Source organism: Scyliorhinus canicula, chromosome 5 (assembly GCF_902713615.1).
Source record: "Scyliorhinus canicula chromosome 5, sScyCan1.1, whole genome shotgun sequence".
NCBI lineage: Eukaryota > Metazoa > Chordata > Chondrichthyes > Carcharhiniformes > Scyliorhinidae > Scyliorhinus > Scyliorhinus canicula.
The window spans coordinates 6,830,931-6,903,019 of NC_052150.1; positions in this window are offsets into that span (position 1 = coordinate 6,830,931).

Genomic DNA, 72,089 nt, shown 5'->3' on the forward strand with positions numbered 1-72,089 from the left:
TTATGTTTCATTTTGACTGAGGTTTTGACTGAACGGCAGCATCTTTTGCACCGCACTTTAAACTTCTCAAGTCGGAAATTATTTTAAGTCTGCCCTTCAGCATATTTTTTGACAGCCTCATTCTTATTCATTGTCGTCGATCAAACCACCTAACTGCAAGGGATAAATCATAAAAGGCCATTAGCAAAGGTCAACTATTAGATGATTAGAATTTTTTAATTGTGATATTAAAATCTAAAATAAAAATCAAGGAAGAGATTACAGGACGAGGTCAATGCTGTAATGATTGTTAGAAATTGCTGCGATGATTAATTACTGGTTGTGGCAAAATTGATCACAGATGCATTTCATAACGTAGCCTCAGGTACTTATTCATAAGCTGCGCCTTTGTTTGGATTCCAAGACTGTTTGTTTCATTAAGATATGGTTTACCATTTCCACACCTACCACTTTGCTAATTAATGACCGATTAGGAAAGAAAGCAAAGAAATAAATCAAAATGGGAAATTGAAAACATCGCTGGAATGAGTAGGAAAAAGGCAAATAAGTTCAGGTAACAGCAGAAAGAAGAGAGAGGAGTGTGACTGGGAAGTCTGAACACGGATTCATTTATTTCTTTCCCTCCAACTCGGATCCCAGGCAACCAGCATGTCCACGTTGCGTTAGAGAGTATCTCAAAATAATTATGGCACAAGAGGCCATTCAGACTGTTGGATTTGTGCTGGGTCTCCAAAGAGCATTTTGACCAGTTCCACTGCTCCCATTGAATCCCAACCCTGCAGAACTGAAACTGAACTGAAAATCGCTTATTGCTACAAGTAGGCCTCAAATGAAGTTACTGTGAAAAGCCCCTAGTCGCCACATTCCAGCGCCTGTTCTGAAGAGGCCATTTGGCCATCAAGTCTCCACTGACTCCCCGAAAGAGCACTCGACCTTGGCCCACCACCCCACCCTCTACCCGCAACCCCAGCATTGATCATGGCCAATCCACCTAATCTGCCCATCTTTGAACTGTGGGATAAAACCGGAGCACCCGGAGCAAACCCACACAGACCCAGAGCCCGGCATATTTCTCTTTGACAATAAACAATCCAATTCCATCTCAAATGCATCAATTGAACCTCCTTCAACCACACTCTCAGTGCCTATTCCAGACCTTAATCACTTGCTGGGTGTTAACGTTTCTCCTCATTTCTCCATTGCTTCATTTGCCAATTACCTTCACCCTGAGCCCTCTGGTTCCTGATCCTTCCACCAATGGGAACCATCTATTTCTATCTACTCTGTCCAGACCTCTCATGGTTTTGAATACCTCAATCATATCTGCTCTGGGCCCTCTCTTCTCCAAGGAAAACAATCCCAACTTCTCCAAACTATCCACCTGACTGAAGTTATTTGTAGTGCAGAACTTGAGAATTGTTGAAAAAGGCTTTTTATCAAAGCTTTTTGTCTTGCACTCATCAGAAAAATTTGCAAGAATACCAATCCGAATCCACTTGCCAACTTGCCAGCACCCTCCTCTCACACAGTGTAAATGTCTGTTGTAGTCCACTGACATTGATATTCTCGAGAATTGTCCTGATGAATGCAATATGAAAAGCTTCTACGAAATGTCTCTTCTTTCAGCAACACTCAACTAACTTAGGTTTCTCACCCCTGAAACCAAATTTGTGAATCTGTTCCCATCTTTCCTCAAGCCCGCTGAACTGAACACAGTGCTCCATCTGAAACTGAATTAGTGTCTTTTACAAGCTTAACATAACCTCCTTGCTTTTGTACTTTATTATGCCCCTATTAATAAAACCTGGGATACTGTATGTTCTATTGATCAGTCCCTCAACTATCCTGCCACTTTTAATGACTGATACACATACATACCTTGTATCAACTGCTTCTGTACAGGATTCTACTCTTTATTTTATATTATCTCTATGAGTTCTTCCTCCTAATATGAATGACTTTACACCTCTCCACATTGAATTTCATCTATCTTATGTCTGTCAATTTCATCAGCCTGTTTCTGTCCTTTTGAATTTCCACACAACCCTCCTCACTATTCACAATGTCTCAAGTTTCCCACCATCCACAAATGTTGAAATTGCGCCTTGTAAACAAAGTTCTAGGAAGGGAAAGGGTCCTACCTCGACTGCTGGGCTGGGAAACACCACCATATATCTCCCTCTAATCAGAAAAACACCCTTTAACCATGACTCTCTTGTGGTGATTGTCCCTGTGTGGGCAACACAGGCCATGTGGCCCTTACTCTGCTGTGTTGCCCTTAAAGGGACAATCACCACATCTCTGTTTCCTGTAACTCAAGCAGTCTTTGTCACTTACTTTCCATTTTATTCCACAAGCTACAACGGCTCATGTACTCCACATCAACAGCATCACCCACGTGAAACCCTCTGTTACCCCATTAAAAATCTCCAGCAAGTTAATTGAACATGATTTGCCCTGAACAAATCCATGCTGAATTTCCTTAATTAATCTGCAATTGCCCACGCGTTTGTTGATTTTGTCCTGAATTATTCATTCGAGAAGCTTTCAACCACTGAGATTAAACTGACAGGCACGTGGTTTCTGGGTTTATCTTCAGGACCTATCTTGAACAAGAGTTTGTAATTCCCCAGTCCTCTGGCAACACCTGAGTCTGAGAAATACTGGAACATCAAGGCCAGTGCTTCTGAAACCTCCATTCTAACTTCCTTTAGATGCATCTCATCCGGTCCTGTTGCTTTATCAACTTTACGTAGAGAGCTTTTCCAATATCTCCTCATCGATTTTAAATCCTTCAAGTGGCTGAACTAGCTCCTCTTTCACCATGAATTGTGCAGCTTTTTTTTTCCTTTGTAAAGACAGATGCAAAGTATTCATTTGATACCAGCTATGCCCCCTGTCTCCATGTGTAAATTTCCTTTTTGGTCACTAATTAGAATCACTACATTGCAGAAGCAGTTTGTAAAAACCGTCTGCAGGAGCACCATGCTTAAGACCATTCCCTTACCCTAACCTTGTAACCCTGGGCATTGATCATGACTAATCCACCTAGCATGTAATCCTTTGGACTGCGGGAGGAAACCGGAGCACTTGGAGGAAACCCGCGTATACATGGGGAAAAAGTGCAAACTCCACACAGACCCTACTCCTCCTTCTACCACCCTTTCACTATTTATATTCCTATTAAAGATTTTGGGATTCCCGTTTATGTGAGCTGACAGTCTGTTTTCATATTCTCTGTTTGCTTGTCTTATTTGCTTTTCACTTCCCTTCTGAACCTTTGAAATTCTGCCTGGACCTTGATTGTATTCTTCAGCACACAACTGTCCAAAGCACACTTTTTCTTCATCATCTTAATCTCTATTCTCTTTCATCATCAGCTCTGGGTTTGTTTGCCCTCCATTTGTCTTCATGGGATTGCACCTTACATGTGCTTGAACTAGCCCCTCTTTCAAGGCAGCCCATTTTTCCAGCCTGCCAACCTTTGGTTCCAACTTCTCAACCTCAGATTCATTCTTAACCCAATCAAGTTGACTTTCCCCCAGTTAATTACGCTTACTGTAGAATATTCTTTGCCCTTTTCTATAGTCAACCGAAACCTTATTAAACAATGATCACCGCCCCCTAAATGTTCCCCTACTGATAGCACGGGGCATGTGGGCAGCACGATAGCATAGTGGTTAGCACAGTTGTTTCACAGCACCAGGGTCCCAGGTTTGATTCCCGGCCTGGGTCACTGTCTGTGCGGAGTCTGCACATTCTCCCCGTGTCTGCGTGGGTTTCCTCCGGGTGCTCTGGTTTCCTCCCACAGTCCAAAGATGTGCAGGTTAGGTGGATTGGCCATGCTAAATTGCCCTTAGTGTCCAAAAAATGTTAAGTGGGTGTTACTTGGATACGGGGATAGGGTAGATACGTGGGCTTCAGTAGGGTGCTTTTTGTAAGAGCCGCTGCAGACTCGATGGGCCGAATGGCCTACTTCTGCACTGTAAATTCTATGATTCTATGACACTTGGCTCAACTCATTATCAAAATCAGATCACCTTTCTTGTTTGACTGGAAGCATAACATGTGAAAAAGTTTCCTCAACACCTTCTATGTACTCTGCCCCTCCCTTCCCTTTACACAACTGTTATCTCAGTCCATATTCAGGTAATTAAAGTCTCCCATTGTAGCCACTCTATCTGTCTCGCATCTCTCTTTAGTTTCCTTATGGATTTGTTCACAGAAACACAAGCAATAAGAGCATGAGTAGACCATATGGCCCATTGGTCCTGCTCCTCCAGTCAACACGTTCAGGGCTGACCTTGGCTTAAATCTCATTTTCCTGTCCACTCCCCATGTCCTTTAATTCCCTGAGAGACCGAAAGAAATTCCAGCCTGAAATGAATTGAATGATGGAGCCTCCACATCCCTCTGGTGCAGAGAATTCCAAAGAGTCACAACCAATTGAGAGAAATAACATCTCTTCATCTCGACCCTCTGTATCCTGGTAGTAGGTAGCTTATAGACTACATTGAGCAATGTAATTACACCTCTTTTGTTTCTTGACTCTGGCAAATAGATTCTGCCCTTGACCCGTCTGTGACATCCTCTCTCTCCAACACTGCAATATTTTCCTTAATAAATATTCACCCCTCCACCTTTCCCTCCTTCCCTATCTTTCCTGAGCCAGGGACATGGGTTCGATTCCCGGCATGGGTCACTGTCTGTGCGGAGTCAGCACGTCCTCCCCATGTGTGCGTGGGTTTCCCCCGGCTGTTCCGGTTTCCTCCCGAAAGACGTGCTTGTTAGGTGAATTGAACATTCTGAATTCTCCCTCTGTGTACCCCAACAGGTGCCGGAGTGTGGCGACTAGGGGCTTTTCACAGTAAATTCATTGCAGTGTTAATGTAAGCCTACTTGTGGCACTAATAAAGATTATTATTATTGTTACATGTTGAATCCTTGAATATTTAACACTCCATCCTGCCCTTCTTTGAGCCAGGTCTCTGTCAAAATCACAACATCATATTTCCACAATGCAATCTGAGGAAGGAGCTGTGTTCTGAAAGCTAGTTATTCGAAACAAGCCTGTTGCACTTTAACCTGGTGTTGTAAGACTTCTTACTGCAAACTGAAACTGTAACTGTACAACACTCCATGAGTTCACATGCTGTGGTAACCCCAATTTATACCTTGTTACTTTCTCCTTTACTCTGCACCTACCCTACTATTTCCTATACTCGTGCTATCTGTCTCCCCCAATATTCTATACACCTCGGTATTCCTCTCTAATAAGACCTCCTGGTTTCCACGACCTTGCTCAGTTAGTTTAAACCGTGCACTGACAAATCACTGCACGGCAATTGGTCCCAGCTCTGTATAGGTGGAACCTATCCGGCCTGTGCAAGTCCTATCTCCCCTGGAGCTTGCTCCAATGTCTCAGGAATCTAAAGCTCTCCCTCCTTCCCCATCTCTCCAGCCATACATTCATCTGCATATTCTCTGCTATTCCCATACTGTCATGCATGCGGAGCTGGGGGTTAATCCGAGGGATTTGAAATCCTACTTCATCATTTCCTGCCTCGCTCCCTAAATTCTGACTGCAGGGCTAAAATCCCTCTTTCTACCCATCTCGTTGCTACCAATATGGACCAGGCATCACGCTGAAGTATTGCCTCAGAGGCAACAGAAGTAATCAGGAATGTACTGTGTCGGCAGAAGACGAAGAGTATTGATCATACACTCAAGGTCAGTTCAATAACCCGATGGCAGCATGTTTCCAAGACAGCTGGAGAAGTTATTTCTATATGGGTTGTGTTAGAATCTTTAGCCACATTTCAAGGACACAGAGTTAGTTAATTCTGAGAATTTTAAGAAAAAATAATAAATATAATGGAACTCACATTAATAACCAGCTGCCCTTAGGTTTGGCATATTGATGGTGGCAATCCTATTATACACAAAACCTTGCACCTATCCATGGCATTATTTGATTCACACTTTGCAGCTACATCGTGCAACAAACATACATTTGTCACATTCGCTGCATTGATATTTTGTACCCATCAGCAGTAAAAAAAAATCATAATTAGTCAGGTACAGAATGTGCCACTCATCACAAAGCAAAAGTGAATGAAAGCAACAAATCACCTATTTCAAGATGCCTCTGACCAAAAACCAGCATTTTACAAATGTTAACATGGGATAGAAATTAACCAATGGTTCGCTGGAAGTAAATTGTCAAACTCTATGGGCTGGATTCAATGTAGCCCCCATTGCGACAGCAACAACTGGGTCCACTTAATCACAGGAGCGGCCCTGTAACTTCCTCCCAGTGCTGCCCAAATCTCCCGCCCTTCCCCATTAAGTTGGGAGGAAGGAAGGGGCTGACACGGGATTCCCAGCTGTCAGCAGCGGGATGTCATTCAGCCTCGTTCATGAGCCAATTAACTCCCATTAACAATGACCCCAACCCAATTTAGCGCCGGCTTAGGAATTAAATGGAGGCCGTGTGACGTTCCTGTGCTTCCTGAATGATGCCCAGCAAACCCTGTCAAGTTTGTCAGCAGCCTCCCAGGGGAGTCCCTCCTAGTCGGGCACTCTGTGTCCAATTGAGGGACGTGAGAGTGGAGGTGGGGGCACAGAAAGCCACCAGTCATGATATGTATATTGACTGGGATGTAAAGTGTTAACAAGTTAACTATAATGCTTCTCACCACTAGAGGGAACCACACCACAGTCATATATGTATCATGTGACTTCAGGGATTGTCGGCAATGGTTCGGCATGAAGGCAATCAGTTGTGTATTTGAGAGTTCTGTAGTTAGAGATAGCATAGTTTAATATAGTAACCTTGTACTTTAGGAGTATATATGAAGCATATGCAGTCGGGTTAATAAATTAGTTTTGTTCGTTAATAAAGCTTGGTGTTCTTTGTTCAACACTACGCATCCAAGCCATCCAGGTAAAACAAAGCAGAGAACACCACATCACCCACTACCCTTGTCTCCAACCCTTCCAGATCCAACCTCTCCTGCGATCCCTGTACCACCTTCACCTTGTCAGGAGGCCCCCAGTGATTCTGGATCTCGGGTGGGCGTGGCTCATGGTCCTGCAGAGCACGAGCAGCATGAGGCGATCCCAGCCTCCCATTGGCAAGCAGGTCTCGGATTTCAATCCCAGATTTAAAATGAACAGTGTTTCCGAATTTAATTCCTGAACGTTTGGGCTCTCGTTTTCAGGCTATATTCCCTGATCCGAGATTTTCCAAACATCATTATTTCAGCAGGAGAGGAAGCAAAAAGTTATAAAAGGGGCAAGCAGGCTCAAAGCTGAGACCGAGCACATAGTCAATCTCTGATCATTTGTTTGCTCCAAGTATTGCAAGTATTGCCACAGACATGCGCCTGATGCCAAAAAATGATCGTTATTCCAGCCTGAGATAGCTGACCCCGATTTGCATTCCTGTACGTTTCACATTCCAACTCACTGGATTGGAGTCAGCCAGCTTGATAAACCCAACCATGGCAATGACTTTAGTAATTTGTGAAGAACTCACATCCTCTTTCTCATTGGTAAGGCAACTAATAATAATATATAATAATCTTTATTGTCACAAGTAGGCTTACATTAACACTGCAATGAAGTTACTGTGAATATCCCCGAGTGGCCACATTCCAGCACCTGTTCGGGTACACAGAGGGAGAATTCAGAATGTCCAATTCACCTAACAGGCGCGTCTTTCGGGACTTGTGGGAGGAAACCGGAGCACCCGGAGGAAATCCATGCAGACACGGGGAGGACGTGCAGAATCCTCACAGACAGTGACCCAAGCCAGGAATCGAACTTGGGACCCTGGTGCTGTGAAGCAAGAGTGCCAAATGGCAATCATCTGCGGTATTCAACTGTTAGAGCCGGGCTGTTAAGAATAATCACTTGGACAATGGGGCTCTGGCTGCGTTAACTTCAGACCTGAGATTTTCAAGTCACCTTTGGAATACAGATTTTTCTCGGAAAAACCGAGGACCAAGCAGCTCAGGAGAAGACCAAAGTCCCTCCTCCTCCTTTTAGCTCCAACCCACCTGGTAAACTTCAAGCTCTGTTTGCTGACTGTAAGCATCCCTGCAGCAAGCAGATTAATTGTTAAAATAATCCAAATCTCCACCTTCAAACCAGGATCATTGAGACCACTGACTTCAGTCAAAAGACAGCATGAATCATCAACCTCCAGGCTGTATACTTTCTACTTGTTCCATGAACTTTAATATGACCATCCTATCCTTCCCCACTCTGTAATCTGTATCTGTGTGAAAGTTGCTCCATATTCTATTGCTATACATCGGTCAGTTTAAGTATAATGAAGCTAATCTTGCTTTATTGACCTCAAGAAAACCTATTGGTTCCTTTACGATTGTGGTTTGTGAACAGCTAAATCCTCACTGAATTAGTTAGTATATTCTTTTCAAAAAAACACACTGGTGTGGTGGCAAAGAGGGGAGCCGTTCCACACATTGTTACCTCTGGTCATAATAACAAAGGAATTCAGCAACACACTCTCCAAATGCAGACGCAAAGAGTAAGGTTATTGGATCTCGGAAGGTGAGGTTGAAACCTTAGGCAGGATAAATGGACTCAAAACAAGATTTATATTCAAGGATTAGATGGTGTTTGTTCCCAGGATGATGAAAAATACTGAAGAGGAGGTGTGTGAGGTAATGATGGAGATTGAACACTGGGAAAATTGGAAACAGATTAATAAAGTGTCCCTCTTTGAAAAGACTGACTGAACAGACATAGGCGACTAGAGGCCCATTAGACCTACTGCTGTTCAAGGGAAAATAATGAAATCAACCCAGGTAACTGTTGAGAAGCCCTGAGGCATTTCTTAGACGTATTTGTTCAGACCACGTGGACTTCGCTGGTGCAGCCAACATTTATTGTGCGACCCGAAGGTAATCCCGTCTTCTTGAACCGCTCACAGTCCATGTGGTGAAGTAACGTCCATAATGCTACTGAGGGTGTTGCCTTCTTTACTTTGGGGTGAACCACAAGCTGTTTCTTATATCGACCAAATGACCACACAGCCAATATGTTAGCTCAAAAACACAGTTTATTCATAACACAAGACTTGTATCTCTATGCAATAACACACGCGGCTCCGTACTAAACTACATCTAACGACTGAGATGACCTTTACTTAACTTCGAGTGACCGGCACTGTGAGAGATAAGGGGTGGGATTCTCCAAACCCCCACCGGGTTGGAGAATCGCCGGGGGGAACGGCATGAATCCCGCCCGCGCCAGCTGACGAATTCTCCGGTGCCGTGGTTTTGGCGGGGGCGGGAATCGCGGCGCGCCGGTCGGCGGCTGCTGGCAGCGCCCCGCCCGGCGATTCTATGGCCCGCGGCCGCCCGTTTGTGGTGGGTCCCGCCGGTGTAAATCACAACAGGCCCTTACTGGCGGGACCTGGCTCCGCAGGCGGCCTGCATTGCCCTTGGACGAGACACGGGGGGATCTGGCCCTGGGGGGTGCCCCCCACGGAGGCCTGGCCCGCGATCGGGGCCCAGTGATCCGCGGGCGGGCCTGTGCCGTGGGGAAACTATTTCCTTCTGTACCGGCTGCTGTGAACCTCCGCATTGGCCAGTGCAGAGACGAACCCCCCCTGCACTTGCGCTGGGATGACGCCAGCACACGCTGGCACTCCCGTGCACGTGCCAACTCGCGCCGGCCGGCAGAGGCCCTTCGGCGCCTGTTCGCGTGGCACCAAATCCTTCCACACCCGCTGGCATGGCGCCAAACACTCCGGCGCCGGCCTAGCCCCTGAAGGTGCGGAGAATTTTGCACCTTCGGGGCGCCCCGTCGCTAGAGTGATTCACGCCACTCTTCGGCGCTGGAGTGATCTGCCCCGCCGGTTCGCGGAGAATCCCATCCAAGGCCTTTATCCGGGTCCACGTGGTCAGTTTGGAAGTTGTTAGCTTCATCTCAGCTGGGCTCGTCCTTCAGGAACGGTCGTGGGTCCTTGAACTTGGCTGTTCTGCTGCAGTTGGTCACACACAGGCCGGTCCCAAAAGAGGCAGATTTCTAGTGCGCAAGGCTTTTTATCCTTTGTCTCTTTCGCGCCCTTGTGGGTCCAATGGATCGATCGGGTTCTCGATCACCCTCATTGATCTCAGCCAATTAGGGGCTGGATACCTCGCTAGCTGGGTGTCCTAGCTATCATTGTCCCAGGCACGTAGGCCTTTCCAAATAAGGGGAGGTGGCACAAGTTGGTCTGCTACTGCTGTAACTCCTTGATTGAAACTCTATTGTCCTGGGAGAAATAGTGATGGACTCTTAATGGATACAAGTTTCAGCCAAGTCTGGTTCCTTTGCGCAATACACAGAGGCTGTGTACCTGTCTGTGTCCCAAATTGATCACAGTTCTCATGGTCCTTTGCAGGTGGCCATTTTACCTGGCGAAGGGTGGTACCAAGAATTTAGCTCAATGATAATGAAGGAATTGCAATTCATTTCCGATCAGAATGTTGTCTAACTTTGAGGGAAAATTGCAGGTGGGGGTGTTCCAACGTGCCTGCTGCCCGTTTTTCTTTCCAGGTGGCAGACACCAGAAGTTTTGGAGATGCTGCTGAAGATTGCTAAAGTTTTGTATTTCTTGTATCTTGACCTCTGAAAGGTTTTAAAGTCTCACACGGCAGGCCATTCATTTAAATAAAATGTGTGTGGGTCCAGGGTGCGCCCTGAAAATGGATAAGAAACTGGTTCAATTGTAGGAAACAACGGGTAATCTTCAGGAGATGTCAGAGTGGGTGGAATTACTGAGTGAATCAGCTGTTGAGAAACCATGGGCGGGAATCTCCCCTATCCAGCGGGACGGGCGGTCCTGGCGCCGAGGAGTGGCATGAACCACTCCGGTGTTGGGCCACCCGGAAGGTACGGAATCCTCTGCACCTTCAGGGGCTAGGGCGGCGTTGGTGTGGTTGGCACCGCACCAACCATCATGGTAGAGTCTTGGCACCATGCCAACTGACGCCGAAGGGCCTCCGCCGGCGGGCGTGAGTTGGTGCATGCGCAGGAGCGCCAGCGCTTGCTGGCGTCATCCCAGCGCAAGCGCAAGGGGGTTTGTCTCCGCACCGGCCATGGCGGTGGTCCACAGCAGCTGGTGCGGAGGAAAAGAGTGCCTCCTGGCACAGGCCCGCCCGCGGATGGGTGGGCCCCGATCGTGGGCCAGGCCATCGTGGGGCCCCCCCCGGGGCCAGATCCCCCCACGCCCCCCCGAGCACCCCGGAGGCCGCCCGCAGAGCCAGGTCCCCCCCGGTAAGTACCAGGTGTAATTTAAGCCGGCGGGACCGGCCTAAAACGGGCGGCCCCTCGGCCCATTGCGGGCCGGAGAATCACCGGGGGGGGGGGGGGGCGCTGCTAGCGGCCGCCGACCGGCATGATTCCCGCCCCCGCCCAAAACCCCGGCGCCGGAGAATTTGGCAGCCGGTGGGGGCGGGATTCACGCCGACCCCCGGCGGTTCTCTGGCCGAACTAGTGTATTTTTTTTAATTTGGAAGGACATTGCATTCTTTCGACATTTGGATTTTTTGTTAAAAAAGATCCACCTGATGAAGGAGCTGCGTTCTGAAAGCTAGTGATTCGAAACAAACCCAGTGCAACACCAGCATCTCCACATCATGGGCGAAATTCTCTGCAGACCGTCGTAACGCCGATTTCCGGCGAGCAAAATTGGAGTAGATGACTCCGGCGTGGGGGCCTTCTTTTAGGCGGCGATTCTCCGTTCCCGGAGGGGCCAGCAGCTGACTGACGCGATACGCGTCAGTTTCACCAGCTGCGGAAGTGGTGAGACCCGGCGTTTTTTGGAGGAGGAGGAGGAGAGAGACTGACCCGGCGTTTGGGGGGGGGGGTTGCGGCATCGGGGGGGGGGGGGGGGGGGGGGGGTTGGGGGGGGGGGGGGGGGGGGAGGGGGGGGGGGGGGGGGGGGGGTTGCGGCATCGGGGGGGTTGCGGCATCGGGGGGGCGGATGTGGCATCGGGGGGGGGTTTGGGGGCAGCGGCGTGCAGAGAGGGGGGGCGACGAATGCCCGGGGCCAACGCACCGTCGCCCCCCCCTCTGTACGCCGCTGCCCCCTACCCCAACCACCCCCCCCTCACCACCCCTACCTCCCTCCCCACCACCCCTACCTCCCTCCCCACCACCCCTACCCCCCTCCCCACCACCCCTACCCCCCTCCCCACCACCCCTACCCCCCTCCCCACCACCCCTAACCCCCTCCCCACCACCCCTACCCCCCTCCAACGCCGCCCCCCCATCTCTCACAACGCCGCAACCCCCCCCTCAACGCCGGGTCCCCCCCCTCAACGCCGGTACCCACACCCCGTCCCCCTCCCTCTGAAGGCCGGTACCCACACCCCCTCCCCTCTCTCCTCCTCCCCCCTTCCTTCCTCCTCCCCCCCTTCTTCCTCCTCCCCCCTTCCTTCCTCCGTCCCCCCTCCTTCCTCCTCCCCCCCTTCCTTCCTCCGTTAGTGGGGGGGGGTGCGGCGTTAGTGGGGGGTGGGGGGTGGGGGGGTGCGGCGTTGGAGGGGGGTAGGGGTGGTGAAGGGGGTAGAGGTGGTGAGGGGAGGTGGTTGGGGTAGGGGCAGCGGCGTGCAGAGGGGGGCGACAGTGCGTTGGCCCCGGGCATCCGTCGCCCGTCGCCCTCCTCCTCTGCATGCCGCTGCCCCTACCCCGACCCCCCCCTCACCACCCCTACCCCCTTCACCACCCCTACCCTCGTCCAACGCCGCACACCCCCCACCCCCCACTAACGCCGCACCCCCCCCCCACTAACGGAGGAAGGAAGGGGGGGAGGAAGGAAGGGGGGGGAGGAAGGAAGGGGGGGAGGAGGAAGGAAGGGGGGGGAGGAGGAAGGAAGGGGGGGGAGGAAGGAAGGGGGGGGGAGGATGGAAGGGGGGGAGGAGGAAGGAAGGGGGGAGGAGGAAGGAAGGGGGGAGGAGGAAGGAAGGGGGGAGGAGGAAGGAGGGGGGAGGAGGAAGGAAGGGGGAGGAGGAAGGAGGGGGGAGGAGGAAGGAAGGGGGGGAGGAGGAGAGAGGGGGGGGTGTGTGGGTACCGGCCTTCAGAGGGAGGGGGACGGGGTGTGGGTACCGGCGTTGAGGGGGGGGGACCCGGCGTTGAGGGGGGGGGACCCGGCGTTGAGAGGGGGGGGACCCGGCGTTGAGAGGGGGGGGTTGCGGGCAATGAGCGGGGGTTGCGGCGTTGAGGGTGGGGGGTTGCGGCGTTGCGAGAGATGGGGGGGCGGCGTTGGAGGGGGGTAGGGGTGGTGGGGATGGGGGTAGGGGTGGTGGGGAGGGGGGTAGGGGTATTGGAGGGAGGTAGGGGTGGTGAGGGGGGGTGGTTGGGGTAGGGGGCAGCGGCGTACAGAGGGGGGGGGCGACAGTGCGTTGGCCCCGGGCATCCGTCGCCCCCCCTCTCTGCACGCCGCTGCCCCCAAACCACCCCCCGATGCCGCAACCCCCCCGATGCCGCAACCCCCCTCGATGCCCCCCCGATGCCGCAACCCCCCCCGATGCCGCAACCCCCCCCGATGCCGCAACCCCCCCCCGATGCCCCCCCGATGCCGCAACCCCCCGATGCCGCAAACCCCCCCGATGCCGCAACCCACCCCCCGATGCCGCAACCCACCCCCCGATGCCGCAACCCACCCCCCGATGCCGCAACCCCCCCCCGATGCCACAACCCCCCCCGATGCCCCCCCCGATGCCGCAACCCCCCCCCCGATGCTGCAACCCTCCCCCGATGCCGCAACCCACCCCCGATGCCGCAACCCACCCCCCGATGCCGCAACCCACCCCCCCATGCCGCAACCCACCCCCCGACACTGAACGGCGTCAACCATCATCAATGGTTGACGCCGTTTTAAAGCAACTGTGATTTTCGCCGACGTGACCCGTGGCCACGTCGGCGGGACTTCGGCCCATCCGGGCCGGAGATTTGTGGAAACTAAAAAAAAAATGAAATCCCGCCGGCGCCAGCTGTTTTCAGAGGCTGCCGGCGGGATTTGCACAGCGCCGGTTTTTGGCCGGTCAGAGATTTAAAAACCCTGCGGGAGCGGGAATAACGCCGCTGCCGGCCGATTCTCCGACCCTGCGTGGGGTCGGAGAATTTCGCCCCATATTTGTAATTAATGGTTGAGGGGAAAAAAACTGTTTTAAAGGCAAAGGCCCTGGTGAATTATTGGAAATCACCTGTGAAAGATGAACTTCAAGATTTTAAACTTTTTTTGAACTCAGTTGGGAATGAGCTGAGAAGAATGAAAGCTGTCCAGCCCGTTCCCTCCTTGCCTTGCTGGAAATGATGTGACTATCAGTATCCAGGTAGGAATCTGTATTTCAGTAGAACTTGCCTGTATTGGAAACCAAAAGGCTGAAACAAGAAGGATTATTAGAACATAGAACAGTAGAACATAGAACAGTACAGCACAGAACAGGCCCTTCGGCCCTCGATGTTGTGCCGAGCAATGATCACCCTACTCAAACCCACGTATCCACCCTATACCCGTAACCCAACAACCCCCCCTTAACCTTACTTTTTAGGACACTACGGGCAATTTAGCATGGCCAATCCACCTAACACGCACATCTTTGGACTGTGGGAGGAAACCGGAGCACCCGGAGGAAACCCACGCACACAGTGGGAGGACGTGCAGACTCCGCACAGACAGTGACCCAGCCGTGAATCGAACCTGGGACCCTGGAGCTGTGAAGCATTTATGCTAACCACCATGCTACCGTGCTTCCCACTGTTCTGTTCCGTTCTCCTTTATGTGCCATTTGTGTTTGAGAGAACCTCCCAACTTCTACTGGAATGAATGTGACTTCTCCACATGAAGGAGCACTAGATCAACAATGACAAAACCCTGCAGACTTTATCCTTTTTATAAAGTCTTTTGCTCAATCACCCATATCTGTAGAGACTATCTGCTGGATTGTCCATCAGCGGGATCGTCCGCCCCACCGGCAGCACACCCACACCTGAGCATTTCCTGACAGCGTGTGGCGGCCCACAATGGTAAACGCGATTAGCCGACTGCGGGAGCAGAGATTCCCGCTGCCAGCAGGGACGGGCCGTGCAGGAAAACGGGGGCTGGTGGGACAGAGAATCCCACACCCTATTTATTTGTTGTTTGTTTGTTTGTGTGTGTGTGCTGCAGAATTATAAAAGGGATCAATAGGTTATTATACTTCCAGATTACAAATTGCGTGTTAAGCAGTTCTTACAACTTGTTATAAAAAAAAGTTTTGTTCGAATAAATCTGGAATTAATGATACTTCTGCATAAATTGACAGAAGCCTGTTCAAAATCTCATTTATTCTGGGGCCAACAGGATTGAAGGTAAATAATTGGCCATGTTGGTGAGTGAGTTAAGCAGCCACATAATATTGTGACCTGTGGAGTGGTGGGGCAAGAGAAACTGCCCATTCCTCCCATCCTGGTTGGAGGACAATTCAGAGTTTGTTGCGGAGATCTGTACAATCAAACCTAAAAATATCTAACCAATGCAAGGCAATAATCAACAAAGCCAATATAATATAGGCCAACATTGCTAAAACATTAGAATACAATGCAGAGGAGTGCTCTAATCATTGTGCACACTGAACTCTATATCCTGTTCTTAATTGCAAACAACAAGAGAGATCTTTAAGAACTGGTGGTAGAGCAGAGAAGAAGAACCAATAAAACGTACATTTCTAAAGCGCCATTCAAAACTCTCTGGGGTAGTGAAATTGAAAGATGATCAACTCCTTGAGTGAATAAATTTCTCCTTAGCTCATTTCGAAATGGCCAACCCATCATTCTGAGATGATGCCCTTTAGTTCCAGGTTCTTCAGCCGGAGGAACAGCACCTCAGCGTCTATTCCGTCAACTTCCTGAAGAATCTTATATGTTTCACTGAGATCACGTTTCATTCCATTCAATACTAGGAAATATGGGACAGGGCTATTCAATCTTTGCTCACGGGACACTGCCCTCATCCCAAGAGTCAGCCGAGCGAACTTCAGTTGCCCCCCCCACCCCATTCCAGGCAAGTACAACCCTTCTCTGACCAAGGGACCATAACTGAACACAGTGCAGCCAATCAAACAGGCAGAATATATGTGTGTCATCGGTATATAGGAAACATCTGAAGCTGATCTGGAATCTCCGTCCTGATTGAGTTTTCAATGTAGCAGCGACCATTGTTACTGTCGTGGTGGATCTCTTTGCACATCAGTTCACCCAACCTAACTGAGGACGCAAAATGCTCCCAAAATGAGAGCCTCAAGTGGAATCAATGAACTGCTGACGAAATACTGTTGAAAAGAAGAATCTGGTCAAAAGGATGTGGCAGCAGTTCAGAAAATGGAAAGGGGATTTATGATAGCATTAAAATCAAGATAGGAACATAAGAATTAGGAGTTGGCAATCCAGCCCTTTGAGCCTGCTCCACCATTCAATCAGATCATGGCTGATCTCGTCCTGGTCTCAAATCCACCTGTTTCTCATATCCCTTTAACATTTAAAAAAAAATCAGAAATATATCTATCTCCTTCTTGAAACGATTTAATGACTCAGATTCCACCACAGTATGGGGCAGCCAGCTCCACAACTAACTACCAGCTGCGGGAAGTAGTTCCTCCTCATCTCAGTTCTCAATCTACCACCTCTCAACCTCTATCTGCGGCCTCTCATTCTAGATTTCCCCACAAGAGGGACATTTGGTCTACGTTTACTTTGTCAATACCTTTAAGTATTTTATATACCTCCATCTGGTCCCCTCTCATCCTTCTAAACTCCAGCGAGTCTGAGCCCAAACTGTTTAATCTCTCCTCATACGTCAACCCTTTCATCCCCGGAATCAATCTGGTGAACCGTCTCCGAACTGCCTCCAATACCACCACATCCTTCCTGATTGGGACTGAACTGCTGCAGACTGACCACCTGTGTAAAGGCAGCGTTGACAATCAGCTTCATGACCAACGTTATGCATCATCACCGCCAACAAATCTGACTGCACTCCTGACCTGAAAAGCTATTTTCCCACAGAAACCCTTCTCAGAAAGGGGAAGGAAATGAAGATAGACAAAAGCCTCTCAGCGAGATATATTTCATTAAGTTAGATTAGATTATCTGAAGGAAACTAATTAAATAATCAGTGCAATAAAAGCAAAGTTATATCTTTCTGATGGGTGATTAATTAATTGCTCCAATGTTCCACTTTTCAATTTCAAACATTGGATCATGTTTATAAGTTACATTGAGCATAGCTCACAGAGAAATTTCCCATTAAAAATGCATATTGCTGTCTGGCTAGGACATAAAATGTTAAGAGTAAATAAACTAATTAGATAGAATCATGTACAACTTTTTTTCTAGCATTAATAAATAGAGATAAAGGGAGATCCTTCAAACCAAAATTATTTTACTAATCTTGCTCAGAGGAAACAGCTCAGAGTTCATTTTTAAATCAGGAATAAGTAAATTAAATCAAATAACTATATATGTATTGGCTAAATATCGACATATTTCCTAAAGACTTGCCTATGCTGTAGAAAAACATCAGGTAAAGCAGCTGGAGTAGACCATTTGGCCGGTCAAACCGGCCCCACCATTCAACACAATCATGGTTGATTCTTCAACTCCGCTTTCTGTTCTGTTTCCCATATCCCTCGATTCCCTGAGAGACAAAACATCTTCCTATCCGGAAACCTTGGGCGGATTCTCTGACCCTGAGGCTAAGCGTTGACGCCGTCGTAAACACCGCTGCGTTTCCCCCCGCCCCCCCCCCCCCCCCCCCCCCCCCCCCCCCCACCACCACCACCAGGCTGCCCCGGATGCATCCGCACCGAGGTCCCACTGGGTAAGAGCAGGTGTGAACGGTGCCGGCTGGAGTTGGCCTTTTTTGCGTGGCTGCTTGGCCCATCCAATGCCGAGAATCGCTGGGAGGGGGTGGGGGGGGGGCGTAGAATGGCCCTCGATCGGCGCCACTCCCCGGAGAATTGGCGGATCGGCACGGGGCGGCGTGGTGCGATTCGCGCTGGTCACGGCGATTCTCCGTCCCGGCCCCGGGGTGAGAGAATCCCGCCCCTTACTGCCCATTGCCATCATGTTTAAGAAATATTTTTAGAAAGAAAACAAGTGACCTTTTACGACATCCCAAAGAGCTTTACCGTTAAGGAAGTGTAGTGAACGTTGTAATGTAGGAACTCCATCAGGCAATTTGTACGCAATAAACTCCAAAAAGAGGAATGAGATGATCAGTTTTCTCTGTCTGTTGTTTGAGAGATATCACTTAGTCAGGACACCAGGGGTAATTCTCTTCCTCTCCTTCTGAATAGTGCCAAGGGATGTTTTTGTTATTCTTTCAAGTGAGGGCAGCACAATAGCACAGAGGTTAGCATTGCTGCCTCACAGCGCCAGGGACCCGGGTTCAATTCCGACCTCAGGTGGCTGCCTGTGTGGAGTCTGCACATCCTCCTCGTGTGCGCGTGGGTTTCCTTCGGGTGCTCCGGTTTCCTCCCACAGTCCAAAGATGTGCAGGTTAGGTGGATTGGCCATGATAAATTGCCCCTTAGTGTCCAAAGGTTAGGTGGAGTTACTGGATAGAGTGGGGAATGTGATGAATATCACGTTCGCCGCAGAGTTCGATTTGAAATAAGGCAACAGAAATTAATACAACCAGTATTTTCATTCAAAATGGAATAAAACCACTTCAGCTGAAGGTCGTCCAGAAGTCAGCATTTTAAGGGAGAAACCCCGAGCTGACTTCAAGGATCATTAATACATTCCAAACAAATACAGGAGAAGGAAAATCTTGCTTTGACACACCGTAAATTCTTTAGATAACTCCGCTAAACCTATAATTATTCAAACCATGAGAATAGGAAGTTCTTCAGATAAATGATACACAAATCCTTCCTTAACGATAGAACTCTTGACATTTAGAATAACAGCCTCAAAGAAGTGTCTGTTTGACAATCTATATATCTGAGAATGATGGCAACACTGAAAAGAGACAGATCTCTATACGAGTCCCTCTTTGCCAATATATCTTAAGACACCTGACATTCATGCAGACACTAAGATCATTAAAACATATATTGATGATAATATATCAAATTAGCCATTTGGCTATAGGCAATTAATCAACAATAAGTGATAAGACAACAGAGACAGACCTTGACCGATTCGAATATTTTATGTAGAAAAAGAGGGGCATTTTGGCAGAGAGGTACCTTCTCACTCCCCTGCAGGAGTATGGGTCAAAGCCCTGGGGTGGGATTCTCTGGCCCCCCGCCGGTTCGGAGAATCACCAGGGGGCAGCGTGAATACCATCCAGCCGCTCCGACGTCGGCTGCCGAAATCGCTGGCGCCTGTTTTCGGACGGGGACGGGGATCACGCCGCGCCAGTCGGGCGCCGTTGGCAGCGGGCGCCTGGCAATTCTCCGGGCCCTGATGGGCCAAGCGGCCACCCGTTTTCAGCCAGTCCTGCCGGCATGAAATAGACACGGTCTATCCCTGCGGGACCTGGCTTGGAGGGTGACTAGCGGAGTCCTTGAGGGGGCATGGGGGGATCCGGCCCCCAGGGGGGCCCACCGATCTACTGGCGGTTCTGCGCATATGGCAACTCGCGGCAACCCCGCCGGCGCCGGTCTAGCCCCCGGAATTGCGCAGAATTCCGCAACTTCAGGGCGGAACAATGCCAGTGTGGCTCGCACCGCTCTTGGTGCCAGCGTCGGCCCATCCCGCCAATTGTGGGAGAATCCTGGCCCTGTTCTTCTAGCTTGCCTCATCAAACAAAGACCATCATGGTTTTGTGAGTATGTTTCTGTTAAACCTCTGAGAAATGTATTAGAAATTGATGTGAGGTACTTTAGGATTTTCCATGTTTTAGATATCTCATTCTCCTAAGAGAAGTTAGTGTGTTAGCAGATAACAAAGGACTGTTAACGGGTTTTATATTATGAACAGATAACTAAAGACTGTTAATAAATTTATATTTTTAACTCTGCAATTCTGTATGTATCTACTGGGAGTATTTTACAATAAAAATACTTTGATTAAAATAATACTGTGTAGACTTACTCTCAAAGTCAAAGACACTCATTTAGGAAGTCTTAAATGACAAGGACCCACAACGATAGAGGTAATGATTTACTTATGAGTGACGTATCTGAACTTTTCCCATAAAAATTATCTGAGATCCTGTCTAACTGTCTGAGACCCGGAAAAGAATTTTCCCTTCTTGAGATCTATTTTGAGTCTGAGCAGAGAAACGGATTTCCCTCTTTTGGTGGGTTAACCTAGAGCATAGGTTATGAATAAAGTATTATCAGGTCCGGAATAAGCTAAATCTGTCACAGGGATTGGACATTGGTAGTGTGCCATATCGGAGGGTCGCTGGACCTGCCCACTCATGCTCAATAACGTCAGAAAGACATTGACTGTCAGCCAACCTAGTGCATCAAAGATCCTTTATCCTTTGATCTTATTAATATTTTCTTGACTTTTCCACCACCCTTTCCCTGTGTGTGTGTGTGTATGTGTGGGGAGGGAGGGGGTGGGGGGGGTGGAGAGAGTAGAGGTAGTTAGGAAAGGGGGGATGTGTTTGGGAAAGGAATAGTAGATAGCCAGTTATGCTTTCTGCCAGTTTAATGATAATACTGTACATAATAAAAGTTTACTTGTGTTAAAGTTACAAATGTGGTGACTGTAGTACATTGGATTCAGTTAAGGACCTTGGGTATTTTAAATAAAATCTCATTTCACCTGCATTGTGACTCAAGGTCAAGTGGGACTGGAATTGACCGCACACTAGCCCAGGGGGTCGAGACAGAATGCTGAGATTCAGTTGCCCACCATAATTCGCCGGGAGAGCTGAAGGAGGCTAAATTACAATGGCCCTGAGCTAAAGCTTGGGGTTTTCCTGTTCTGTTCATCAGAGGATCATAGAAGGAGGCCATTCGGTCCAGCATGTCTATACCGACCTTCGGAAAGAGCACCCTATGTAGCCCCAGATCCCCACACTATCCCTGTCACCCCATAACACCACCTACCGTTTTAGACACTACGGGGCAATATAAGCCAAGCTAATCCACCTAACCTGAACATCTTTGGGCTGTGGGAGGAAACCGGAGCACCCGGAGGAAACCCACGCAGACATGGGGAGAAAGTACAAACTCCACACAGACAGTCACCCAAGGCCGGAATCAAACACGGGTCCCTGATGCTGTGAGTGAATGGTGTTAGCCACTGTGGCAACTTGCCGCCCAGTGCATTTGTCCTCTGACCTGGTGGTGGGGAACCATTTGTTGAATTATATTTTTTGATGCCTGGAAACGGTAAAGCGAAAAGTGAACACATATTATTTGAATTAAGTTTAATGGTTGAGAGAGGGACGTAAGCTGAGACGCAATTAATTTTTACCCTTGCTTTTAAAAGATTTGCAATTCTTTTGACTATTTTGAGGCCGAGAAAATCCAATCAAGTACATTTCCTTTAACTTAATGTGACCAACAAATGTTCAGAAGCAACAGGAAGCCCAATGTAGATCTAGTGAAAAGGGCTGAAGTAACTCTCTGTGGTATTTGTAACATTTTGAATTCATATTGAGTTCCATGTGTGTTAGCATTGGGATAATATTCGCTATCACCATCTGTGCGACAATCTGGTAAAGTAGAATCATCAGCCTATTGCAAAAACTCACCCAATTCTGATCGCACGGGAAAGCACTGGGATTTGAGTGGGTGCTGCAATGGTTGGGCAACTGTGCTCGAGCATCACTTTGCAGGCTGTGACCGTGAAAGTTACACACATTCTCGAACTGATTTATAGAAAATCGATAAACGTAAATGCTCTAATCACACAATGTGGCAGCATGCCCCTTTAAGGGGGCGGGTTCTCAGAGGGTCAGGTGTCCTTAGGGCCAATCGGGCTGGAACGCTCAAATCCTGAGGCTAAGCGCATGTTAATTAGGAGTTTGGAGTCATCAAGTACGGTTGCCTTTATCTCACTCTCTGTAAATACTAATTTGCCTTAATAAACTGTTCATTCATTTATCTATTTGGTGGTCATTAGTCTTACAGGACACTACATTTGGCAATGAGGATAAATCGGAGTGCCTTCCTATAGCCGTAATCGGGAGAGCAAACTTTGTGTGGAAGCTTTTCCTTTGAAGCAAACTAGTTCAGCATTCTATGAGTATCAAAGTACCCCTTTTTGGGAAACATGAAACATTCGATTCTAAACAGAGCAGTGGGTGCGTTATGTTGAACACCTGTGTTATTTTGTTAAGGCCAACAAAATTGGCAGGCCCTGAACTATAACCTGATTAGCCGTCTGCCTTCTCCAGATGCCCCCAACTCCAAAACCTTTGAGCACCTTGTAAAATTAGACAAGGGATATTATCACCCGAAGCCCTCGGTGATAATGTAGCGATGCAAATTTAATTTGATGACAAGAGCCCAGGGGAGATGATAGCAACGTTCATGGAATGCCTAAAACAAACAGATAAGCATTGCGAATTCGGGGCTGCATTCGATGATATGTTGAAAACTCACCCAATGCTAACACACATGGGTTAGGTGGATTGGCCATGCTAAATTGCCCGTAGTGTCCTAAAAAAGTAAGGTTGGGTTACGGGTATAGGGTGGATACGTGGGTTTGAGTAGGGTGATCATTGCTCGGCACAACATCGAGGGCCGAAGGGCCTGTTCTGTGCTGTACTGTTCTAAGTTCTATGTTATATGAAAGACAGATTAGTCTGTGGTGTTAATGACACGGCCATACAAGAGACTTAACTTATAAGGAACTGCTGAGCTATTTGTTGTATTATATTATAAATAGTTCCATTGTTGTTGTAACACGTTAATTAGGAACTTAAAGGGGGAGGGATCTGGTAGCGTACGTCCTTAAGAGGACGGGGGGGAGTTCTTATAGGGTCATGTGACATGCGAGGCCAGTCGGGGCCGGAGCGCATGAGTCTTGGGGTTGAACATGGGTTTTACCGTTAGTTAGGAGTTTGGAGTTGTGGAATATAGCAGCCTTTATCTCACTGTCTGTAAATAGTCATTTGCCGTAATAAACTGTTTATTCGTTAATCTACATGGTGGTCACCAGTCTTTACACCAAGCTTTCATGGATAGAGTTATGTGTTTACTGTACATATGGCCAACACCACCCTACTGAAGCAGACAGTAAATTCTGGAACCCACACATACGCACAATAGTGCAAGTATCCGGACATTTCTGCCAGTGATTCCCACTTCTCCAGAGGATGCATGGTCCGGGATTCTCAGTTCCTTCACTCGGATGGGATTCCTGGTCCTGCTGGAGTTTCAGCTGAGCTCCAGTTCTCCGTTCCCGCCGGCAGCGGTGGGCGAGGCAGACTGGCAACAGAGAATCCTGGCCACTGTCTCCCCAAACCATAATCAATTAGAAATCACTGAGCTGATGAAAACTTTCCCTGTGATACTGTTAGTCTCTCTAATGGTAGAACGGCAACACTAAAAGGAAACCTGAAAAATAATTACACCTGGAAATTCCTTTCACGACTTGCCAGATTCAAATTAATGCCAGGAAAGGGGAAGTACGCACCACACACATCACCACGTTTTTGTGGGCACCTTTCTTTGAGGTTAACAGTGGAGCTTTGTTGCTTCCCTGAAGAGCTCATAACCTGTGCGATAATCTTCAAAAGCAACACCAATTGGTTGGTGAGGAATATGTTCAAACAGTAATTCACACTCATATCTAAAGCTATTGATGAGATAGAAATTTGCCTGTGTTTTGCTGCAGCGATGCTTATTTGACATGGCCATTAATTTGGAATCCAGTCTGCTATTTATTTATTTTTTATAAATTTAGAGGAGCTAATTATTTTTTTCCAATTAAGAGGGAATTTAGTGCGGCCAGTCCACCTGACGTGCACATCTTCTGGGTTGTGGAGGTGAAACCCACGCAGACACGAGGAGAATGTGCAAACTCGACATGGATGGTGACTCGGGGCCGGGATCGAACCTGGGACCTCTGCGCTGCAGGCAGCAGGGCTAACCACTGCACCACCGTGCTGCCTCAGTCTGTTACTTTTAATTCGAGTTCCAATACAGTTTCTGAAATCAGGATCCATCTCCTGGGATCATTTAAGAATAATCATTTTTATTATTGTCACAAGTAGGCTTCATTAACCCCGAGTCGCTACACTCTGGCACCTATTCAGGTACACTGAGGAAGAATTCAGAATGTCCAATTTACCCAACAAGCACGTCTTTCAGGACTTGTGGGAGGAAACAAGAGAAGCCGGAGGGAAACCCACGCAGACACGGGGAGAACGCGCAGACTCCGCACAGACAGTGACCCAAGCCGGGAATCGAACCTGGGTCCCTGGTGCTGTGAAGCAACAATGCTAACCACTTTGCTAGCATGCCAACCATTTAGCATTGAAGTCACTTGGCCTAAAGGATTCCGAAAAAAAAATAAAAAAAAGGCAAATTCAGAAACCTGTGCTGAGCAATATTCTGAGAAATTCAACAAAAGAAAAAATCATGCCTTCAATTAACTTTGCAGTGCGGATTTCCAAGCAAATAGCACGAATTATTCGAGGATATTGGGTGGGTGAGAAGCCCACCCAAGCTTCTCAATTGCCACTCTTTTTTGTAGAACTTTAGAAATATGTTCTGAATTCCTGTAACAAAGGATAGAGACACTTTGTAGCAATATTCATGTTCAGACAAAAGTCTCATTATCCTGCTGAGGGTTACGCTAAACAAAAAAGAACTTACGCTTATGAAGTGTTTCTCACAAGCAGGAAGGCTTCACAAAACTTAACACGAGATATGGGATGAACAATGAATAGGACGTATTATCTTTGCATTTGTCTCTGCATCTTTGTCTTATTACTCTTCTGGGATATTTTCCTGCGTTAATTAATTTTTATGTAAAAGGCAACTTTCTGTCATTATTGTTAAAATAAAAGAATTTTGTGCAAAGACATCAGATGTAGTGAAGGGATTTTTCTAAGTGGTGTTTTTGGAGAGATTGCATTTGTGTGTAGAGTTCCAGAAAGAGAATAGTGGCTGTAAGGCTGGCCTCTGATGGCTGAATACAGTGAGCAGGAAATCAGCTCCGAATGGAGTCAGGGGAATGAAGAGTGTGGAGTTGAAGACACATTTCCCAAATCGGGTGCATCAATTCAGCGAAGGGATCTAAACAGCAGTTCAAAAGTGTTGAATCTTACTCACTGGGTCTCAACAGAGGGATGGTGGCTGAAGATTGCAATGCTGGAATTCCCAGGGAGAATTCCATTTCCGAACAAGAGTCAGCCCACCTGGTTCTGGATTAGTTGGTGCGTGTGCGTGAGGGCATGAGCGAAGAATGGGAAAGTGGCCTCGCAACATGACAAAAGCGCGGAGGAGGAAAATTATACCAGGCAAAAAAGTAAAGACACATGCCAGCAATGTGAGAGTGGCAGAAGACGGTGAATGGGTCAAACTCAATTCAAGATCGAAGAGAACACTCCAAGATCCACCCTTCGTGGGAATCCAGCGAGATTGATAAAACTAGTTGCAGGAGCAGTTAATGTTGGTTTTAAGGAGAACTGTTTGAATTGGTCACCAGGGATGGCAGAGTGGCACGGAACACAGCAATTAACACTGTTGCTTCACAGCGCCAGTTTCCCCCGTACGATTCCCGGCTTGGGTCACTGTCTGTGCGATGTCTGCACGTTCTCCCCATGTCTGTGTGGGTTTCCTCCGGGTGCTCCGGTTTCCTCCCACAGTCCAAAGACGTGCAGGTTAGGTTGATTGGCCATGATAAATTTCCCTTCGTGTCCAAAAAGCTTAGTTGGGGTTCCTGGGTAACAGGGATAGGGTGGAGGTGTCGGCTTAATTAGGGCGCTCTTTTCAAGGGCCATTGCCAACTCGATGGGCAAAATGGCCTCCTTCTGCACTGTAAATTCTATGATTCTATGAATTAGGGAAATATATTTAAGCCAGCAATTCAGGTGCTGCAGGTAGCCCATAACAATGTTCATTCATGCCCCTAATGTCCATGAGATTAATGGGCGAAATGGAATTCAATTTCTCCTCTAAAATGTAGAAAACTAAACTGATATTCCCAGTGTAGAGCCTTGATATTCCCAGTGATATTCCCAGTGTAGAGCCTTGATATTCCCAGTGATATTCCCAGTGTAGACCCTTGATATTCCCAGTGATATTCCCAGTGTAGAGCCTTGATATTCCCAGTGATATTCCCAGTGTAGAGCCTTGCCTTATAGGATTTCAGAAACCAGAGGAGAGAATAGTTGTGCATCTCTTTATTTTGCAAAGACAGACTGACTAGCAGTCCTTAAAAAAGTTGCTGCTGGCGCTCATTTAAGAGTTTTATTTGGTTTAAAACCAAATGAGTTTCATTCTGACTGTGCAATATACTAATCAGATACTGTGTATATCGTAAAAACGCTATAAACTGTGAAAATGGTTTCACCTTCTTAACCACGGTGGTGGAACTGAACCCTTTCTGCAATCAGCAACAATTTGGGATAGAAATGCCCCTCTCTAAGATTTTAACTTACTGAAGGACTTGTCTCCTGGTTTTTCTGGGTGAACAGGATTTTGTAGCAGGCAAGTCCCATCCGACTGTGTTGGAAAGTCAAGCACTAACAATCCTCTGAAAAAAACAACTCGGAAATCTTTCCCCTTTCGTCTGAGTATTTTGACTTTTCACCCAAATAGTGCCCTGTGCAGAGTCGGCAGACTTCAAAATCCCCATTCCCCACAGCCCGTGTAGCTTTGCCACGTGTGCGGACCCGACAGCCCATACCCCACTCACTTCAACGCAAATAAGCCTCCCCCGACTGTCAGTTGCTGTCGAAAGCTTTTTTTTAAAACCTTCTTCATTGGCAGTAGTGCTCCGCCCGACTCATGTATGTGTGCGACTCTGCTTCCGAGAATCTTTGACTGCTCCTGATACTGTCCCACAATTAGTCACCCAAAATCTTCTTTCCAGCGATTTTACTGCCTCAGTCCTCATCGGCAGTTACTTTGCCTGTTATATTTCCTTGCTGCCGCATTTTCTTAAGGGTGTTGCTCAATACAATCAAGATGGCGATCTGCCCAAAGCCCGCGCCAACACTCTGCGAATGTCACGACACATCACGTGACGCAGAATCAGCAGGAATGTACTCCAAGCACATGCAGCACCACATCAACCAATGTCCTGAAGTAAAACCCGTGTGTCTGTTTACAGCCAATACATTTCCTCATCTTCTTGCAGGGCAGCACGGTAGCATAGTGGTTAGCACAAATGTTTCACAGCTCCAGAGTCCCAGGTTCGATTCCCGGCTTGGGTCACTGTCTGTGTGGAGTCTGCACATTCTCCCCGTGTGTGCGTGGGTTTCCTCCGGGTGCTCCGGTTTCCTCCCACAGTCCAAAGATGTGCAGGTTAGGTGGATTGGCCATGCTAAATTGCCCTTAGGGTCCAAATTGCCCTTAGTGTTATGTGGGGTTACTGAGTTATGGGGATAGGGTGGAGGTATGGGCTTGGGTAGGGTGCTCTTTCCAAGAGCCGGTGCAGACTCGATGGGCTGAATGGCCTCCTTCTGCACTGTATATTCTGTGAAATTCTTTACGGTTTTGGCCAAGTGTCGTATCATGACCGGCTTGGAGGGCCGAAGGGCCTGTTCTTGCGCTGTATTGTTCTTTGTTCTTTCTTAAATAAGAAAGGAAATTGACTCGATGTTGAAGCAGGAGATATGTCACCAGTGACAGAACCAACGAGCTGGTGCTCAGGGCTGGTTCCGATGCTAAAACCCAAAAGAATGTTGAGGACAGAAGGAGTTCGATTTAAGCAGCCCCAATTTTCCTCTTACCACCAGTCCATACACAGAAAGGTGTTTTGCTTTTGATTTCACCCCTTTATAAGTGATGGTGCACTTCCCAACCCCTCAGTTTTGGTGTGATCCAATTTCTATTAGTAACCCCACAGCAAACTCGATTGATAAGGGCAAGTGTCCCATCTGCCTTTTCACCTCCCTATTAGCCTGCCCTTCCACTTTCAGATATCTAGCGACAAACACGCCAAAATCCCTTCGCTCCTCGGAACTTCCCAGTATCACGACATTCATTGAATACTTCCTTGTCAAATTACTCCTTCCAAAGTTTATCACCTCACACTTTTCAGGGTTAAATTCCATCTGCCACTGATCTGCCCATTTGACTATCCCGTCTATATCTTCCAGCAACCCAAGACATTCAGCAGCCTTGCTGTTAATCACCCGGCCAATCTGTGTGTCATCTGTAAACGTATTGATTTTACCCCCGACATAGTCATCTATATTGTTTACATCAATGACAAATAATAGGTTACCCAGCTCAGATCGCTGGACACTGGCTACTCGTCACTAAAGCACTTGTCTGTCATCACGCTCTCTCTCCTACAACTAAGACGATTTTGAATCCGCCTTATCTAATTACCCTGTATCCCTTGTGCAATTGCCTCCTTTATAAGTCTCCCATGTGGAATATTGTCAAAGGCTTTTCTGAAATCCACATAAACTACATCAACTACACTTCCCTCATCCACCCACCTGGTCACCTCCCCAAAAAATTCAATCAAATTTGTGAGGCATGACCTCTCTCTGACAAAGCCATGCTGACTATTCCTGATCAAACCTTACCTCGCTAAGTGGAGATAGATTCTCTCCTTTCAAATTTTTGTCAATTGTTTCCCTCCTACTGACATGAGACTCATACATCTATAGTTCCCTGGTTTATCTCTACAACCCTTCTCTAATGATGGAACCACATTAGCTGTTCTCCAGTCTTTTGGGGCATTGCCCATGGCAAGAAAGCAATTAAAAATTTGAGTCAGGGCCCCTACAATCTCCTCCCTCGCCTCCCACAGCATCCTGGGATATAATTCATCTGGGCCTGGAGATTTTCTCTTTTAAGCCTGCCAACACCTCCAATATCTTGTCATTCCCTATGTCAAGTTGCTCAAGAACTTCACAGTCTCTCTCTCCAAGTTCCATACCTACATCCTCATGCTCTTGGGTGAAGACAGAAAATAAGCATTCATTCAACACCCTACCAACGTCCGTTGGCTCCAGCCACAGATTTCCCCCTTGGTCCATAATGGGCCCTACTCTTTCCCTGCTTATCCTCCTCCCATTGATACACTTACAGAATATCTTGGGATTTCCCGTAATTTCACCGGCCAGAGGTTTCTCATATCCCTTCTTTGCTTTCCTAATTATTTTTGTAAGCTCCATCCTGTACTTTCTATACTTCACTATTGCCTCTGCTGGAATCTCTGGTCATCCCTGGTTCTCTGGGTTATTATTCCTTCCTATCACCCTCGGGGGAACATGTTGGGCCTATTTCTTTTTTGAATGCCCTCTACTGCTTTTCTGTAGATTTCCCCACAAGTAACTCTTCCCAGTCTACCTTAGCCAGATCCTGCTTTATTTTCTAAAATCCAGTCTCCACCAATGCAAAACTCTTTTTTGCAACTTTTCCATGACATTGTCCATAGCAAGCTTAAATTGCACTATGTTGTGGTCGCCATCACGAAAATGCACTCCACCAACAACTCAACCACCTGTCCAGCTTCATTCCCCAGAATTAGGTCCAGCACTGCACTGTCCCTTGTTGGATCCTCTACATATTGAGCTAAAATGTTCTCCTGTATGCATTTTAATAACTCCATTTTATCTAAACCTTTAACTCTATGAGTATCAGGGGCAGCACGGTGGCGCAGTGGGTTAGCCCTGTTGCCTCACGGCGCCGAGGTCCCAGGTTCGAATCCCGGCTCTGGGTCACTGTCTGTGTGGAGTTTGCACATTCTCCCCGTGTCTGCGTGGGTTTCGCCCCCACAACCCAAAGATGTGCAGAGTAGGTGGATTGGCCTCACTAAATTGCCCCTTAATTGGAAAAATGAATTGGGTATTCTAAAATTTAAAAAAAAAAACTCTATGAGTATCCCAATTAACGTTCGGAAAGTTGAAATCACCTGATATAATTACACTATTGTTATTATTTTTACATACCTCCATGAATTGCGCACATATTTGCCCTTCAATTTTCCGCTGACTATAATAAACACCCAGCAATGTGGCTGCCCCTTTTATATTCCGAAGCTCTACCCACAAATCTGCAGTTGATGCCCACTCCAAAATATCACCACTCCTTACCGCAGAATCTGACTCCTTAACGAATAATGCAATGTCTCCTCCTCATTTACCACCTCCTCTGTCTCGCCTGAAGATTTCATATCCCGGGATGTTAAGCTGCCAATCCTGCCCCTCCCTCAACCATGTCTCCGAGATGGCTACAATATCACAATTCCACGTGTCAGTCCTTCCCTTAACTCACCATTGGTCAACCAAAAGCTAGAATATTCTTGGGGCCACCATCAAAGGACTTAATTCTTTGTTAACTTACCAACAATAGCTGAAAGCAATATCTGACTAGTACCAAAAACACGCATTGTCCCATCCAATCATTTTAATTTGTTGTGGTAACCTGCATGTTGTCCAACCAATCTGATTGGTTTTCAAGGTAGCATTCTTATTGTGGAATATTCTTTCCTGTTTCTCAATTTTGTTCTGGTCCAAGTTCATCTGAGCGTTCTATATCCTGAAAGCGGAAAGTGTTTCTCATTTATGCACGCTCCCTTAATCCATTGTGCAGCCTTCAAATAGAGTTCATTCTTTTTCAAGATCTCAAACTGGTCCAGTCCTTAACTCTTTGAATCTCGGTTTTCTATATATTTCATAGCCATCTAAAGACCAGAAGTGACAGTATCCAATCATCAATTATTTATCTCACCTACTTTCCTGCGTTTTTTCAACCTTGATGCTTGTTTTGTTCGAAGCTTTCATTTCTTGATGATAAACAATTCAATGCATTTCGGGCATATTAGAAGATTTGCATTCCATCATTTCTCACCCTGTAATGGGGGCATAACCTGCAGATTGACAGAAACGCTGGAGAAACTCAATAAATCACTTTCACTCTTGCCTTCCAAGTGATCTGATTGGTAGATTCTGACAACTTTTAATCCCACTGCAAATTCTCCAATGTGAAACACTGACAAGCTGACATGTCGTTGAGACAGTTTGAAGTTCATATGGTTGACAACTACATAGCTTTCTATATTCAGAAGAAATGATAGAAACTGATTTTCTCCTTACTTTGGCAGCACGGTGGCACAGTGGTTAGCACTGCTGCCTCACACCACCAGGGACCTGGGGTCAAATCCGTGCAGTTTGCATGTTCTCCAGTGTCTGCGTGTGTTTCCTCTGGGTGCTCCACTTTTGTCCGACAGTCCGAAATGTGTAATTTAGGTAGATTGGCCATGATAAATTGACCTTGTGTGTAGGTGAGGTGGCGTTATGGAATAATGGGGACAGGCCAGTGGAGTGGGCCTAGGTAGGGTGCCCTTTCAGAGGGTTGCTGCAGATTCCATAGGCTAAACAGCCTCCTTCACAGTGGCACGGTGACACAGTGGTAGCACTGCTGCCTCACAGCACCAGGAATCGGGGTTCAATTCCGACCTTGGGTGACTGTCCGTGTGGAGTTTGCATGTTCTCCCTGTTCTGCTTGGGTTTCCACCGAGTGCTCCGGTTCCCTCTCACAGTCTAAAGATGTGCAGGTTGGGTAGATTGGCCAAACTAAAAAATTGCCCCTGAGTGTCTAAAGATACACAGAGACATAGAAGATAGGAGCAGGAGGAGGCCTTTTGGCCCTTCGAGCCTACTCCGCAATTCATCACGATCATGGCTGATCATCCAACTCAATAGCTTAATCCTGCTTTCTCCCCAAGCCTTTGATCCCATTCTCCCCAAGTGCTATATCCAGCCGCCTCTTGAATATATTCAAAGTTTTAGCATCAACTACTTCCTGTGGTAATGAATCCCACAGGCTCATCACTCTTTGTGTGAAGAAGTGTCTTCTTATCTCTGTCCGAAATGGTTTCCCCTGAAACTTCAGGCTGTGACCCCTGGTTCTGGACACACCCATCATTGGTAACATCTTCCCTGCATCTACCCTGTCCAGTCCTGTTAGAATTTTATAAGTCTCCATGAGATCCCCCTCATTCTTCTGAACTCCAGCGAGAACAATCCGAACCTTGTCAATCTCTCCTCATATGACAATCCCGTCATCCCTGGAATCAGTCTGGTAAACCTTTGCTGCCCTCCCTCGAGAGCAAGAACATCCTTCCTCAGAGGAGACCCAAGCTGCACACAATACTCCAAGTGTTGCCTCACCAAGGCACTGTACAATTGCAGCAACACATCCCTGCTTCTATACTCAAAACCTCTTGCAATGAAGGCCAACATACCATTCACCTTCTTTACCGCCTGCTGCACCTGTATGCTTACCTTCAGCGAATGGTGCACAAGGACACCCAGGTCCCGCTGCGCACTCCCCTCTCCCAATGTACAACCATTCAGGTAGTAATCTGCCTTCATGTTTTTGCTTCCAAAATGAATAACCTCACATTTATCCAAATTATACTGCATCTGCCATTGGTTTGTCCACTCGCCCAACCTGTCCAGATCTTGCTGTAGGATCCCTGCATCCTTGTCACAATTCACCCTCTCACCTAATTTGGTATCATCTGCAAACTTTGAGAAAATCTTTGTTCCCTCATCCAAATCATTAATATATATTGTGAATACCTGCGGTCCCAGCACTGATCCCTGTGGTACCCCACTGGTTACTGCCTGCCAATTTGAAAAGGACCAATTAATCCCTATTCTTTGTTTCCTCTCTGCCAACCAGTTTTCTATCCACCTCAATACATTTCTCCCAATCCCATGCGCTTTAATTTTTCACAGTAATCTCTTAATCGGGACTTTGTCAAGCGCCTTCTGAAAGTCCAAATATACCACATCGACTGGCTCCCCCTTGTCGACTGTACTGGTTACCTCTTCAAAGAATTCCAACAGATTTGTCAAGCATGATTTTCCCTTCATAAATCCATGCTGACTCTGACTAATCCTGCCACTGCTTTCTAAATGTTCCGCTATAAAGTCCTTGCTAATGGATTGAAGCATTTTCCCCACTACCGATGTTAGGCTGACTGGTCTATAATTCCCTGTTTTCTCTCCACCTCCCTTTTTGAATATCGGAGTGACGTGAGCTACCCTCCAATCTGCAGGGACAGTTCCAGAGTTGACAGAATCCCGGAAGGTGACCACCAATGCATCCACTATTTCCAGAGCCACCTCCTTAAGCACTCTGGGATGCAGATTCTCAGGCCCTGGGGATTTATCCGCTTTCAATCCCATCAGTTTTCCCAGCACCAGTCCTCTACTAATATTGATCGCCCTCAGTTCTTCCCTTTCACTAAGCCTTTCATTCTCTGACATTTCTGGGATCTGATTTGCAGGTTAGGTGGGATATGGTGATAGGGTGAGGGAGTGGGCCTAGTTGCGGTGCTTTTTCAGAGGGTGGGTGCAGACTCAATGGGCCGAATGGCTTCCTTCTGTGCTGTGGTGATTCTTGTATCTGTAACATCTCATCTTTTTTATTGGAATTCAAGATGGCACAGGAGCGTGGCAACTCTCTGCGAGCCATCGCAACCAGACCCCTTTCTTTTATCTCTTATACCATTCTGACCTATTAAAACTCTTTTCCACTTTATATATAATTACTAATTACTCTTGTTTGGTTTGCATGAATGCAGGTCAGTACCCAATGTGTGAAAAACTGCAGCCTAATGAGAGAGGCGGCACCTCGGAAGAATAGTTGCCCGACCTTGCGTAACGAAGTGTCAAAAAACCTGGGCCGTTACGAGAGAGGTGAGCATAATGGAAAACATTGCAAAACCCCTGCATGAAAGTGCACAAGACTGGTAAGAAAAATACAGAAAAAAAGCTGTACTTATATTTTGGAATAGGTGGTAGTCCCAAGAGGCTGAGTGGGTGCAGAAGCTGAACGATTACTGCAGTAAAACAAACATTATTTTTAAAAATGGCAGAGAAAAAAGTTGGAATACAGTTGCACTTCGGAAAAACTTGGAAAAATGGGCTGGCAGAGTCAAAAGAAGACCGCAGAGTTTTAAAATAAATGCCTTGCTGCAGTGCTAACAGCATGAAGCGCTGTGGCTTTAAACTTGTAATAAAAAAGGGAACAATCCTGATCTGAATGACTGAGAAGTTTCCAGGGCACGGGTCATTCAAAGACGAGGAAAGGAAGAACTGCAGAGTTCAGGGGCAGCAATCGACACAGTGGCTTTTAAAAAAAAAGTCAAGAAGTTTAAAAATGAGACAGGCTTGAAAGGGAAATGAAACGGCTGACCCCGAGGATCACAATAAAGTGTGGGGAAAGTAGAGAGAGAAGAAAACACCCACAGGAAAAAAAACTGGAAGAAAGAATTGGCCTGAAATCGAACGATTCGCTGAAGTGTCTGTCTTAAAACAGGAGACAGTCATCAAAGTTTAAAAATCGCAATGCCACAGAGCAGACAGCTCGTCATTTTGCAAAATAGTATGCTCGCCGGGACACCAGTGGCGTGGGATCTCCAACATCAAAAGTCCCTGCCGAGTTAAAAACACCTACAGAACAGACCAGAAAAAAGGGAAGAGATGGCTGCTGTGCTTTGAACAGGAACCAAGTTTTAAACATTTATTTTTAAAAAGCCGGTGAGTCCGCGAAAACCTGAAAAGTGCAGGAAACTCACAGCACAGAGAGCCGACAGCTGCAGTGACAGCTTGAAGTTTTAAAAATATTGGGTACTGTCTTAAAGTGGAAACGCACTTAAAGCAGCAAATACAAGAAAATACAAAGAGCTAAGTACGGAAAATTGGAAAAGCAAATGCATTTGTGGAAGGAAATGTCTACACCTGGTGAAAGAGTGGCCTCGCAAACCTGGGGGACAACTCTCAATAAAGACAGCAAAAAGACCCCAGAGAGAGGTGGTGTAACTCCCCAGAGAGAGTGACAAAAGACCTCAGAGAGGGTGACAAGATACCCCGGAGAGAGGGTGACAAAAGACCCGGTGATGAAAGACATCAAAGAGAGGATGACAAAAGACCACCGACAGGCAATAACAAAAGATCCTAATGAGATTGCGACAAAAGACCCCAGAAAGGAAGCAACAAATGACCTCAGAGGGGTGGCACGGTGGCGCAGTGGTTAGCACTGCTGCCTCATGGCTCTAAGGACTCGGGTTCAATCCCAGCCCTGGGTCACTGTTGCGTGGAGTTTGCACATTCTCCCCATGCCTGCGTGGGTCTCACCCCCACAACCCAAAGATGTGCAGGGTAGGTGGATTGCCCACGTTAAATTGCCCTTTAATTGGAAAAAACATAATTGGATACTCTAAATTTATATTTAAAAACAAATGACCTCAGGGAGGAGGCAATAAGAGAATAAACAGTTGACTGAAAAGTTGATTGTCCTTCAACATCGAGTGCAAAGGAATGCATGACCATTTAGCAACATGAAAAAATGAAAACCGTCTTAAAGAGCAGAATGGATGCACATCCTCAGGACCTCACGGTGATTACTGGGTTACAGAAAAACTCAGCATGAAGCAAGGGAGCTGCTCAAAGTAAAGGAAAACCCGTCAGAAGACCATCACATGCCGAAGGAATCCCCAAAGACAAAGTTAATTCTTCTGAGGAATTACGAAGAGAAGGAAACTGAGTCTAACTTCAGTCAGAACACACTGATGAGCCAGTTTCAGAGCAGACACAGAATTGTTCAATAAGCCAGGTGGAAGCCAAGAGCTACAAGAAACAGACTGAAGACGCAGTTGAATAAATAAGGGGGAGGCACTGAAAAGGAAAGCCATGGAACCTTCCAAACTGTGAGTGGATAACGAAGCCATGGAACAAATTAGCACTTTGCTGGAGGCAGAGCTGGCCAACAGTGAAAATTAAATGAAGGACAAGGACAAATTTCCATCTCGGACAGAGGAATAAAAACTTAGAAATAAGATCGGAAAACGTAAAGCCAACACTGATGCGCAAGGACCCAAAAGAAGTTTAAGAGCAGGAAGGTTATGCTGGAACTGTATAAAATGTTGGTTAGGACACAGCTAGGGTATTGTGTGCAGTTCAATATTCACATTATTGGAGAGATGTGATAGCACTGGAAAGGGTGCAGAGGAGATTTACCAGGATGTTGTCTGGGCTGGAGAGTTTTAGCTATGAAGAGAGATTGGATAGACTGGGGTTGTTTTCCTTGGAGCAGAGGAGACTGAGGAGAATCTTTGTTTCATTTTTATAATTCCTTTTTATTGGGTTTTTGAACAAAGTATATTTGCCGTTATGTACACAGGATATGATATGTATATATATATATAGAAGAGAAGGGCACACAAACATATCGCAAAAAGAAAATTAATAATGAGAGAGAAATAAAAAATAAAATAAAGTAACTGCTAAGGTATGTGTTGTAAATAATATTGCCAAGTGTACAGGAGGATCATAATTGAGATGTATAAAATTATGAGGGGTAGAGATAGAGTGGGCAGGAAGAAACATTTCCCCATGGTGGACGGATCAATGACCAGGGGGCAGAGATTTAAGGTGAGGGGCAGGAGTTTTACAGGGGATGTGAAGAAAGACCTTTTTGTGGTGGGAGTCTGGAACTCACTGCCTGAAAGGGTGGTAGAGGCAGAAACTCTAGTAACGTTTAAGAAGTATTTAGATGTTCAATTGCAATGCCAAGACATACAAGGCTATTGGCCAAGTGTTGGAATTCAAATAGTTACGTGGTTGTTTTTTGACTGGTGCAGACACGATGGGCTGAAGGGCGTTCACCATTAGAGGATGTTGTGATGTTGATAGCTTCCCACCTGTTCTTCTTCCACGGAAAACGGAACCCTCCCCCCACCCCAGAGGAAACCCACGGAGACATGGGGACAAAATGCAAACTCCACAGTCACCCAAAGCCGGAGTTGAACGAGTGCCCCTACACTGTAAGGCAACAGTGTTGGCCAGCCGTCCATGTCCATGGGAATGGCTGACACAGCCATGACAGAGAATGTACACATACTGCGCTGGCCAAGTGGAGGGTCACATGTTGTCGATACACATTCTAAATGGCCAGAAGCCATAATGAAATGAAATGAAATGAAAATCGCTTATTGTCACGAGTAGGCTTCAATGAAGTTACTGTGAAAAGCCCCTAGTCGCCACATTCCGGCGCCTGTCCGGGGAGGCTGGTACGGGAATTGAACCGTGCTGCTGGCCTGCTTGGTCTGCTTTAAAAGCCAGCGATTTAGCCTGGTGAGCTAAACCAGCCCCTGGTTTAATGATGAAATTAGTCTATGATGACCGAACAAACTACTGAGACGCTCAACAAAATATTCACAAGACTTGGTAGACCAGGGCAGGTTGTAAGTGGGAACTGTACCCAGTTCACTTTGAAGAAGTTCGAGGACCACTTAAGAGGAAATGGTCTCCAGCACAAAAAGTCAGCTCCATACTACCCTGCAACACATAGGGGGGGCCAAATATTTAGGTCAATCATTGAAACATTCCATCAAGACATCGAAGGACCAAAATACGTTGACAAGAAAAGTAAATAAATTCTCACTGGTCCATAGCATCCTGTCTGTTTTCGGACTTAAGTTGATTATCCGTCACACATTCGGGGCGCGACCAACCAGAAGTGCGGACGCACGGGCATGTGCGCTGCAAGTGCGCCACGTTTAAACTCCCAGTGCAGTTTTTTTCACCTGCCTTCCTTCCACTGTTGCGCTGAAGAGACAGATGCGAAATCCAGGGAGAGTGCTGCCTTGGCCGGCTTGCCCTGATGTTCGGTGATTTTTTAGACTTTTTATTTGAGGTTGTTTTTTCTCGGGCCTGAATCATCGAGCAGATGCAGGAGTCATCAGGAGCCATTGTTTTGGTGGGTTAATGTTTTATTTTATTAGTGTTTAGTGTTTATAAACATGTTTAAAATGCAAATAAAGTTAAAGGAGGATATATTTTAACTTTGTTAAAAAAATTGGCTTGGCATGACACTGTTAATAAAAGGTTAATACTGCAATAAAGTGAGATTGGAGTCACGGAAAGTGAAAGAAAGATTTTTTTTTAACTTTGGTTTATCATGAGTAGGTGTTCCATTAAAGGAGCTATAATGGACACAATGGGTTTGGAGTGTATGTAATCTTCAGCGATCACTCGCTAGCGAGTATGATTGTCCACCTCTTTGTTATTGGTCACAGGGTTTGTGGGTCCTTACGTGGCAGGTGGGCCCGATCCTCGAGCCGCATCGACACTCACTCACTTGGCAAGAGTTTCCAAAAATTGGGATTGGTCCTTGGATGCTAATTTTCCGGACTTCCTCTTGCCATCGGGAGTTCTTGAAGAATTGTGACCCTTCAGTCAGGGGGTTCCTCCAAGTAGGTCCCTTCTGAGCAAAGGTCTCCCAGACATTTACGTCTATGTTCCATTTCTTTTGGCAAACCTTCAAGGTATCTTTGAAGAGATTCCTTTGTCCTCCTCTTGTTCGGGATCCTTCCTTGAGCTGAGTGAAGAAGATTTGATTTGTTAGTCGGGACTCTGGCAACCTAAACATATTGTCAGCCCAGCGGAGTTGGTGTTGGATGATCATGGCCTCAATACTGGTGCTATTGCCTCCTCCAAGGATAGTTATGTCAGCATGCCTTGCCCCCCAAGCTGATTCAGAGCTAAGGTACATTTGGATTTTGCAATGTTTCTAAAGTCGTGTTCTTTAAGCGTCTCCCTGATGTAACATTCATCTTTAGAAGCCTCAGTGATTACTTCAAATGCTGAACCAAAGTTTAATCATCTAACGCCTTAGATGACGTTTGCAAGCCTCCTGTAAACTAATGTGAATTATCTCTCTGGCAGGTATTGCAGAATTCCGGCCAGATTCAAAATCCGTAGTCATGTTTCAGCCATGCTGGGATGTTACACTCATAGCTTGGCTTCTTAAATTCCTTGAACTTCTTTCGAGCTTTGAAGTATGCGCAGGAATCTTGACAGAAGAGTCCGGCTACATGTTCAACTGGCGAGGAAGCAAATCAATGACCGACCCCGAGGAGTGTACAGGTAAAGGGCATCCCAAAATGATGTCAGAGGAGATGTGTGTCAGTATACTGTACGTCAGCAGCTGCCGCTTTTGGACTTAGAGCTTTATATTGATATGTCTGAACCCTCTTTCCCTATTCACCTCACTCCCTCCCTTTCTCCCCTTCCCCCTCCCCTTCCCCCCTCTTCCCTCCCCTCCCTCTCTCCCTTCTCCTCCCCTTCACAAACACAACCGTTGTGATTACGTGGAAAAATATATTTTGTTGACCGCTGCGGTTAAGGGAGAATATAGGGCAGTATTCCCCCCCCCCCACCCCCCCCCCCCCCCCACGCCGGGTGGGAGAATCGCCAGGGCGCTGCGCGAGCTGCCCTGACACCCACACACGATTCTCCCCCTGAAACCAGCGGCGTGGGAATCGCGCCAGGCCGCTCGGAGAATCAGTGCAAACGGCGAGCGGCGATTCTCCGGCCCGGGTGGGCTGAGCGATTGCTCCGACACGACAATGTCCTGCCGGCGCCGTCCACCCCTGGTCGCTGCTGGCTGGAACTGTGCAGGAACGCTGGGGGAGCGGCCCGTGGAGGGGTATGGGGGGGGGGGGGCTCCTTCACCGGGGAGGGCCTCTGATGGGGTCTGGCCCGCGATCGGGAACCACCGATCGGCGGGCCGGCCTCTCCCCCCCGGGCATACCTCCTTCTGCGGCCGGCCCCAGAACACCGGTGCCATGTTGCTGAGGGGCTGGCCTGCGTAAGAAGTTCCCTGCGCATGGCAGGATGGCACGGCCCAACTGCGCATGCGCAGGATTCAGCTGCCCCAACTGCGCATGCGCGGGTTGGCGTGGCGCCCATTTGGTGCTGAGTAAGGACGCTGGAGTGGCGTTAACTGCTCCAGCGCCGTGCTGGCCCCCTATGGGGGCCAGAATAGGTCGTGCCCGGGACCTGTTTGCGCCGTCGTGAAACACGACAGCGTTCACGATGGCGCAGGCAGTTAGTCCCGGGAGCGGAGAATACCGCCCATATATTTTATTGCAAGACATTTGTAAAAGTTGAGGTTGGTATTACACAAAATGCCATTTTTCAGCTGATTAGGTTAAATGTTAAATGTTAAAGGTTATCTGGTTTCAAAATTTGATATTTATAAAATTATTTCTGCTAATAAATGTTTTCCATTAATCTTTACAAGCTAATACAAATGTCTCACTGAAACATCAAAGCTAAACATTTAATTATGAGATAATTATAAATGAATAAGACAATTGAAGTAATCAAGGCAGGAACATAATGACACGGGTAACACGGTGACACACCGGTTAGCACTGCTGCCTCACAACACTAGTGACCGGGGTTCAATTCAGATCTTAGATGACTGTGTGGTGTTTGCAATTTCTCCCCGTGTCTGCGTGGCTTTCCTCTGGGTGCTTTGGTTTCCTCCCACAGTCTAAAGATGTCTCAAGCTAGGTGGATTGGCCTTTCTAAATTGTCCCAAAGGTTAGCTGGAGTTACGGGAATAGGACAGTGGTGTAGTTATGGGTTGGGTTCGCATCGGTGAAGACCCAATGGTCTGAATGGCTTTCTTCTGCCCTGCAGTGATTGTACGATTGGATACGCACAAATCAAAGAAATGTCAGATGTTACAAGGACAGTGACAGCAAAAATTAAAATCTTGAGACCTTAATCTAAATGAAAACATACAAACACTTTTAAGCATGCCACACATAAAGTTACATAATAATTTGATGCAGTTTTACATAGTTTCACAATTTAAGACAAATAACAAAACCTATGTTCACTTCTAAATAAATAATAATCACTTGCATCATAACATAATTACATAAAAAATTACTTCAAATGAACCAATAACAAAAGCAATGCCAGTAGAAAAGAACGAGTAAAAGAAAACTATAAAAAAGACGTCTGCATACCATTAAAATATTTGCCATTCTTGTTGCTTATTATGTTCAGTATAAATCAGCAGTTTAATACCTGCCCTTGATGGGTGTTCCCATAGCTGCTGCGTCTCAATGGGACGTGGCTACATCGAAACTGCTGCGCTGGAGCCTGCGCAGATTGTCGCGCCGGAGGCCTGAGGCTGTCGCTGGAACAGGAAGGGTCGCAGGGATTTCTGAGTGCAGGTAAGTGTAAAGTTTTCTCTTCCAGTGTCGGCGGACCATGTCTTTCCGCCGATCGTCGGAAGTTACAGACCTATGTCTGAGCACAACACCACACGCGCAACAACACAGAGTTCACCAGCAACGCCGCTGTTCAAAAGGAAACTGAGAACACAGCTTGATTTGTCACTGCCACCTGATACTTCAGAGATTATCAAACGACTACAACAAGCACAGATTTCTAGGAGGGAATTAAAGTCTAAAACCCGAGTATTCACTCAAGGGCAGTGAGTGCTCGCTCGAAGCAACACCGCTAATGAGATTACCTGCTGTGATCCGAGCAAGGTCGGGTCCAATATCATACACCGTACAGATGGATGATCAAAGAGTTTGGTGATGTCTTGCTGGCCGGCTACTAGCTTCACAAAGTGAAATTGCGGGAGCCTCTCAAGACTTATTTCCCTTGGACAATGCAGACAGTGATACTTTGCACACGTGGCCAGGTGGAGAGACAAGGGACTGGAGCCTCCTGTTCCCTAGCCACATCTTTCTCAGCGGCGCGCCATTCGCTGACTTGTCAATGGGATTTCCCATTGGAGGAACCCCTCACCGCCAGGAAACCCACGGGTAGGGGTGCGCTGCCAGCAGGAATAGAAAATCCCAGGGACCGGAGAATTCTGACAAAGTTCAGATTTTGTTTCCGAGGTATTTCCAAGGCCTGTAGAAATGGACACTGGAGTAACATCCCGGGAAGTAGCACCTGCTGAAGCAAAAGAGGACACTTCCAAGGTCTCGAGAAACCAGGTTCCAGAACGTCGAATACAACCTAAAAGGAATAGACATCCACCTGAGAGGCTGTCTTATTGAGTTGTGTATATGGGAATAGAGATAATGCATAAACGGGACCGTTTAGTAGTTTTTGGTGCACTAAAGAAGTAAAGGGGGAGTGGACTTATGTATCAGAGAATACATCCCTGCTGGTGAAGCATTATGTGATCTGCAGTGATGCCAGCAGTGAGTGTTTGTTCAGACTTCAATTCTTCATCTCAGTTTGGATGGGCAACATTATTAATAAACTCTCTCATTGTGTTTCTACTTTCTAACCCATCCAATATGTACTTGCCCCACCTCCCTCAGAACCGGTCCCAATTTCCCAAGAAACTGAAACTTTCCCCCTCGCACCGTCTCTTTAGCCACATCTTCATCCGATATATCCTGCTATATCTGCTGTGACTAGCATGACCTGGCGCTGGTGGTAATTCCGTGGTCACTACCTTGAGGTTCTTCTTTTCAACTTACTTCATAACTCCCTGTGTTCTGCTTTCAGGGCCTCATCCCTTTTTAACCGATGTTGTTTGTACCAATGTGTACCATGACCTCTGGCTCTTATCCTCCCCCTTCAGAACGCCCTGCAGCCGCTCTGAAAGACCGTGACCCGAGCACCAGGGAGACAACATCCTGGAGACTCGTTAACAGGCACAGATCTGCCTATCTATTCCCCTTACCCTATAACTAGGGTAATCCCCTATAACTACTGCATTCCCACACCTTTTACTTCTCTCCCATGCATAAGAGTAAAATGTGGTGGAATGAATTTGACTGTTACCTTTCCCCTGAGAGAAGTACTTGAGGGCCCTTCTTCCCTGGTCCTCGTTATGACCAAATAGTGCCCTTACAAATATAACCCTGATCGTATTCATCCAAACAGCTGCTTCTGCTTGCCCAGTGTCACTTTTGAATCGTGGCATCACATCAGGATCTCCAAACTCCAAGTTTCCCACCGCACTCCCATGCAGCTTTCAACCTCCCGGCAATCAGCTCTCTCCTTTGTAGCCTGTGCTCCAGTTTTGGGTGCAGTTGACTGTCTGTCCTGGTGTCCCGGTCCTCTCCTCTCGCGTTTTATTAATTCTGTTTGCACAAGTAAATCGAGCCGGTAGGCATATCTGAAAAGATGGATTACTTTTACAGACAAACGGGCAGGACTTTGATATCACTGGATCCACAGAGAACTGGTAACAGGTACAGCAATAATTCTTGAAACCTCAGATATACATAAATCATATTAGGTTGGAAGACACAGTTGACTGGTTAAAAATAGCTTCATGCCCAGTTGTTCCTTTTTTGTTCAGCTGTGCTGTGAAAGCTTCAATGCATTTCAATCCATGCAGAAACAGTGAGGCACAGAATGGTAGAAATTAAACGATTATGCCATGTCACCTTTCAACAATGTATAATCTAGATAATATAAACAATGTGGGCCTCTCTCGGTGGTTGGTCACGTTTTGCATGAAAATCATACCACAACAGGTTGGAGGAAGAATGATACCTGGTGGGAAGCAGGCAATAAAATGAAGGCGAGCATTGAAAAGAAAGTAGTCATTGGCTGGCAAAATAAAGGAGGCACAAAACAATATGGAGGCCGAAGAAATTGGAGCACTGCATGAATTGGATAGGAAAGTAATGGAGTGGTACAGGAACTAAACCTCTCAAGGGGGGGATGTTGAAATGGGAGTGGGGGTGTGGTGGCATGATTAGCATAGCTGCCTGCCATTAGTGCAGAACACTGGCTTACCATTGGCCCTGGTCGGTCATGTGCCTCTCGACCGGTTGGTTGAGACCAGTCATGTGACGGCTCCCCGATTGGTCGAGAGGCTGGGTTAACCCCGCCTCCAGGGTGGGGTATAAATACCCAGTACTCCCAGCGGTCGTCCTTATACTGTAATCGACTGCAGGGCTAACATCTAGCTGATTAAAGCCATACTTTTGTCCAGCAACTCGTCTCGCGTTCAATTGATGGTACATCAGGGGGTACCTAAGGAGGGCTGCATTGATTGACACTCCGTGATATTATGGGAGTGGAATTCCCAGCATGTCTGACAGGACATGGAGTCAGGGTCAAAATTATGGATAGTGTTCAAAGAACACGGAAAGAAATGCGGAAAATTGCAGTCTTTTAAGAAAGCAAAATTAAGGCGAACAAAGAGTACGTTACGTCAAGTAAATTGCCCAAGTAGCCAAGGCCCAAAATGTAACCTGCTAATCCCCGACACATTTGCTACTATCCCAGCTCTTCACATCATCACAGAGAACAGGTGTCATTTCGGCACGCGTGGCTTGTGACTTTGACTCGGGGAAAGCAGCCTTACCTTTGACCTTTTCACACCAGCCAGCTTGACACACCGTGCGGGATTAATTATCATGTGTAAAGTTAACAAAACTGTGGCCCTGCTTCTGTGACGGTGATAGTGGTCAAATTGTCAGCGATCGCTATCATTACTCCACAGAAACTGACAGCAACTTCCAGAATCCATACAATCGCAGAATAACGTGGAGGTTCAGACGTGGCTGTCAGTGACACTACATTTCTTCAGCAGCTGTGTTGTCAATGTCCACCCTCCACAATCCTAATCAATGGAAAATCATTGAACTGACGAGAATTTACACTGTTGATCCCATTGTGAAAACCCATGAAAAAGCTACACCTTGTTGAATGCGGCATAACTGGGATTTTAATGGCGTGCTAACTGAATAATTACAGCTGAGCACCAACAATGATCCTGGCATTCTGATTTAAATTTCAGGAATGTCAAATTTCACCATTTTCATTAAACAACTTCACATATTTGTAAAATTATTATTTTAAAGTGTGGTTATCTTCATCTTAGCTTTTACAACAATGTGATCACAACCATTCGTTTATTCCCATCTGAAAATTTTAATTTAAAAAAAGGTATTCAATGTTTTTAACTGCCCGGTTTTCTGTCTGTGAGAATACTTCAATGTGATTGGCTGCTTACCCTGCTTGCTGCTGCTGTACTCTTGGACATCACCTTGACTTGGCACCAGATTTAAACTGACATTGGGAAAGAGGAAGTCGATGCCAGAGAGATCGGCAAGTCTTTGCGGGCAGCGTCAGCAAAATCCAGCCCCCAGTGCTAAGTTTCAAAATTCTGCACCACTTAGAACTTACTTATCTTCAACCCAAATAGAGAGAAGGGTTTCATTCTGTCAGCACAGACTGAATTTAAATCAAAACTCTAGCCTTGAAACATATGAAGAATGAAGTAAATATCTGAAATTATTTTAGTTTCTTAAAGTACCAAGTGATATTTCGAAAAGGAATTGTAAACGATGAACTACAACACTTTTTACTGCAATTTGGATTTAATTTTTGATAAGGTATGATTTAAAAAGGATAATTTAAGAATGTGATCTATATTATTTTGAAATGTGGTGATTAAAACACATTTGTTAGTGTCTTATAAAAGGGAATTATTAAATATGTAACAATATTGATTTATTGCTTTCGATGTGCTATTTAAAGTCACAAGGAACAAGGATAGAAATGAGAATAATGGTTTGATGTGATCAGATTGTAACAAACTGAAAAAAGGCCTATATGTAATCTTCTAGTCCTGCAGACCTTCCCCAGGAAGAGCATGTTTCAGAAAGCTGTTTGACTCTTCTGTAAGTTACGAACAATGGGAGGTAGATTTCCCTTTTGAAGATATAATCATCTCTAAATTTGAAAATAATGAAGATCCATTATCTCTTCTTATCAGATTTTCAGGGAAATATTGAACAATTAGACCACAGGGGATCAGATGCTTGACACGGCATTCCGCCGTGTTATCTTTAATGTATTACCCTTCAAAAGAGAAACGAGTTTCTTTAGTAAATAGAGTATTTTCATCATCTTTGAAACATGGATGCTCTGCGTTTTTGCCCAACTGCTCCAAAGTTTTGTGAAATTTGTTGAGAAGAAGGGAGGACATTTTTACCCCCACTCGATATTTAAGGTAAGGGAGTGAAATGTGACCTTTTTTTTAAGAGATGGAGAAGAGACAGAGCACCTCTCAATTTTGGGTGTCAAGTTTTTATTTGGGTCTCATTCCTGATGGGTTTACAACCCCTTCTCTTTGCATCTCTGTATTAGTCCAGACAGTAGAGGTTGTTTCCTCCGCTGCCTTCTCACCAGCACAGAAACGGCAATGAAGCGGATGGTCAAAAGTCCCATTTTTTGGGCTATCATTAACAACCAGTGCAGTCAGGCAGTCCAACATATTAGATAGTAGAGATGTAACCTGACCACCATCAGTGATGTTCCACCTCAAGGTATTTACTGCCTTGGAAACCTTTGCCCGTACCTTATGTTTGCGCGCATACTGAAACATTTATTTAACCTTAGGGAGATCTGAACTGCATTTTAAACTGACACAATGGCTAAACTTCACAAAGAAAATCCTGGATTGGATTGGATTTGTGTATTGTCACATCTACCGAGCTACAGTGAAAAGTATTTTTCTGCGTGCAGCTCAAACAGACCATTTAGTACATGAAAAGAAAATACGTAATAGGGCAACACAAGGTACACAATGTAAATACATAGACACCGGCATCAGGTGAAGCATACAGGAGTGTAGTATTAATCAGGTCAATCCATAAGAGGGTCGTTTAGGAGTCTGGTAACAATGGGGAAGAAGCTGTTATTGAGTATGTTCGTGCGTGTTCTCAGACTTTTATATCACCTGCCCGATGGGAGAAGTTGGAAGAGTGAGTAACCCCGGTGGGAGGGGTCTTTGATTATGCTGCCCATTTTCCCAAGGTAGGGGAGATGTAGACAGAGTCAATGGATGGGAGGGGGGTTTGTGTGATGGACTGGGCTGTGTTCACGACTCTCTGGTGTTTCATGCAGTCTTGGGCCGAGCAGTTGCCATGCCAGGCTGTGATGCAGCCAGATAGGATGCTTTCTATGGTGCATCTGTAAAAGTTGGTCAGAGTCAATGTGGACATGCCAAATTTCTTTAGTTTCCTGAGGATGTACGGTGGCTGCTGTGATTTATTGGTGGTAGCATCGACATGGGTGGACCAGGACAGATTTATGGTGATGTGTACACTTCGGAATTTGAAGCTGTCAACCATCTCTCCTTGGCCCCGTTGATGCTGACAGGGGTGTGTACAGTACTTTGCTTCCTGAAGTCAATGACCAGCTCTTTAGTTTTGCTGTTACACCACTCCACCAGGTTCTCTATCTCCCTCCTGTATTCTGACTTTTTGCTGTTCGGTATCCGACCCACTGCGGTTGTGTCGTCAGCAAGCTTGTAGATGGAGGTTTGGATGAACTTTTGCATTGAAGTTCAAATCAGGCAATGGGATCACTCTGATTTTCACACATCTTTCACAGGGAACAGTGCCCAAAACTGAACTCTCTACTCCGGGTGCAGTCTGACCAAGGCTATGTACAGTTGAAGACTAATGTCCTTCTCTTTGTTCCCCAAATGGTTGAGAAAAAGGCCAACATTTCATTACCTTTAGCCATTACATTTTGGGCCTGTGCACTAGCTTTTTGTGATTGGTTTACAGAGGCACTGTTACGTGCTCAATGCGGAGAGTTTTTCTTGTACTCTATCTTTATTAGAACTGCTTGTAACATTGCTGAGGTTACCTGATGATAGCAAACCAGGATGGACATTTAGTAGATACGAACATGTGAAATAGGAACTGGACCTCGAGTCTGCTTTGCTATTTAATAAGGTCATAGAATCATGGAATCCCTATGGTGCAGAAGGAGGCCATTCGGCCCATCGAGTACCCTACCTAAGCCCCCCCCCCCATCCCCGTAACACAGTAACCCAACCTAACCTTTTGGATATTAAAGGGCAATTTAGCACGGTCAATCCACCGAACCTGCACATTTTTGGACTGTGGGAGGAAACCGGAGCACCTGGAGGAAACCCACGCAGAAACGGGGAGAACGTGCAGACTCCGCACAGACAGTGACCCAAGCCGGAATTAAACCCGGGTCCTTAGAGCTGTGAGGCAGCAGTGCTAGCCACTGTGCCACCATGCCACCCCAATGATCATGGCTGACCTGTTTGTGTTTCAAGTTCCACATTTCCATCCATCCCCGATAACCTGATTACCTTGCCTAGTAAGAATCTACCCACCTCCGCCTTAGAAATATTCAATGGCCCCACCTCTCCAGCCTTCTGAGGCACAGAATTCCAAAGTCACACAACACTCTGAGAGAATATTTTTCTCCTCATCTCTGTGCTAAAAGGGTGACCCCTGATTTTAAAACAGTGCCCCCTAATTCTGGACTCACCCACAAGAAAGAACATCCTTTCCACGCCCACATTGGCGAGACCACCATTCAGGACCTTCTCCACTTCAATCAAATCACCCCTAACTCTTCTAAACTCCAGTGGAAACAAGCCCAGCCTGTTTGGCCTTTTCTCACAAGAAACCTGCTCAGCACAGTAGCACAAGTGGATACTGCGGCTTCACAGCACCTGGGTCCCAGGTTCGATTCCCCGCTGGGTCACTGTCTATGCGGAGTCTGCGTGGGTTTCCTCTGGGAGCTCCAGTTTCCTCCCACAGTCCAAAGACATGCAGGTTAGGTGAATTGGCTATGATAAATTGCCCTTCGCGACCAAAAAGGTTAGGAAGGGTTACTGGGTTCCGGGCCTGGGGTGGAAGTGAGGGCTTAAGTGGGTCGGTGCAGACTTGATGGGCCGAATGACCTCCTTCTGCACTGTATGTTCTATGTTCTATATGTACCCCAGGTATCAATCTGGTAAACCACCTCAAAACCGCCTCCAATGCATTTACATCCTAACTTAAATAAGACTTACTTAAAAATGCACTCAGTATTCAAGCTGTGGCCTGTATAACTGAAGCATAACATGTTCAATTCCTCTCGTAATAAAGGATGGCATTCCATCAGCCAACGTAATTATTGCTGTATCTTCAGACAAACCTTTTGTGACTCACGCACTAGAACACCCAGATCCCTCTGTACCTCAGAATTCTGCAGCCATTCCCCATTTAAATAATACTCTGCCTTTTTTTTGTTCTCCCTGCCACAGTACAGAGCTGTACATTTCCCCACGGTATACTTCACCTGGCAGATTCCTGTCCGCCCACTCAACCTATTTATATCCATCTTCAGCCTCCTTATGTCTACTTCACAACATACTTTCCTCCCTATCTATCTGCTAATTGAGCTCCAATACCTTCACTCCCGTCATCCCAGTCACTGATATAAATTGGAAAACGTTGAGGTGCCGGCACAGATACTTGTGGGACTCCACTTTCCACTACCCTGCCAATCAGGAAAATATCTAATTATGCGTTGAGAGGGACATGATGTTTCAATGGATGTAAGGTAATGCAATAAATAAAACAAATGGTAATCTCCTGCAGAGATAATAGAAGCTGGTCACCATTTCACCAGGACCAGCTCCTGTAAGTTATATCCCAAATATGTTTGTTGTTCTCCCCTACCAGAAAAAGGATCAAAAGCCGACTGTAATCCGAGCCTCGTTGTGTTGGGTCTGGTGTTCTGGTTTCACTGCGCTGGTGTGTGCTAGAAAGGGTCACAGCTGAAGAACATTCATAAGGCAACCCTGCTGCTTCCAGATAACGTTTCTCTCTCTTGACTGTTGGAAGCAAGCCAAGTCGGCAAAGGCACAGCTGAAAAGGAAACAGAACAAATCCTTCAGCTAATGTGCAGAACCAAGAATCTCCCAACCAACTGTTCACTGCTGAGAGTGACTAAACTTAATGCCCACAATGTTTCACTCGTTACTTCTCACGAACAAGACAAAGACTGATTCGCACATATTTTTTACTTTTAGTTTTGGACTCACTTCTCATTTCTAATCTGTGTGTCAAATTTCTTATTTGTCTCACATTTTAGGCATCAATAAACTCACTCTAACACAAGCAAGTCTGGTTAAATTGGTTCCTTATAAAACATAGTGACAGTTGGACTGGAAAACGTATCCAGAAGTGAAGGGTCCATTTTAAATTAACATTGTTGTGACAAACTGGGGGGACTGAATAAAGAAAGACAGCCAGTCCACCCCCTCACCCGGCAACATAACAATTTACATGGAAATATACAGAGCGAATAGAAGCAGGAGGAGGCCATTCAGCCCTTCGAGCCTGCTCCGTCATTCATTATGATCATGGCTGATCATCAAGTTCAATACCCAGATCCCGCCTTCCCCCCGTATTCCTTGATCCCTTTAGCCCCAAGAGCTATATTTAATTCCTTCTTGAAATTACTCAAGATTTTGGCCTCAACTATTTTTTGCGGCAGTAAATTCCACAGATTCACCACTCTTAGGGTGAAGCAATTTCTCCTCACCTCAGTCCTAAAAGGTTGACCACTTATCCTCAAACTATGACCCCTAGTTCTGGACTCCTCCACCATCGGGAACATTCTTTCTGAATTTACCCTGTCTAATCCTGTTAGAAGTTTGTAAATTTCTATGAGATCCCCTCTCACTCTTCTAAACTCCAATGAATATAATCCTAACCGACTTAGTCTCTCCTCATACGTCAGTCCCGCCATCCCAAGGAATCAGCCTGGAAAACCTTTGTTGCACTTGCTCCATAGCAAGAATGTTATTCATCAGATAAGGACACCAAAAATGCACACAATACTCCAGGTGTGGCCTCACCAACGCCTAGACAACTGCAGTGAAACATCTCTAATTCCATACTCAAATCTTCTCGCTATGAAGGCCAAAGTACCATTTGCCTTCTTTACTGCCTGCTTTACCAGCGTGCTTACTTTCAGCTACCCATACCTGAGGACACCAAGGTCTCGTTGAGTAACCACAGCTGTCAAATTACACCCATTCAAATAATAATCTGCCTTCCTATTTTTGAAACTGAAGTGGATAACTTCACATTATACTGCATCTGCCATGCGAATGCCCACTCACTCATGCTATCCAAATCCCACTGAAGCATCTCCGCATCCTCCTCACAGCTCACCCTCCCACACAACTTGATATCATCTGCAAATTTGGAGATAATACAATTATTCCCCCCCCATCCAAATCATTAATATATTAGTTCAGGTGTGAGCACAGGTCCCTGTGGTACCCCACTAATCACTGCCTGCCAATCAGAAAAAGATCCATCTGTTCCAATGTTTTGCTTCTTTTCTTGCTCATCAGCTTGCTATCCATCTCAAGACACTATCCGTAATCCCATGCGCTTTAAATTCACATAGTAATCTGTTGCATGAGACCTTGTCGATAGCCTTCTGAAAGTCTCAATAAACTACATCTACTGGTTCTTCCTGGTCAACTCTACTAGTCACATCTTCAAAGAATTCCAGAATATTTGTCAAGCATGATTTCTCTTTCATAAATCCATGCTGACTTTGTCTGATTACAACACTTCTTTCCAAATGCTGTGCTGTGAAATCCTTGATAATGGACTCCAGCAACTTCCCCGCTACCGATGTTAGGCTCACTGGTCAATAGTTCCCTGTTTTCTCTCTACCTCCCTTTTTGAATAGTGGGGTTATATTTGCTACCCTCCAATCTGTAGGAACCATTCCAGAGTCCAAAGCATTTCCAGAGCCACTTTCTAAAGTACTCTGGGGTAAAGATTATCAGGCCCTGGAGATTTGTCCATCTTCAATCCCATTAATTTCCCCGAAACCACTTCTTTACTAATACTAATTTCCTTCAGCTCCTCACTGAAACTTGTGTTTCTCAGAACTTCCGGTACATTCATGTCTTCCTTTGTGAAAACAGAAGCAAAGTTCAAATTTAATTCCTCAACTATTTCTTTGTTCCCGTTATGAATTCCCCCTGTTTCTGACTGTAAAGGGCCTACATTAGTTTTCATCAATCGTATTTCTCTTCACACCTATAGAAACTTTAACAGTCAGTTTTTATGTTCCCCTCTACTTTACGTTCATATTGTATTTTCCCCTTCTTTTTTTTTATAAATTTAGATTACCCAATTATTTTTTCCAATTAAGGGACAATTTAGCGTGGCCAATCCACCTACTCTGCACGTCTTTGGGTTGTGGGGGCGAAACCCACGCAGACACGGGGAGAATGTGCAAACTCCACACGGACAGTGACCCAGAGCTGGGATCGAACCTGAGACCTTAGCGCCGTGAGGCAGCTGTGCTAACCACTAGGTCACCGTGCTGCCCTTATTTTCCCCTTCTTAATCAATCCCTTTGTCCGCCTTTGCTGAATTTGAAACTGCTCCCAATCCTCAGGTCTATTGCTTTTTCTTGCCAATTTGGGATATCCTGTCCTGAATCATAACAAATCAGGGGACATTGCCTGAGGACTGGTTGTAACAATAGTTTTAAAGTTTGTGAGCAACAAGCGTTCATCATCCTTGAATGGTGGATGAAACTATTCAATGTATCAAATTCCCTATTCAATATTTAAAGTTATTGTGATTTTACCTGGACAGGTGACCTGTCAATTTGCTTTTCCACCTGCTGGAACTCAAGGGTGGCAATGGGTGCGTTCAATGGGAACCTCCGTTGACAATGGCAGGATCAGGGGCCAATGGTGAACCGCATCAGCTGCCGTGAAACTCACGGCGGGTTACACGGAAAATCCAGCCAAGGTCTTTGTTGAGATTTTAGTGTTTCATTTGTCAGTGGAAATTGGAACCTGCCGTAAGAGTTTCTGATATGGGTTTGTAAATTATTATTAAATGGCATTATAAAGATCATGAGCTACAAGTGCTGTATTATTTTCCTGCAAACACTGCACCTTCTACGCTGCTGACATCGTCTCTCTTGAATGTTTTCGAAGGCAGTTTATTTGTATTGCTGCGTGGATTTTACTGGAGATTACCCACTTTTATCATGCATATCATCTCTCTGGAATGAGGGGGACAGACTTCTGTGTGCTTTGGCAAGAATAAATGTGCTTGTCAGTGTATACCTGCACTGGTTTCCCTCCAGTACCCTCAGCTGAATAGTGCATCTATTTTAATCAGGATCAAGAAGCAATCGGCGCATTATTTCACAGCTCCCCTTGTAATTTTAGTTCCTTTTATCACCCCTTTGATCTAATCCATTCTGACAACTTTTGCAAGTGCACAAAGAGGCCAAGAATTACATTAACAGCGTGACCACCACAAAGCGAACAAGAGTATCTCCATCCCATATCTCAACCTAAGTGCACTTTCAGTGACTGAAGTGGCGTGTGTCTAATGTTATAGGTTGACAGAGCAAACGATTGGCATTGGGACAAAGAGTCAGATAAGGCACTGAGCTAAATAGGAGATATGCATTAGTGAGCATGAAAAATACTCGAAAGAATCCGATCCAGGGTCTCTGATGCTTTTATTATTGCTGCTATTAGACGGGATATTTATCGTGTATGCATGTAAATTTTTTGTTTCGATCTGAATGTTCCCAGAATTGCCTCACTATAGCCCAAACCATAAAGCCTCAGATCCATGTATGGATTCACAGTGAGACTCTGGGCGCGATCTAATATAACTGATCTCAAGTGCGGTAGCGAGCGGGAATTACCGGGTGCTTCTTACGGCCGTACCGGTGAGACGGCCATCAGCATCTAAAGCTATGAATAGGATGGGCTATGATGCCCCACGAGCTTCACGTCAGAAATGGCTGTCCCACCGGCTGATTTGCCTGGATGTCGGCCGGCTTCTCCACACTAATGAGGGAGAGCAGCTCTTAAACTGATCGTGCAGAGCAAACCCAGAGACAGCACACGGCCATGCCACCACACAGATCAGCCCCACGTTTCGGTGGTGCCGACATGGCCAGACTGATGGGTGCGGTGGAGTCTGGGCCGGCTATCCTAAACTTGGCGGATGGGTGAGTTGGCATCGGCCACCTGGCACCAGTCATTGCCACCCCCTCCTGCAATGCAAGAAGCATGCAGCTCACAATGCCCTCTCCCTGTCCGCCCCGCAGGAGAGGTTGGCCCATAACAGGTGGGAATGGGCCCAGACGAGTGGCGGGGTGCCTGACATCAGAGTCTTCATCCCTTATGAGGAACGGGCCCTGGACGTCGCAGGGGTGACTGAGGACAGAGCGGTCACCAACATCAAGCTTGGCCTCCGCCGCAGAGGTGAGGATTCACCCCCCACCCCACCTGATCTGTCCCATGCCAGACATAATAATCCTTCCCTCTCACTGACCACACCGCCATTCACCCGCAGGATCTCAATCTGATGGTAACGGCCCATCCAGGGTGCCTCCCCCCTTCCCCTGCCTTCCAAAAGAACACCTTGGAGGAGAACTCAGAGGATGCCACCCCACCCTTCACCAGCACGGCAACCCACACCCGGGGGGGCAAAAGTAGAACAAAAGAATCCTTACAGTGCAGAAGGAGGCAATTTAGTCCATCAAGTCCGCACCCACCCCCCTGAAATAGCACCCTACCTTGCCCACTCCCCCACCCTATCCCTGTAACCTTCATTAACCTCCACGTCTTTGGACAGTAAGGGGCAATTTAGCATCGTCAACCCACCTAACCGCCGCATCTTTGGGCTGCGGGAGGAAACCGGAGCACCCGGAGGAAACCCACGCAGACAACGAGAGAACGTGCAAACTCCACGCAGTCAGTCACCCGAGGCTGGTTTTGAACCCGGGTCCCTGACGCTGTGAGGCCGCAGTGCTAACCACTGTGCTGCTGTGGACAGGCTTCTGGGACACAATCCGGTGAGCATCACACAATTGCTGATGCACATCAGGTGGAGGCAGGGTCATCGAGGGAGACAGCAGTCGGAGGTCTGCTGGATCGCAGGACACAGCTGGGTACCAGTCCGATACCAAGCCCCTGGGCAAGGCTATCCCGGAGCTGTTGTGGACGCTTGGGTTCAGCCGTGATAGTCAGTGGAAGATGACAGCGACACTCCAGTGGGTCCATTGCTGATTGAAGGAATCCCAAAGACGGAGGTCATGGGAGATGGCGCCAACAATATGTGGCACCGAGGCCAACGCTGCTAGGGTGGTGACCACAGAAGAAAGCCTGGAGCTCCACGTCAGCACCATGAGTGGTGGTTGCTTAGCCAGTGGTTGAGTGCCTCATCAGCATGTCCCAGTTAATAATAATAATCTTTATTATTGTCACATAGGCTCACATTAATGCTGCAATAAAGTTACTGTGAAAACCCCCTAGTCGCCACATTCCGGCGCCTGTTCGGGTACACAGAGGGAGAATTCAGAATGTCCAATTCACCTAACAGCACGTCTTTCGGGACTTGTGGGAGGAAACCGGAGCACCCGGAGGAAACCCACTCAGACACGGGGAGAACGTGCAGACTCCGCACAGACAGTGACAGCAGATTTGCATCCACAGATGTTTATCTGGTTAGATTTTGCCAGTTTTGCAGTTTGACCAACGCAGTGCTATGATTAACACGTGCAGAATCTATGGTGGCAGCGTAACTATTTATTCTCAGTGAGTTCCGAAATGATTCAGTAGTTTGAACAGTTCGTTCACAATACCAGCGGACGAGGGGAGCAGACGTCCATGGAGATGCCGAGATTTAGTTTGTGGCATTTTGTTTCCTGTTAAATTATGGCGCACCTTTGATCTCTTCTCTTCCTTTCCAGAGCTGGTTTCCACGCACCACGTTCTGCCTCTGGAAGCACACATAGTTTTAATTATCTCATTCAAATTGATTTTCATATATTAATGCATGCAGATCCAAAAATCCTTGGTGGAAAGGAAATGTCATCACTCACACTCGTGCTGCTGATTAGAGCAAGGGATACTACTGGGTAGCACGGTAGCACAGTGGTTAGCACTGTTGCTTCACAGCGCCAGGGTCCCAGGTTCGATTCCCGGCTTGGGTCACTGTCTGTGCGGAGTCTGCACGTTCTCCCCTTGTCTGCATGGGTTTCCTCCGGGTGCTCCGGTTTCCTCCCACTGTCCAAAGATGTGCAGGTTAGATGGATTGCACATGCTAAATTGCCCTTAGTCTCCAAAAAGGTTAGGTGGGGTTACTGGGTTACGGGGACAGGTTGGAAGTATGAACCTAAATGGGGTGCTCTTTCCAAGGGCCGGTGCAGACTCGATGGGCCAAATGGCCACCTTCTACACTGTAAATTCTATGATTCTATGATTCTGTACTGCTTTTCAACAAATTACATGCAAATGAAAAACACAATAGGCTTTAAGGGTGGGATTCTCCGTTGGCTGACGTCAAAATCGGGATAGGCGATTGGGCGGAGAATAGGTTCCCATGCCAAAATCCTGGCAGGCGCCGATTTTACATCAAATCACAATTCTCCGTCACCTCGACAGTGGCATCAATGGGATCCGGAATGCACGGACGGTAAACATCCTTTGCATATTATTAGCAGGCCCGACCTGGTATTCTCCAGGGCCTCCGCGATTCTCCGCCTCCGATGGGCTGAGTTCCCGACGCCGCGGTTCACTTTGGCTTTTAAAACTCGTGAAACCAGCTTTGTGGCTGCTAAGGGAGAGAGAGGGAGTACGGAAAGTGTCCAACATCGCCATAGTTTGCTGACAGTTGTGCTGCTGGGCAGGGGAAGTAGCGGGGATTGGCCAGGTGGTGGGTTATGGGGACAGGGTGGATGGGCACGGAACACCATTGCTGCAACCGGAAAGGCAGATATGCAGCTGCACGCACGGGCCACTCCCCCGAGGTGCCCTCTGGCCCCAGCCGACCCGTCGGCTGTGTGAGCCCGCTCCAGCACACGCAGTGCCATCTTGTTGGCTGGGTTGAGGGTATATGGGGAGTGGAGTTTGTATGTGCAGCTGCAGCTTGTCAGCCTCCCGAGTTTCAATCATGGACCCGGAAAAACCCGCACCATTTTTCATTGGAATCGATTGTGTTGCACGTGGCATCAGTGAATCGGTCGCTGAATCAGTCCGGGTTCGGCGCTAGCTTTGATGTCGTGGAAGTCCATGACTTCTGCGCCAGCCTCAACACACAGAGTGGGTATCTGCATCCCGTCACACCAGATTTCTGGTTCAGCACGCCATCGTGATTCCCCGTTTCGCCAGCCGGTCAATGGGGTTTCCCATTGTGGGGCAGTCCCACACCGTCGGGAAACCCTCGGGCTGCCGGCAAAATGGAGCATCCCGCCGGCAGAAAATCCAGCCCTTTGTTTCAGAAATGGAGAAGCCTTCCATAAATAATTTGAGATGCTAAGGTGCAAAGCAACTGTAAAAATTGACTGTAGCTTTGTTTTAAAACGGGGAGGTTTCCGACCAGTTGAGTTTCAGGGTACCACGAGAACACGATTGCGGTTCTGATGCAAAGAGGTTGAGCACTGAAGTTGTGGCGTCAATTCAGCCTGAATCTGGATACAGAATCTTGCATAACAGCAGAGAGAAGCTGAAGAGTTGAACAAGCTTTGTTCCATGTCAGCTCGGGCCTTGACACCCAAATTACACTCCACAGGTTCGGCTCTGAGCAAAGTTAAAACCACTTCACACTCATGCTGAACTTGTACCATAAATGCACTGTCAGATATACTTAGACTGTACACTGATGTCTGTGTTAATAATGTGATGTATGATGAAACAAATGAAACATCACAAGCGATTTATTTTATTTATAACACGTTGTAATATTTAACAAGCTGAGCAATTAAAGTGCATTTACATCTGAACCATTGTGTAATACTATATGTCAAATTCTTGATCGCTGCATCATTGAGGTGAATGATAAGTAATTTGGCACAGCGAATAGCGTGCTTCAGCCAGGACTATGCTTGAATCAGATATTCATTTCAATGAAGACTATTGTTATTGGTGCTCAGCAGGGTTGTGAGTTTTTTAAAATGAGAAGTGGTATTCTGTGCATGTCGGGAGCGTTGTTGTTTTTCAAAACGTGCTGATAAATTGTACAGCGCCACAGTGCTACCAATGAGTCAGGGGTAAGTGCACTGTTTGGCGTCTTGGGTTAAAACCGAGAATGTCCAGTCCATGCTGAGTTGATCCATCTGCAGTGGAGTAACGCTGGAGGTACTACGCTTAGGGATGGGTTTCCTCAGAATCGGGAAAACGCTCCAGACTTTTACAAATAGGGAGTGGGACCCGGATGAGCCTATTCAAGCTCCATTTTCAACAGATCCTGTTTTTGATGGCATGAGAAAGGGGGTGGGGTATGAGGGAAACGTGAACCCAACAGGAACATTTGAACTCAGTGCTGAGTTCAGGAAAACCCCATTTTGGCTGATGAATGGGCATTAACCCAAGGCGAGGGTCTCACAAATTGATGGTGGAGATGTAAATACTCTTGAAAGGTGGATAAAGGTCTGTAAATTGTTATGAACTAAAGGTTTTAATTTCTTTCCTCTTTAAATGTACAAAAAGGGGCAGCATGGTAGCATTGTGGATAGCACAATTGCTTCACAGCTCCAGGGTCCTAGGTTTGATTCCGGCTTGGGTCACTGTCTGTGCGGAGTCTGCACATTCTCCCCGTCTGTGCATGGGTTTCCTCCGGGTGCTCCGGTTTCCTCCCAAAGTCCAAAGATGTGCAGGTTAGGTGGATTGGCCATGATAAATTGCCCTTAGTGTCCAAAATTGCCCTTAGTGTTGGGTGGGGTTACTGGGTTATGGGGATAGGGTGGAGGTGTTGACCTTGGGTAGGGTGCTCTTTCCAAGAGCCGGTGCAGACTCGATGGGCCAAATGGCCTCCTTCTGCACTGTAAATTCTATGATAAATTCTATGATAAAAACATAGCTGAAGCTGTCAGTGATTGTTCAAAAGAAAACTCTTGTCTGGAATGCTTTAATTGACAAACTAGTGTATTAATATTCATTCAAGCAGATTCAATAAAGATATTTGTTGACATTTCCCGAAGATTCATTACGAATAGATTTCCGAGTTTTAAAAATCTACAATTATTTCAGTGGGGTGATCTGAGTTTGATTAATAGCTTAAGGAGGTGATGAAAGGATTAAGGTCATCAACAGAAGTTTGTTTTTATAAGAGATTAACCACTTGAGATTTTGAAGCTTTGATGCTTTCATAGATAGGAATGTTTTCACCAGAGTCTGTTTAGTGGGAGCTGCAATAGATCTTTGGAGGCTTATTCTTTTACTCTCCTCATGGCTCCTGAGGTCTGCCCTGGTGGATACTGCGTGGGCTATGAGAGGGCTTGGAGGTTGGTGGGACTCAAAAGGGGTGGATGGTGGGCATAAATTGACATTGAGCTCACATGGAGTTGTGAAGGACCATGAGGGGTAATGGCGAGATGCTCTAAAGTGATCAATACCAATTGGGACCAAGTCCCAGAATATCAAGTTGATTATTCTAGCTGGTCCACCTTGGCACTGACCATGTCCAAGGCCTCCCAGCTTCTGCTTCTGGTATCAGCAGACTTGATTTCATGTCATACCTGATGACCCCGAGTCACAATTTCACAATTCAGGGACTCTTTAAATCAATGAATGCCATCGAGGCAGGAAATTTCCTAACACTAGCTACCCAACTTGGTCGCTAAAATATGACCTCTAGTCTCAGAGCCCAGGAGCTAATAGAGGAAGAATTGGCTAAAAACCTACCCTTGCATGTTATCTGGCTGTCCTATGCCAGAATGTGCCTGTGTATGAATATCCAGTGAGGACCAGGCTGAGTTTAGCTCCTGTGCACAGAAGAGCCCTTTCAGGATGATCCAGATCAGTGCCATCGAGAAGGGACATCCCAAGCCCCAGGGATGCCTACCACAGCACCAGACCTGGCCTGGCCTGGCCCAGCACACTCCGACACACAAAACCCAGCACCTCTAGCACCTCCAACACACCCCATAACCTATACCTCAGCCGGTCCTACACCTCCTCAACCACATCCCCGCTGCTATTAATAAATGACGATGTCAGCCCCAACCAGGGTGACCCCATCACCGAAGCAAAGATGAATGATCAAAACTCCCAGCAATTGGGTGCCCTGGGAGTGGGGGAGCAGAGCCCCTCCTTCCCAGTACAATAAGGGGAAGCCCTCCCACTCCAACCCGTGGACTATCAAACCAAACTTGCATTTGTAACAGCACACTGCTCACCCCAATAAACAGAGAAGAAAAAAAAACCCTTCCGGGAAAAGTGGCCAAATGCGAAAGAGAAAAACAGCTCAGTCAAATAAAAATGCATCTTGATCTTGACCACAAGGGGCGCGGGGGTGTCAGGATATCAACAAGAGTGCAGGACTTGGCTCCACCCCAGGAGCCCCGGTGCACAGAAGAGCCCTCTCAGAATGTCCCTAATAGGCGCCATCGAGAAGGGACATCCCAAGCTGCAGGGGGCAACACTCCGGACCTGGCCCAGACCAGCACTCTCTGACACTCAAAAACAGCTCCACGGGAATCCCCATAGTACCGCAAATCCCATATCCCAGCCAGTCCTGCACATCCACAGCCACACCCAGGGTAGCGCACCTCCCCACTGAACAACACACCACTCATCCAGCTGAAGAGAAGAAGATGCAAAACTCTTCAAGGAAGAAAACGGTGGAGTTGGCCAAGGAACATTCAAAAAATCAATCAGGTATTAAACAATCCCACCTTGGCATGCGTCTCTACTCATTTCTTGAGAACACTGACCTCAAGGAAAAATCAGGAGGAACCCAGTCTTCCCCAGGATACAGAATCTGCCTGGGCCATCGCCGGAGATAGGCACGGATTTTTTAATTCAACATAGCAAAAAGCTAAATAAAAACCTGATATGGTTAGCTCTAACTGGGGGATTATCCTCAATCTCAGAGATGACTTAACTAACTTGACCACCCAACTCCACATCAAACATCCCATCCAACACATTGATGTGGCTTCACTCATCTTCACTATCAAGAAGATAAGGGGAGGCCAAAATACACTCCCCATAATCGGCTTCATGTGGTTTTTGCTCGAGCAGGATAACAGGTTAGAACATAGAACATAGAACAGTACAGCACAGAACAGGCCCTTCGGCCCTCGATGTTGTGCCGAGCCATGATCACCCTACTCAAACCCACGTATCCACCCTATACCCGTAACCCAACAACCCCCCCTTAACCTTACTTTTTAGGACACTACGGGCAATTTAGCATGGCCAATCCACCTAACCCGCACATCTTTGGACTGTGGGAGGAAACCGGAGCACCCGGAGGAAACCCACGCACACACGGGGAGGACGTGCAGACTCCGCACAGACAGTGATGCAGCCGGGAATCGAACCTGGGACCCTGGAGCTGTGAAGCATTTATGCTAACCACCATGCTACCGTGCTGCCCAGGTTATTTTAGCTCTGGTGCTCACATCTCACACACACTTGCAGGAGAATAGACAACAATAAATAATCAACAGCATAATCACAAGGGAGTAATGTCCAGGATTATTGAAGAACAGTAGGATAATTACACCATCCATGCTGCTGAACAGGTCAAAGTCTTGACCGGACCATCAAACACCTCGAAAGATTTCTCAAGAATTCGAAAAGAACGAAGCACCTTAATTTTCACCAAGTCGTCGCCCTGATTCCCAAGTGCCCAACAGCCTATGCCTGGGGTCTCAGGGCCCGGTTGACCACAGGCCTCGAAGACCGGATACAACATTCTCCATCGAACCTGATACACCCAGCCTCCAAATCAGCATTACTAAAACATGGCAGCCAATCTTTAAATTCAGTCGGGAACTCAGCTCCCACTTCCCGCCAAAAACCAGACGCATGGACACCCCTTGTCCAGTCCCTGTCACCTGGAACTGTTAGGATATGCGACACACCATGCAGCAGGATCTCAATGAACCAAAGGCAGGCCTTTATCAGGGAAGTTCTCTCTTAAACGCACGCCTCCACCATTCTCCCATTGGATACTTTACGGCTCTTCAAGGTGAGCACCAAAGACCGGCAACGTGGAGCTGGGATCATCATCCAGAACTGCAGTCTCAGAGGCGGTGATCAACGCGATGCCCACTGCACCGCCGGAGTGCAGGATGCTCATCAGCACACCACCAGTGCAAACTGAGCCCCACCCCAGCCAACTCCGACTGCCTCAATCACATGAGGAATCTTCACCATTTTACTCAGCGCCTCGCCGGGTCATCCAGGGACACGTTACCAAACATATGTCCCAAAAAAAGGTCATTATGAAATGTGCACAAGAATAAAATACACAATAGACATAGACAACAGGTGAAGCAGACGGAGTATAATGTTATACATGAACGTTCCTCCCTCCTCAACCTGGCCCGTGCCTGAGATGTGGCGACCCTCAGGTTAAATCACCAGCAGTCAGCTCTCATTCTAAAAAGGTGAGAGCAGCCTACGGTCCTCGGGAACTATGGCATTTCACTTGTCAGCCCAAGCCTGCATATTGTCCATGTCTTGCTATATTTGGGCATGGACAGCTTCAGTCTCTCAAGAGTTGCAAATGGCACTGAATGTTGTGTCTGTGGTGCCTTGCTGCGCATATGGCTACTGCGTTTCCTAATTACAATAGCAACTACATTTTAAAGATCTTCATGGGCTGTAAAATGGGATGTCCTGAGATTGTGAATGGTGCTATATGAATGCAAGTCTTCCTTTGTTCAGTAGTTTATAGCTCTCTGTGCATCAGGGTGCAAAAGTAGCTAAGTGGTTTCACTTCCTTTTATTCAAAGCAGAAAGCACTTAGCTGCTTTGATGTGGTGAAGAGCCGTCAATCATAATAAGAGTGCTTATGAACATTGTAGTTAGCATCAAAGCAGGGTAATAGAGATGCATTGAAGCGTGAAGGGAAAGATTGATGAACAATTCACTAAGCACTTCTGCCTGGGCTAATAAAACTGTCAATCACTAGCTAATGAAATGTATTGCTGTGTGAAATTGAATGGGACTTCTGCATTTCAAAGGTTGTCAGGGAATTTGAAGCCCTTTCAAGTATACTTGGCTTTTCAGGAAGCCTCTGACACTTTCAACAGCTGCTGCTTTAAAAACTTTTGTCTGAGGCAGCAGATGTTAGGGAAGGGTAAGTGAAAATGCAGTGATCTTTCACTGTGCTGCTTGAACTGCCTTTTGGCTGTCAGGCAAGGGTGACTTATTGGGGTCTCTGATGGGAGTGACTGATGGGAGTGACTGATGGGGCCTCTGATGAGGATCTAATGGGGAGGCTAATGGAATGAGTCGGAGGGGATTCATAGGGGTTGGGTCACTCTCATGCATGTGTAATGTGGGGAATGGCTTGTTATTCCTGCGATGGTCGCGGGGGGAGGATGCCTATGCTTGTTGGTGGTGGGTGGGGGCAGATTTACATTGTGGGGGGGTCTTTCGATGGACTTGGGTGGGGGGGGGAGAATCTAAGTCAATCACTTATCCCTTGACCCCCTTCAGGGGCCACCACACCAGGGCCACATTTGGGCAAACCTGCACTAAAGCCTTTTGGAGGAATTCCCTCTGTAGCAGTCGGTGCATAGCGGGGGATGGTGGAGACCCGGGCTTCCAGCCTGTTAATTAAATTTAAACGGATGCAAATCAACAATTTGCAACCTCCTGCTGGCATGGAGCGGGTACTGCGCTGAGGGGGGTTGGGGGGGGGGGGGAATAATCAGAATGGGTTTGGCAGTGTTATAAATCTTCCTCCCTCATGTATTTATATCGCTTCCCCCCCCCGCCTGAATGTATCTATGCTGCTCCATGAAGTGACAAATTCTACATTCTAACCACTCCTTGTGTCAGAGGTTCATCCCGAATTCCTCTCGCTTTTGATATCTCGCACAAAGTGAAGCGTAATTTTCTCTGCATCTAACCTATCAGACCACATTATATTTTAAAGATGATATTATTAGACCGCCCCTCAGCTTTCTCTTCAATGACCATGCGGTCATGCAAGCTGCTGATGCGACCAGCCCCCAGTGAATCAATGTAAGTCTGTTAAACGGCACAAACATTTCTCCCCGTATTTTACTAATTCTGTTAGTTTGCCTACATACATAGTCCTCTTTTTCGTTTCCATTATTGAGCAGTGCTCATATTATCGTAATCGATCCCTTATCCTCCATCTCAATCTATACGGATTCTGTTTCTACCTTCTTGTGAACGATGTCCCTCTTTATACTGCTGATTCTGAACTCAAAATAGCAAACTCACTCCAGCCACCCATCTTCCATCTTTAAACATTGTAATTATATTATAACACTGAGTTGTCAGTCCTGTACTTAATGTATCCATTTTCAGTATCCCTTACTATATTTGGCTCCTTGCCTAGTGTCACCAGTTCCCAAGGTTCGTTTCCTATGATCTGCTCCTTCCAGCACAGACCTTTTAATTCATTTTTATTCATTGTTCACTTTATTTTTAAGCAGATGTTTGACAATTATATTGTGCCAGCCCTCTGACTGTTTACATTACCCTTATTCCTTACCTTTGTTTGAAGTTTGCTCTCAGCTTTTTCTTTTAGCTTCAAATTTATGTTATCTCCATCAAATCCTTCTCCGTTTCCTTCGAGATTGAAGACCTTTTTTAACAGCCCTCTTTGTCCTTTCAAATAAGATTCTGGTCCCATCCAGACTCACGTGGAAGCTGTCCGTTGGCACGGTAGCACCGTGGTTAGCACTGTTGCTTTACAGCGCCAGGGTCCCAGGTTCGATTCCCGGCTTGGGTCACTGTCTGTGCGGAGTCTGCACGTTCTCCCCGTGTCTGTGTGGGTTTCCTCCGGGTGCTCCGGTTTCCACCCCCAAGTTCCGAAAAACATGCTTGATAGGTGAATTGGACATTCTGAATTCTCCCTCAGCGTACTCAAGCGCAGGAGTGTGGCGATGAGGGAATTTTCGCAGTAACTTAGAGTCACAGAGTCATGCATGTTTACAGCATGAAAACAGGCCCTTCGGCCCAGCTTGTCCATGCTGCCCAGTTTCTATCACAAAGCTAGTTCCACTTGCTCACATTTGGCCCACATCACTCTATACCCACCCTGCCCATGTAACTGTCTTTCATAGAATTTCATAGAATTTACAGTGCAGAAGGAGGCCATTCGGCCCATCGAGTCTGCACCGGCTCTTGGAAAGAGCACCCTAGGTCAACAACTCCACCCTATCCCCATAACCCAGTAACCCAACACAACACTAAGGGCAATTTATCATGGCCAATCCACCTAACCTGCACATCTTTGGACTGTGTGAGGAAACCGGAGCACCCGGAGGAAACCCACGCACACAGGGGGAGGATGTGCAGACTCCGCACAGACAGTGACCCAAGATGGGAATCGAACCTGGGACCCTGGAGCTGTGAAGCGATTGTGCTATCCACAATGCTACCGTGCTGCCCCTTTACTTTAAAAAAAATTTTAAAAGACAAAATCATACCCGCCTCTACCACTGTCTCTGGCAGCCCATTCCAGATACTCACCACCCTCTGTGTGAAGAAATGTCCTGTATGGTCTCTTCTGTATCTCTCCCCTCTCACCGCAAACCAATGGCCTCTAGTTCTAGACTCCTCTACCTTTGGGAAAAGATGTCAACTATCTACCTTATCTATGCTCCGCATTAACTTCATTGCAGTGTTAATGAAAGCCTACTTATGACAATAATAAAGATTATTATCATTGTTATATCTTAAATGCCAAGGCCCAGATTTCATATCAACTTCCGATTCCAATCAGATCTCTAACTCTATCAGAACTCTTCGTCCAACTAATTAGTGCCAATCATTGTTGAATCAAATGTTTTGTTGCACAAGCTTACTTGTATTGGGATTTGAATCGCGAATGGTTAGGGTTTTTCCACTAGGAATATTTCCGGCCTGTGGGGACACGCCCTCAATCTGGTTTGGATTTTAACTCCAGCCCCAGTGATTTGGTAGGAAAGCGTGCAATCCCTCGCTGAACCGTGAGCGATGTGTTGCACCATGGATTGTTTGCGAACTCTGTCTGTAAATAGAAAGGGTAAGTAGATGGTAATGTTTAATTTAGCGTCAATACATTGTTCCAGGACCTGTATTTACTCGTGTCAAGTGCTTGGCTAATTGTGGCTTGCAGTGAAAATTAACACAGGAGGGCGGATATGCAGAGTGCACTGCCTTCCACATAGAGCAGCAAATAAGAAGTCAAGTCCTGTACAAATGAAGCTTATTAACTGGGTCGCCCTGGCGGAACTGGATTGGTCCCATTTAACAGGTCAGCTGTTTCAAATGTCACCCATTTGCATTGATTTAAATACATTAGAAATTTCTCAGTGTCTGGGAAATTGCCCCTTTATATTAAGAATTATCTCCAATAATGTCGCGCACATTATCTGATGTCAAGGCTGATAAGAAACAAAATAAATAAGATCATAAAAAAAGATATCAAGATAACGTTCCCAGTGGTGCTTGTAGCACTGCTAACAGATACAGAACTACTGAACTTTCAAAAACACTTTCTTACGAATGCGATGAATGATTAATGATGACAGACGTTACATTATTTATGTTGAAAAGGTCTTTGCAATGATGCAGTATGGTAGTTTATTTTTACAACATCTGTGGATATCTTTGCAGCCTATTTGGCTGGACGTTTCAGCTGTGATGAACTGGAAAATAATGATATTTGTTCACAGCGACTGTGGGAAATGTTTCCAACATCATGTTCCATTCAGAGAACAAACCTATCCGCAAATATTCACGAGTAGACGTATTCAATCAGGTGGTAGAAAATCTGTATTTCAAATTATATTGTAAGTGCTGACCTTCAGGGAAAGGCTTCAAAAGGTAAAGTTGCGTTCATTAAACTCTAAATTGTAAGGGCTGGTCAAATGCATTTAACTCTCATTATAAGTAGAATGAGGTTAGTCACCAGATCTACTAATGGAAGATTGCTAAACATAGTAATTGAACATTACAAGTACCTGCCTGTGTAGTATGCTGATTTCTGACAGTGAATATATGAATGGATTATGCCTGCTACTTTTATCTTGTTTATTTCGAGGGCTGATTCATGTTGGAACTAAGTGATGAAATAGATGTAACTTTTCTCACATTTTCAGATTTTTTTTGAAAAGCAGCTTTATTTTTGGACTGGATTACCTTATGGGAAATGCAAACTCCTGTTATAGCAGTTGCTCCAAAAGTTAAAAAGAAGCACATCCTGTATTGCTAATGACACATTCTCCTTCCACATTCGATACTAAGGCCATGAATGAATATCAATGCATTCATTTTCCACCAGAGCATGTTTCATTCCGTAGATCTGGTCACGTCTGGTTTTCCACCAAATAAAATTGCCGTAAAAGCTGCCGGTTTGATGTTAAAATCCCAACTGGGTTTGCTTATGTTCTTCTCAGTCATGAACTTGCGAACCCTATCTGATCTGTTCCGCCTATGAATGTGGTCCACGCTTTCTGGGTGATGTTTTACACCTTCTCGAGATAAAATACCAAACCACTTAGCGGTACAGGAATGTAGAATAAGTATAGTTTCACCAGCATTATTTACATCCCAAGAGGAAGAAAATATGGAATCAAAGAATGTAGGAAGAGGGTCGGAAAGTAGAATTGAGGATGATTAATTGGAAGCTATACATCTGATATTGGAAATGCATTGGGTGTTGGGTGTACACACATATCAGGAAAGGATGAATGGCCTGGGTCTCTGTTCTCTTCAAAAAAGGTTGAAGGGTGATCTCACAGAATTTTGCTGCACAGAACGAGGCTCTTTGGCCATTGTGTCCACGCCGACCATCAAGCACCTAATTATACTTTATCATCAGTAGGGTTAAACTAACCTGTCTCTCGATGGTCTAAATCCAGCTCACGTTCCCTATTAGTGGGAGAACAATCCAACACTTGGTGAATTCTGCTTCACAATGATAGGAAGAGCCGACATCGAAGGATCAAAAAGCGACGTCGCTATGAACGCTTGGCCGCCACAAGCCAGTTATCCCTGTGGTAACTTTTCTGACATCTCCTGCTTAAAACCCAGAAGGTCAGAAGGATCGTGAGGCCCCGCTTTCAAGGTCTGTATTCGTACTGAAAATCAAGATCTAGCGAGCTTTTGCCCTTCTGCTCCACGGGAGGATTCTGTCCTCTATGTGCCCGTCTTCGGACACCTGCGTTACGATGTGACACTCCAGTCGAACTCCCCGTCTGCAACTGTGCGCGGGGCTGATCACGCCCAGCCGCTTCCAACCAAAGTGAGAGCCCCTTGGGGCTCGCCACCCCGCCTCACCAGGTAGGTTAGAAGACAATAAGAGTAGTGTTATTTCACCGGCGCCCGGAGCCTCCCACTTATTCTACATGTCTCTTCACTTGAAAATGATAAGGTTTGGACAGACTGGATACAGACAGAAAGTTTCCTCTTGTGAGGAACAGCATAGCTGGAGGCCGTGAATATAAGCCAGCCACCAAGAAATAGTATAGTTGCATTTAGCAATGAGGCATCTGGACAGAGTAGATCTAGAACCACCATTCCTATTGGTGTATGAATTGAGAACAAGAGGGCACAAAGTTTAAGTAATTATCAAAAGAAGCAATAGCATTCTGAGGAAAAACATTTTCACGCAGCGAGTGGTTAGGATCTGGAATGCAATGCCTGATAGCATTCAGCTGACAGCGGGGGACGTCTTCTGCGCGCCGGCCCCAACCCAACATGGGGTCGGTGTTCAGGGGCCGGCTGCGCCAAGACGTAGGCCCGGGGGGGGGAGAGGCTGGCCCGCCGATTGGTGGGCCCCGATCACGGGCGACACCCCATTGGAGGCCTCGCCGATTCCAGCGGCCCGCTGCCGGCGTCGCGCCAAACCTGCCGGTGAAAATGGCACCGATTCTCTGCACCTCGGAGAATCGCACACCGGTGTCGGGGCATCGTGGCGCGGTTGCTCTGATTCTCCGGCCCAGCGTGGGGTTCGGAGAATCGCCCCCGGGTATTTCTGGTAGCTTACAATTTAGGCCAATCTTACCCTGATAACAAGAAAGAAAGAAATTCAACACCAAAGGAATCAATCTCCTCTGCAAAGGTGCCCCCGCTATTTGAGAGAATCTTTTAAAAAATGTTAGTCTTCTTTTCTTCAGCCCCTGGTCGCCCCTTTCAGAGTGACCAGATGTTGGGTTGACTCTCATCGCTCCCATTTAGCTGATGTTTTTGTTTCCGCCTCCTGCAGCTAAGGAATTAATATTCAGGGAACGGACGTTGCTGAGAAGGTTGGCGCAGTGGTGATGTCACTGTCGGAGTAATCCAGAGGCCTAGGCTAACGTCCGGGGGACCATGAGTTGAAATCCCACCGCAACACCTGGAGGATTTTAAACTCAATTAAACTCAACCTGTCCTGGTCTCCCCATGCCGACAATATCGTTAAGAAAGTCCACCAACAACTCGACTTTCTCAGAAGACGAAGGAAATTTGGCATGTCAACCACAACTCTCACTAACTTTTACAGGTGCACCACTGAAAGCATTTTTCTAGTTGTATCACAGCTTGGAATGGTCCCTGCTCTGCCCAAGACCGCAGGAAACTACAAAAGGTCATGAATGTAGCCCAATCCATCACGCAGACCAGCCTCCCATCCATTGACTCTGTCTATAATTCCCGCTGCCTCGGAAAGTCAACGAGCATAATTAAGGACCCCATGCACCCCAGACATACTCTCTTCCACCTTCTTCCGTCAGGAAAAAGATACCAAAGTTTGAGGTCACGTACCAACCAACTCAGGAACAGCTTCTTCCCTGCTGCCATCAGACTTTTGAATGGACCCACCTCGTAATAAGTTGATCTTTTCTCTACATCCCAGTTATGACTGTAACATTACATTCTGCAGTCTCCCCTTCCTTCCCTATGTCCGGTATGCGTTGTCTGTATAGCATGCAAGAAACAAAATTTTTCATTGTACACTAATACTTGTGACGATAATAAATCAAATCAATTAAATAATCATTCAGAAATTGAAACTAGACTCAGTGAAAATCATCGATTGTCATAAAATCTCATCTGGTTCTGCGATGACCTTTTGAGGAAGGAAATCTTTTGCCCTTACCTTAAAGGCTACTGCAGACCCACAGCAATGTGCTTGACTCATTGAATGGTGGGGTAGACTCGATGGGCCAAATGGCCTACTTCTGCTCCTGTATCTTAGGGTTTTATAGACTCTTAATCACCCTCTGAACTGGCAAGTGCCTCAGTTCAAGGGCCGATACAGCAAACGCTGGCCTTGCCAGAGATGCCCCCATCCCAGTAAATGATATTTCTTCATGTCTTGAGAAGGTGGCGATGACCTTGCCTGCTGAAATTTAGTATGTGATCAAAGGCAGCCCTGAGGCTTGTCCAACTGCACTCTTGCCCCTTCACAGAGCTCGGTTGAAGCCCAGCCTCCTGTGAGTACAGTACGCAGGGTTACTGATGTGTGGCCCTGTCTCTCAGCGTGTAATTGATTCTGTTTCTTCCTCAGCTGAATGAAGAGTATACCAGAGCAATTTTACAATAGAATGGCCCACAAATCAATGTGATTTCAAACGCAGTGGCAGCCTGGTAATTGAGTGCTCATTATTTAATTAGCTAGGTGACCATTCCAATTCTGATCCATCTATAATTTTTTTTATCCACATTCGTTAGTCCTTAAACTATAACAATGTGTTTCCCGTGTCTCAGTTTACTGCAGCCTAAACAATTTATTCACCCTTAGTCATACACCTTTCATCACCTTTTTCAAGGCAAATGGTACATTTTGACTGTGAATATTGTCATTCAGGTGGGATGGGACTGAAATCAGGGGTAAAGAAATAGACGTGGGAGGTGTCTGAAATCATGGGGTTGGATTCTCCGGCCAGCCCCCCAGCCGCGGGTTTAACGGCCGCGCACCGTTCGCTAGCAGTGGGATTCTACACGGCCGTCGCTGATCAACGGGATTTCCCTTCGTAGCCACCCCTCGCCGTCAGGAAACCCACTGGCGGAGGTGCACTGCAGGTGGGAAACGTGGATCGTAAGGACTGGAGAATTGCGGCCGTGTACTTGCACGGGAGTGACTCTAAACTGCAGTTCGTGGCCTCAATTAGTTCTCTCGTTTTAGACTTTTCTTGCGTTCCGAGCACCTGTGGAACAAAATAACTTCAATTAGGAAAAGAACTGAGAACCAAATTTTAAATAGTTTTCAGGAAAGATTCCTTCTTCCTAATTTGATGTTCATCATTAACAGCACACGTTAATAACAGTATTTAAGTGAGTGCTTATTTTTTGTAGGTCCCACCCAATGGTGTAGTGGTATTGTTGCTGGACTAGCATTCCAGAGACCCAGCGTAATGCTCCGGGGACCCAGGTTCAAATCCCGCCATTGCACAGATGGTGAAATTTGAATTCAATAAAAATCTGGAATTGAAAGTCTAATGATGACCATGAAACCATTGTCAATTGTCGTTCACTAGTTCACTAATGTCCTTCAGATAAGGAAATCTGTCATCCTTACCTGGTCTGGCCTACATGTGACTCCAGACCAGGTAACCCACAGCAATGTGGGTTAAATGCTCTCAGTGATGGATAATAAATTCCAGCCAGCGACGCCCACATCCCATGAATAAATTTTTTAAATGTCTCACGCGTGGCGGTAATTCAATTTAGTCAACCTGTGTAGATGTCAATGTTCCGGGCAGAAATCCCAATACGATTCTCTGAATAACTTCTTTAATAAATAAGTGTTTCCTAAGGCGGCTGAAATATCGCTGATTCAGGTCATTCTACAGTAAATAAAAGGCTATACATTCCAACCACCTCCCTATATCACTATCGTTATTATTTCACCAATACTATTTATATTCCTTCAGAGGGAAGGAAACTGCTGACTCAAATTCAGCTGCGCATGTGATGTTTTAGTATTCTTTGGTAAACATTGATTTTATCTTCCTACAATAAAAGAGTTAGAAACATGAAGAGATGTCTTGTGGAAGTGTCCATTAAAAGTGTGATGCCCCCGAGGGAGTGAAGGATGAGGTATGAACTGTTTGCTCGATCACATTAGAAAAATGCGGGCGAGTGCAATTGCCATGAACCAGCCATATTCAGGGACGGGACCAATGTAATGCTTCCTGAATGGCTCCTGGTTCAATAATCCGTTACATAAGGAGATAGTAAATATAAACTAAACAGACATTGGCCCGGTTACTGCTCTCTGAAAGGACTTGTATTTACTGTGACACAAAGGAAACTGTTTATTTCTTCGCAAAAGGCCTGTATGCAACAAAACAAAATTGTATTAATATAGCAACTTTTCTAATACACCGAGGACACAGGTTCAAATCCCACCACTACAGA